This window comes from Panthera pardus, unplaced genomic scaffold, assembly GCF_024362965.1.
Source record: "Panthera pardus isolate Hobbes unplaced genomic scaffold, ASM2436296v1 HiC_scaffold_12, whole genome shotgun sequence".
NCBI lineage: Eukaryota > Metazoa > Chordata > Mammalia > Carnivora > Felidae > Panthera > Panthera pardus.
This window is the reverse complement of record NW_026526677.1, coordinates 107446678-107518766: the sequence shown is the minus strand read 5'-3', so window position 1 is coordinate 107518766 and position 72089 is coordinate 107446678.

Sequence of the window (72089 nt, the reverse complement as noted above, 5' to 3'; positions counted from 1 at the left end):
GATACCATATGGTTTCACTCTTATGTGGATCCTGAGAAACTTAACAGAAACCCATGGGGGAGGGGAAGAAAAAAAAAAAAAGAGGTTAGAGTGGGAGAGAGCCAAAGCATAAGAGACTGTTAAAAACTGAGAACAAACTGAGGGTTGACGGGGGGTGGGAGGGAGGAGAGGGTGGCGGATGGGTATTGAGGAGGGCACCTTTTGGGATGAGCACTGGGTGTTGTATGGAAACCAATTTGACAATAAATTTCATATATTAAAAAAAAAAAAAAAAAAAAAAGAAATTCTTCCCAGAAAGAGAGCAAGGCCTAAGGGACAGAGCACTCCACAACTCTGCCTCAGAGGACTGAAGTTACTTGGAACAGAAGATGGAGAAGTTCATGCCGAGGATTTTACTGAAAACAGTATATATCTTGGCGGTGTGCCATTAAGAGGGCTGGTAGTTCCGTGATTCTAGTAGTAGAGAAAGAGCTAAGCAAAAGGAGCCTCCCGGGGTCACTCTTATGTCTGGGATCCAGAAGGCTGTGCATCTGTGCTCGTACCCACTCAGGAGCAATCTAAGCAGAATGTGGGGCAGACTTGAAAGCATGAATTAAGCCACTCTTGGTTTGCAACTCTCTTGGGATCTTCCTAGGTACAATCTAAAACCAGCTCCTGAACATAGTGGGCCGAGAGAAACTGAAGAAAGAAGTAGGACCCTCCTCCCCCAGATTGGTAGGTGGTAGTTTTAATAAGCAAAGGAAACTTCTACACAAGGCTTGTCTTAGCCAGCAGCAACATGAATGGATCACGACACCTGCCCTCCGGAATTTAAAAGTTTATAGAGAGGCCCTGACTGGGCTCATTCACATACACTGTGTAGGTGTTCTCAATGGCACATCAGCATCTCAAGGCTGTGTCCTTGGGGAAGACTCTGGGAGTGGGAAAAGCGAGTGGAACCCATATCCCAAGGGCAGGAGAGGGGGTGAAGAGCTTCCAAGTGCTCGGGACCAGCTCAAGGTTCAGTCGGTGGTCATACGTGTTCGATGACGTTCCCCAACACCCACGCATAGATCGATCAGCAAAACGTGGAAGCCTTGCTGCCTCGGGAAGGAAGCACAACCTCTGGCTGAACAATAAGCTACTCTGATCCAGGAGTGACTCTTAAGAAGTGAAGCTTCAACATAAAATGATACTCTTCCCTAGTTGTCTGGAAGTTGTCTGGCATATACAAGGTCGTGCCCTCTCAGGAGTGAATGATGAGGGAAACTGAGCTAGTAGCTCCCAGAAAAAGTTGTAAACTCTCTAAACTACACAAGCAGTCTCTAAGCTGCACATAGGTCTAATGGTAAGCATATATATCTAAGTTGCTGAGGGGGCTGATGCACAGTCTTTGACCAAAAGGTGGTTCATACAGACCCATAGGTAACCCCCAAGGAGCAGGAGAAAAAAAAGACAGAAATGCAGATACAGACATCAGAGGTTGCAGAAAACAAAAAAACAAAGGAAACAAATTGAGTTCCCTAATACTTCCCAAAGAGGGAGAGGGGTCAGTGTTAAGTTTCTACAATATATTATCTAAAATGGATATTTTCCAACAAAAGAGGAGACCTACAAAGAAACAGGAAACTGTGATACATAGGGAAAAAAGCAGACAATAGAAAATACCTTGTGAGGGGTCCCCGATGATGGACTTAGCTAACAGACATATTTTTTTAAAAGGTTTATTTTCATGGGGGGGGGATGGAGGGGGAGAGAGAGAGAGAGAGAGAGAGAGAGAGAGAGAGAACATCAATGGGGGAAGGGCAGTGAGAGAGAGGGAGAGAATTCCAAGAAGGCTCAGGGCACTGTCAGTGCAGAGCCCGATGTGGGGCTTGAACCCACTAACTGTGAGATGATGACCTGAGCCGAAATCAGAGTTGGACTTGGGGTGCCTGGGTGGCCTAGTCAGTTAAGCTGTCATCTTTGGCTCAGGTCATGATCTCCTGGTTTGTGAGTTCGAACCCTAGTTGGGCTCTATGCTGACAATTCAGAGCCTGGAGCCTGCCTTAGATTCTGTGTTTCCTACTCTCTGCCCCTCCCTCTCTCCCTCCCTCTCTCTAAAATGAATAAACATTAAAAAAAAATAGACTCTTAACCAACTGAGACACCCAGGCACCCCAGCCAACGTAGATTTTAAGGCAGCTATTATAAATATGTTCACAGAACTACAGGAAGGCATGCTTAAAGATTTAGAGGCAGGATGGTCACCATGACTCATGAAATAGTATCAAAAGACAGAAATTGTAAAAAGAACTGGGTGTAAATTCTGGAGTTGAAAAGTACAATAACTGAAAGGAACTATTCACGAGAGGGACTCAACAGCAGATTTGACTGGGCAGAAGAAAAATCAGAACTTGAAAACGGATCAATAGAGATTACACAATTTAAAGAAGAAAAAGTAAGAATAAAGAAAAAAGAACAGTCTCAGAAATGTGAAACACCCTTTAACGCATCAACATACATGCAATGGTAGTACCAGAAGGAGAGGGGGGAAAGGTGCAGAAAAAATGTTCAAAGAAATCATGGCTGAAAACTTTCCAAATACAGTGAAAAAACACTGATACACACATCTTAAGTAGTTGAGCAACTCCTAGCAGGATCCACCGGAAGAGATTCATACCGGGAAACGTTGTAGTCAAAACATTTAAAGCCGAAGATACAGAGAAGCTCTTGAAAGCAGCAAGAGAAAAATGACTCCCCACTAGAAGATTAACAGCTGACTTCCTGTCAGAAACAATGGAGGCCAGCAGGCAGTGTGACAGTATACTCAAAGAAAGAAAAACTCTCAATCAAGGATCCTATATCCAGTAAAGCTGGTTTTCAAAAATGAAGGTGAAATGAAGGCAATCTCAGAAAAATAAAAAGTGAATTTATTGTTGGCAGAAACTGCCTTATAAGGAATATCAAAGGAAAGTTCTTCAGGTTGAAAGGAAGTGACATCAGGCAGTAATTTGAATCTGTGTGAAAAAGAGCTCTGGTAAAAATCTAGATAATGATACAAAGACAGTATCATTAAATATTTTTTCTTGTAATTTAAAACAATTTCTGTAAAACTGCCTTATTGGACCTATAACACAAAGAAATACATTTGATAATAACCTCATAAAGGTTAGAGTGGGGATGGAACCAGACTGGCTTGAGGAAATGACACCAGAAGTTAATCCCATCCATAGGAAGAACTGAAGATAACCCCAACTGATAAATAAGAAAATTAATGTTTTTTAAGAAACTCCTACAAACATAGTTGTGCTCTCATTTCTTCTCTTAGCTTACATAAAAGTATTATAAAAAGCAGTAATTCCAACACTGTATTGTTGGGTTTGCAACTTATATAGGCATTCATATGTATAACAGTAATAACCTAAAAAAGGGGACGGGGGTGCCTGGGTGGTTCAGTCGATTAAGCTTTGGACTTTGGCTTGGGTCATGATCTTGGGGTCCGTGAGTTCAAGCCCTGCATCGGGCTCTGTGCTGACAGCTCAGAGCCTGGTGTCTGCTTTGGATTCTGTGTTTCCCTCTCTCTCTGACCTTCCCCTGCTGTCTCTCTGTCTCTCTGTCTCTCTCTCTCCCTCTCTCTCAAAAATAAACATTAAAAAGAAATTAAAAGGGAAAGAGAATGCAGCAATAGAAGGGTTTCTAGAAGTAAGTTAGTGTAAATCTAAAAGAGATTTAATAAGTTGAAGTATATATTGTAAGCCTGAGAACAACCACTAAAAAGATAAGTTAAAAAAAATATATAGCTTAAAATCCTTAAAGGAATTTGCATTTTTTAAAATGTTCATTCATTTTTGAGAGACAGAGACAGAGCATGAATGGGGGAGGGTCAGGAGAGAGGGAGACACAGGATCCGAAGCAGGCTTGCTCTGAGCTGTCAGAGCAGAGCGTGATGCGGGGCTCGAACTTACCAACTGGGAGATGAAGACCTGAGCCACCCAGGTGCCCCTAAAGTCCTTAAAAGAATTTAAAAAATACGCTAGGAGCTATCCACTTAAGTCAAAGGAGGTGGTAAAGGAAGAATATATGAAAAACATGGTTATGAGACATATGGAAAATCTAAAGCAGAATGGTAATTAGCAATCCAACCGTATCAATAATAATGTTAAACGTGATTATACTAAGTCATCCAATCAAAAGAAATTGTCAGACTGGATAGAAAAAAAAATGACTACATGTTGTCTATAGGAGACACCCTTTGGATTCAAAGATACAAATAGGTTGAAAGTAAAAGAATAGAAAAAGATGAGCCTTGTAAACAGTAGCCATAAGACATATAGACTGATAAAATACCCGATAAATAGACTATAAGACTGAACACAAATCAGATTTTGCCTCTTCTCTGGCTCAAAACCTCTAGTGGCCTCACATTTCTGAGAATAAAATTCAGATGTTCAAACCAGCAATAATCTTACCTCTCACCCCTCACCCCTCACCCCTCACCCCGCCCCCGCAATCTCATGCCATCCTTCCCTGAAGATGCGTTTTTACTTTATCCTGTGTTTTGATCTTAGTTTGAATAGGTATAGAATTCTTGATTGGAAATAATTTTTCCTCAGAATTTTGAAGGCACTCCTCTGTTTTCCCTTCGGAAGCTTTAATGATATTTAGGATATTTCTCTCCAACCCCAGTGCTCTGACATGGCATGAAAATATGCCTAAGGATGGATCACTTTTCTTTCAATATGCTGGACACTCAGTGGGCCCTTTTAATTTACAAATTCATGTGTGTGTGTCATTTCTCTTTGTCCTTCTATTCTCCCTTTCTAGGAGAGCATTTTACCAAATGTTTTTCTAACATCAGCCATTTCTGCTCATGTGTCGAGTTTTATTAGTTCTGGCCTCAGGATATTTTCTTGTCCTCTGCTGATGTCCAGGATGAGCTTACTTACTACAGTCCCAAGTGATGCAAACCTATTCTTTTGATCATCATTTGACATAACAGCTGTGCTTAATAAGTATTTATCTATTGTCATAGTGAAACTAGTTAGTAGGAGCGACTACAAGGTGGACTGAAACATGATGGGCTGTACGTTCGTCACTGCTTAAGGTCGGTTGAATGGCCCCGGGTCCCCTCCTCGTGTCTACGTTTTCTTTTGTTGGCCTCTGTGGGCTCTTGACTCTGATTCCCACAGATGGGATAGCACTTTGAGTTGTGTCTTGATGCCACCGTTAGTCCCCCATTCCCCAAAACCGTCTGAAGCACAGTCCCTGATTTCTCCGTCTTGGTCTGGAGTCGTGCATTTAACCATTTGGTTCTTCTAGCCCTAAAAATTCCCCAGATTAATAACCACCTGAACTGGTGTTTGTTTCCATTTATTGAACTAAGGATAGATTGCACAATCTCTTTCACATGAGGCAACTGAAGCTTGCCTGGATGATTGAAGGAGGCTTCCAATCCAGGTCTCATTCCAGGGCTTCATGATTGTCAACCTTCCACCTGTCTCTCAGACGTCCCAGTGTGGTCCTAAGGGTCAGATGAGGCGAGCAGGGTTAGAATTTGCACAGACATTGGCTAAGGTAATGGGCATGCAAGTTCTCCCTAGAGTTTTCTTGTCTTGAAAGGTGATTTCTGGAGTTGGAGTGTTTAACACAAAGGAACGAGTCTCTGACGGTAAGAATGAAGGTGTGCTGGCAGATACGGGGAAGGTGAGAGGGGTGGGCGGGCTGAGTATCTGGGGAAGGGGGGCCTTCTGGCAGTGCCCTTAAAAGACCTCATCCAGGCGCTGCTTGGACAAGCCGAGCTAGGTGATAACAGCAGAGCTTTTGTTGGCTTTGCTTCTCCTACAGATGATAAAGCCAAGGACAGTGTGTTCCAGCTTCAGGGGGGAAGCAAGCTGTGCAATAGGAGGTAAATCTCTGGCTCGCAAATGGTTGAGTAAGATGCTTCTTTAAAAAGCTCACCAGTTGGCTAAATTTAGGGTGGTGAACACCATCAGGCCAAGAATATACTTTGGCCTTGGGCCCATAGCATTTTCATTTGACTGGGAGTTGGCTGCATTTTCATTTTCTCTAAGCTTTTCTCTTGACTCTTAGTACCTTTGTCTTTGGAGGCAGGAGACTGTGCTGATAGTTGGGTGGAGCCCTGTAGCTATGAGTAATATCCCTGTTGATAATGACAATTAGGGATAACCCTGAGTTATGGGATACATTTTCAGTGAGTGGTTGGGTGTGCACTGTGATGTTTTTACATAATTTTGTTTCATCAGTCATCCATCTACAGGGGCATTTCTTGACATTTCTCTGTTCTTCTTTCTCCTCTGCATTCCCTTCTCTGCACCTCCTTCTTTTCTCTGAATCTGTTTACAAAGACAAGATCTTTGGCAACAGAAGCCCTTTGCCAGCCATACGTAACGGGTCCGAAGGCCTGTTCGTGTGCTTAATGATTCACTGCAACCACTTCATGTCACCTGCCACAACTTCAGGGGTGTCTAGCTTCCCAGCTAGCATGCTGACAATCAGAATGTGAAAATAAACATCCGACCCTATTGGAGTTGAGAAGCAATGAGGCAGAGCGAATAAAGCCTGGATTCTAGCATCAGCTGGTCCAACTTCCTGCACCAACTTCACCATTTACTGGATGCATTTTTTTTTTTTTTTTTGCTTCTCTGAGCATTGGCTTCCTTATCTGTAAGGTGGCCCACAGTTTAGTGGAGAGTTAGACTAGTCAACGTGCAAGTAGGGTAGAACCAGCTGATGCTAAGATAGGTGAAGACACACCTTGGGGAAGGTTAGAAAGGGCACCTAAGCCAACCTTGGGGAGTCATTAGGGCTTCCTGAAGAAGGGCATATTTATATTAGGGTCTAGGGATGAGTCAGAATTGGCCAGGCAGAAGCATGGCAGGGGCAGAGTGGGTGTGAAGGATGGTGAAGGTGGATGCAGCCATATCTATGCAGCGTGGAATGGCCTGGGCCTTGGGAGAAATTGAGCCAGTCTTGGTACTGTCTGCCTAGAAGCTCCTGAGAGGTTATGAGGCCTGCATGTGTTTTAGAGAGACAGAGGGTCATGGAGGATGACTGATGAGAATTGTTCTTTTGTGGAGTATTTTAAAAGATAACTTTATTACTTTTTAGATGGTATTCTGAAATCGTCCCAGTGTGATATTCTTGTTGGTTAGTGGGTAGGTGTTTGCGTGTGCATTTATGAGTGGAGAGGTGCAAGGTGCAGGCGAGAGTCACTTCTCTCAAGTTTTATGGCATGATATTAAATGTGTTTTCTTTGTAGGGGTTCATTCTCGAGGCCCACACAGTTGGAAGAACAGGCAGTGATGCCTTCACCCCAGTTAGCCCCAGCTACCCATCCCCACTCGCGTCGCTCATAAAGCTCTGATTGACTTTAAATGAGACGTGGCTACATTAGACAGGATTTAGGCTGGCTGATGGAGAGGCAGGACACGTCCATGGATCCCTGCCCAGACATGAGGGGCACAGAAGGGTGTTTTATTTATTTATTTGTTTGTTTATTTATATATTTTTTAATATGAAATTTATTGCCAGGTTGGTTTCCATACAACATCCAGTGCTCATCCCAACAGGTGCCCTCCTGAATGCCCATCACCCACTCCCCCCCCCCCCCCCCCCCCCCCGTCAACCCTCCCTTATGGTTTGCCTAGAAGTGTGTGTTTTGAAAGCATGTGGGAGGCCAACATAACTCTGAAGCTGGCTGGCACTTTGCATCTTCCTTTTCTAATGTTTCTACCCTGCCTGTCTGTTGCGTACGGGGAGCATCTAGGTGCTTCATTGTGGAGTCTGACCTGGATTAGCCAGCTGGCGTCATGGTGGCTCAGTAGTTTCAAGTCCGTCCCGGTCAGGTAGGAGGCTCTTCCATCCCAAACTTGGAGCCACGATTTCAGAGGAGGAGGAATTGTCCCTTTTATCTTGTTCTCCCTCCTGCCTTCACACCCCAGAACCCAACTGCCTTTGAGTATAATATAAAGTAGTTGTGTTTGATCCAGAGGTTTCAGATCCTGAGGTGGCCAGTAATTCTGACCCTGCTTAGCAATTCTGGTGGCCCCCAAGGCTGATGTCTCTCAGTAACCCCACTTTGATCTGTTTCCATCTTTGAACCCTAAGTCCCCTATTGCCAGAGGGCGTCTTAGAGATGATCTAGTTCATTTTGCATGTGATGAAGCCCATGCATCGGGGAGAGCACAGATCTGTCCAGAGTCACAGTGAGCTGTTGTGAGAAGCAGGTCACTAATTATAGCCCAATATTCTTTCCACTAAACACCAACAGCTTTATCTGACTTTCCTATGTACAGTCCAAGCACTGGCTGGAGAAGTGCGAGAGAACTGGCATGCGTGCTAAGGGACTTACACATACTCACCTGATTGAGTCGCTGTTCCAAACCTTCAAGTAGGGTGTGGGCAAAGGAAGGGAACAGACCCTGAGAGGGAGCCATGTTATTATCCACAGATAGAGCTGCTGTTGCGAACAAGGTCCAAACCCCACCTTCTGTCTTCCAGGCAACTTGACCTCAACCTGCCACACTTGAGATTTAGAACTGAAAGGCTTTGGACGGGGCTCAGGAGTGACTGTCTTGTGTTATTAACACTACACAGAAGTTCGAACCAGGGTCCAACTCTACATTTTCATGGCTGCCCTCTACACTGAGGCCTCTGGGTCTTAGTCCCTCCCCTAAGACAACCTTGCCACAATCCTGACTGAGTTCAGAGTCTTGCCTACCTGACTTCTGGGGAGTATGTATTTTTTTCAGCCTTCTTGATTCTTCTCAGATTTATTCTTAGCTTTTGGATTAAAGAATATTTGCCGACTATGGGAGGAGTAACTTTGAAATGCAAACTTACTGATGACCGAGATGGATCTGGAATTCTTTCTAGTAGCCTTTCATAATGTTTGACTGAAAAGACCTCTTGTAGGTCATCCACTTAATTGCCATGCAGACTCCTTGTTTACTAGCAGAGGCACTCGGAAAAGGTGGGTATGACTGAGATTGTGGTTGCTCTTTATATGTGAAAGTTCTCTCTCCAGGGGCGCCTGGGTGGCGCAGTCGGTTAAGCATCCGACTTCAGCCAGGTCACGATCTCGCGGTCCGTGAGTTCGAGCCCCGCGTCAGGCTCTGGGCTGATGGCTCGGAGCCTGGAGCCTGTTTCCGATTCTGTGTCTCCCTCTCTCTCTGCCCCTCCCCCGTTCATGCTCTGTCTCTCTCTGTCCCAAAAATAAATAAAAAAAAAAAAAAAAGAAAGTTCTCTCTCCAGTTTCTGAATTAATCACAGCTTATCTGGAATTTTGTAGCCCTGTATTCAATTCCCCTATGCATGGAGGACCCTCAGGATGCAGGTCATTATAGTAAAGATGGTCAGGCTGGGGTATCTCTAAATGTCTTTTGACTGTTGAAAGGTGGAGAATTGGAATGTAAAGTTTAAGGGGGTCAGTTCTGACACTATTTGTTTTCTTCGATTCAAGTTATTTGTATCATGTGTTGGGCCTCTGTGCATTTTGAGTTTGATGTGCTTGACTGTGCTGTGCCAGAATGTTCTCATAAGACTCCACAAGGTTTATGATTTTCCCCAAGTCATCACATATTTCTTAAACATACTCCTTCTTCACATCCAGTCTCAGCTGCCTTTAACTTTCGTGACGGAATTTTGAGGACATTCCAAATCTCAGCACCTCTCCTTTGAGGCACACACAGCATGGGGCCCGACAACTCCCCAGGGCCGGGCTCCATGTCGAGGACGATGTCCTGCGGGTGTGGAGTGTGCTTCTTTCCTGGCTTGTGCGCGGATGCCTCTGACATCCCGCAGCCAACAGTTCTTTGGTTTTTTTCTGCATTCCTGATCCATCGTGAGCTCTCACATTATCTTTTTCTCCCAGACCTGCTGTGGACTGATTTTTCAGCTCCTAAGACATCAAGAGCCAGAAGGGCACTGGGGAAAGAGTGCAGCTCGTTTGCCCATGAGATCCCTCTGCGGTTGGCTGGGGGATGAGATGTGGGAAGACGATGGCTCTAGCTCTGCCCTCTTTTCAGGCAAGACCTGTTCTTTGGGAAGCTTTTGCAACTCTTAGGAACCCTCCTGATCATGGAACGCTCTAAGAGGCTGTGGGCCTCTGAGCAAGTAAAGCGGATTTTTGGCATGTAAGCGTGCATTAGTGGACATCAACGTGGGACTTGTCTTCATGGAAGTGTCTTTCTAACCCTCCCCCCATACCTTAAGTCTTCCTCCCTCCACTTTGCCAGCTTTATCTACTACCCCTTCCTGATTTCTGCTTTATTCGACGTAACTCACCTCTCCCTCGGAACTAGTTGGACTCTCCCTGCAATGTTCTTCTGAGATGGTTTTCGGCTCTGGGTTCCAGAGTGCCTTACAGTTCTTATTGGCTTGTAATATTATTCTCTAGAGTCTGATGGCCTAAGTAGAATTCATCTCGGTTTGGGGGTTAAACTAAACTTCTGTGTGTTATTGAGTTATTTTAAAGATCGCAAATACCCCAAGGGTATGGTCTAGCCTGTCCTTATAGAAATAATGCTCATTGCCTCATAGTATGTGATTATGACTGGTTCTGTGAGGGTCTTAGTCATTTGTCTTATATATAAGCAAACATTGACCTAGTACAAAATGCCAGGGATGGGGTGAGTAGGTCCCCGAGGTGAGATGACAGGAAATTGTCTCTGTGATGACATCTGGCCTAAATTACTGAGATGGAAATGCTTGTGGGGCTGGCTATACAGTCTCTCTCTTTAATCTTCCCTCTTGAAGCTGCTTAGTAAATTGCAAGAGTAAGGGGAGAATAGTGATGTGGGCTTACTTCTCGGGAATCCATTTATTCAGTAGAGAGGATTCCAGAATTAGGTGCTTTTTCTCCTCTTGATTTTTTTGCTAACAGATTTTCTCTCCCCGTTACAGCATAAGATTGATTTCTGTCTTCAAAATGTGTTCATGGGGATGAGGGCTTTTCAGTAAAAGCATTACAAATCATCCACAAACATCAGGCATCTTTGGGAGAAGTGAGGCTGTGTCTACAATGCTCATTTTTCACGGGGAGCAGCACCACCTGACATCTTCCTGAATTTCCAATTTCAGATTGTCCTTGTCTGTTTGAAGCTTGGGTATGTGAATTCCAGATGAGCTTGTGCAGGCTTTTAAAATTTGCATGGTTTGAGGAGAAGGAGCAGTGACAGCTGATTGATACAGAAATGGCTAAGGAATCCAGGCTGCATCAGAAACCCGGCATCTGATGAAACCCCCATCTTTGCTGAGTGCTGGCTTGTCACCGGTGAGACCATATTTTATAATGATTTCACAGGCATTAGTTCATTGACTCCTCCCAGCATTTTCTCAAAGAGACAGAGGAGGAAAGATAAAGTCCACTTGGCAGGAATGGACGTTGAAAGCTTGAATGTTTTTGTGGCTTAGCCTTAGCCGAAAGCAGGTTAGTGGCAGAGAGGGGATAAGAACCTGATTTCTTTTTCTTTAATTTTTTTTAATGTTTCTATTTATTTTTGAGACAGAGAGAGACAGAGCATGAGCAGGGGAGGGGTAGGGGGAGGGGGAGACACAGAATCCGAAGCGGGCTCCAGGCTCTGATCTGTCAGCACAGAGCCCGACGCGGGGCTTGAACCCACAAACCGTGAGATCACCTGAGCTGAAGTCGGACACTCAACCGACTGAGCCACCCAGGCACCCCAAGAACCCGATTTCTTTACCAATGTATTTAGAAGACCAAGGCCTGGGGAAATGTTCCCTAGGAGTCTATGTAAAGTTTCTTAGGTTGTATGATAGCAAGGAACTCAGACGGGATCAGAAAATTAGTCCTAAGAGATCTGGATTTTTAAGTAGCAATAAATTTGCCTTTATATTCAGTTCCTAGGATGGTGTTTGGCCCACAGTAGGCACTCAGTCCGTGTTGGTTCAAATAATAAATTCTCATCTCCAAGCCCTAAGATCTGAGAAAACAGAGCGCTGAATTAAGTGCAGGGTGTAGAGAGATGAGCTGGCACACCCATGCAGGTGCAGCCCAAGGGCCGTGAAAAGGACCTCAGTGGCAGAAAAGGTGTGGTGTGCAATGATCCCCACGGTGCCTGCATCTCAGCCACACAAGGTTTCAAACGCACCCTTCCAGGGATTTTTTTCCCTTCCATCTTTCATTTAGATTCTGGAACACACTTCCCAGGTGGCCTAGGACATGCATGGCCTGATGTCTCCCACCTTTGTAGCCTCCCACTGGCATTTGAGCCACGATTTTCCGACTCGGAAGCCCACCACGTTGCTCAGCTAGGATTTCTTGCTCTGGATTTTCCTGATGCCCTCGTGCCTTGGCAGTGGTGTCCTCTCACAGAATAGCTGGGTATGCTCTTTGGCGTCTGGTTTCTGCTAGCCTCTGCCCTTTGACTTGAAACGTGTCTTAATTTCAGCTTTGCTATTAAATTTTTTCTTAATGCTTATTTTTGGGGGAGAGAGAGTGTGAGTGGGAGAGGGGTAGAGAGCCAGAGACACACAGAATCTGAAGCGGGCTCCAGGCTCTGAGCTGTCAGCACAGAGCCCGATGGGGGGCTCGGACTCACAAACCATGAAATCATGACCTGAGCCAAGTTGGACGCTGAAGCATCTGAGCCGCCCAGGCACCCCCATCTTGCTATTTGTAAAAAGGCTTTCACCTGACCACTCTGATCATTTCCATGTAGAGGAGAAGTTATTTTGTAAGTTGAGAGCAGGACAAATGATTGAAATACCAACTGGTAGAACTTGGAAGTAATTTTTGTCAAACTGTTCAATTTGTGATGAGGAAACTGGCCCAAAGAAGTTGAGTGAATTGTCTGGGCTCAAAGAGAGTTGATGGATGAGTCCAGTGTAGAGCTCACGTGTTTTGTTCCCCCACTGTGTAACTATGGTGTCTCCTGTTTTTCTTAAATTTATAAAAACAGCTAAACTCCACTGGCAAAGAAAAGGACCAGTAGAGACCTCTTTTCTGATGGAATGGTACACACTCCTTTCCCGTATCCCCTGCCCTTTTTCATCAACACTTAAGGTCCTAAGGCAGCAGAGAAATTTCAAACACAAGTGCTCTGATTGCTTAATGCTTCTAGTCTCCCAAGAGTCAAAAGACTGTGGGCCATTAGCAAAAGCATTACATTTGATTCCCACAAAGAAGCATGAGGTGATCCCCATGGCAACCATGACCAGAATGGAAATGGCTGTTTGGATTGCATCCTGGAGCTAATTGTTGGCCATAGAAGACCACGGACCACAGTTGTAATGAGCTCCATGGGACCCATGGTCTCACGCTGGTGGCATTGGACGCCAGCCAGAGTCTGTAAGTGAATGAGCTTGAACAAACGTGATTTGTTAAGCTGTATAGATAAGAATCCGAGTCAGAGAAATTCACATTTGAGATTTGGCCTGGTACGTTGTCCTGGAGCCCTCTGTACCAGGTTTGGTGCGGGCTACGAGGGGCTGGCTTCCTCGGAGGTGACAAATGGGGCTGTGCCCGGGGGCGCCTTACCTGGCTGGGCCAGACTTGTGTCGCATGCTGTCTCTCCTTTAAAGGTGTAATGCCCCCTTGAGTTCTATCTTAGGGAAAAGCTCATCCTTTTTAGGACCTCCCCTTGGCTCTCTGTCCTGCAGGAGGAACAGCTAGGCCCAGGTGTAATAACTTGGGGTGGAGTTCACTTAAAGGGGTGATGGTCTCAGATGTGAATGTGCTCTGGGCCCAGTTCACTTCCTCGGCCTCCATTTTTTGCTGGAAATGACTGCAAACCCAGGAATCTCAGGCCAAAGGTCAAGTTGCTGAAAACCATGAGAGAAGCGGGGGTGGTTTTAGACACGGTCAGATATGTGTTCCCGTCGTCTAGGCTGCTTCCTGCCCTAAGTACCATGGTGTTGCTTCTCTGCTCACATTGTCTTGTCCCCCTGCTGCTAAGCTTTCTTGCTTCTACTTACTTTCTTCTCTGTCCAGAATGGCAGCCCTTTGTAGGTGACATTTTCATAGCTTCAGCACCCTGTGGCAGACACGGCTTGACTGGCTTGTTGGAGGAGATGCTGCTGGAGTGGCTGCCGCAAGTTAAGACTGGGAAAGACTTGGAGTAGGAAACCTCTTTCATTCAGCGTTCAGTGCTCAGCATACCTTCACTGAGGCCTGTGACGGGCCAGGACGCATAGGTGAATGATGGAAAGCTTCCTGGAGGAGGTGCTCCCTGAGCTGTATCTTACATATGTGAGCCCAGAAAGCATGGAGGCATGAAACAGTGGGGTTACAGGACGTCACAAGCATTTGGAATTTGCTAGTTTATGAAGTGCATCGAAGCGGGAGGCTGAGACAGGAATACGGGAATCATTCTTAATCATGAGTTGGTCACACTGTTGGTTCTATCACTGTCGTTATTTGAAGTCACCTTAATGAAAGCTGTTTTCTTTTTTTTTAATTATATGTTAATGGGGCTTTAGACGTTACAAAATGATGGTTAATTCTCAAGTCACTTAAATCTGGCCAGAGAAGGTGGGCAGGAGAGAGCGTGGGAGTAAGGCCTGGTTTCTTCTCTTTTTATCAGAAGATCCATTTGAGGGATGTGGGATCTGCTTACAGCATTTCCTTTGTCCTTGTCTCTGTGCAGCTGTGTCTCACTGGTCCCCTGGGGCCAGTCTTAGAGTCTCACCTTCCTCCCTCTGGCCGCCTGCACTGGCTGATCTCAGACTAGTCGGTTCACCTTCTGAACTTCAGTTTCTCCCATTGTAAAGTGAAAGGATTAATAGTCCAAAATCCTGGTGGGGAGCTTTGCTCTGCTCTGAATGCCCCTAGCTTCAAAGATGGTGCCAGCTATGGTTTTCCTGAATTGTGGTTTTCTTTTATTAAAAAAACACACCCTGGAACATTACAAAAAATCCAATTATATATACAGAGTTGTATATACAAATATAGTGATACACGTATGTAATATATATTTAGGTATGTCACATGTGTATAATATATCCACACATACATACACAATTCAGGGTATTAGTGCAGCTGTATCGTTCTTCTTAGCTCACATTTTAAAGTCCTCTTTGGATTTTGGATATAAAGTAAGTAAACCAATGGAGAAAGCTGAAATGGAAACTGCCCCCCGATCCTTCTTTTTTTATAGTACAACCTAATTGGAATCTATATTTACCATGTCTTTTGGGTATACAGGGTGGAAAAGATCTCTTCACAAAGAAGTAGGTTAGTGTGAAATGGAACGTGGCCTGAAGACATTCCCGGGGCCAGCGTGCTTTAGCTCTCAGAGGTAATGAGGAAGCCGTTCAGTATATTAATAATACAATAGCTGCCTTGTATCGGGTATGGTGACCCTGACGCATTTTCTCTAACCTTTATACAAGCTTGCAAGGTATGTATTATTTCCCCCATTTTGCGTGTGAGCACGCTGTGGCTGAGAGAGGCTCAGCATTATGCCCATGGTCACAAAGGTAGTGCACGGGAGGTGGAGTGTGAACTAAATCTGGCGGGAAAGCTGGTCCCTCCTTCTTGGTTCCTCTGCCCCAGCGCTAGAGTGACGTCAGTGTGTGTGTGACATGCGCTGTGGGTACTCGACTGCCTGAGAGTTCTGGGACCATCTTGGAAAAAGGAATGTCTCTGTCTTCGTCTGGGAGATGGATGTGCAATGATTTCTTTCTTTCTTTCTTTCTTTTTTTTTTTTTTTTGAGAGAGAGGTCGCAAGTGAGTGAGGAGCAGGGAGAGAGAGAATCCCATGAGGGGCAGTGAAGGGGGGCGGACGGGAGGGAGAGAGGGAGGGAGGGGGAGAGGGGGAGAGAAAGAAGTGGAGCTCACCAGAAGCAGGGCTAAGCTCGCCTGATTCGGGGCTTGAACTCACGAACCGTGAGATCGTGACTTGAGCCAAAGGCAGATGCTTAACCGACTGAACCACCCAGGCATCCTGGACATGCGATTATTCTTGAATACAGTTATGTGAAGGGCACGATGCTTACAGTCGAGGACAGCTGAGGTTCTATTCTGGGTGCAGTAAGATACGGTGCTGTTAACCCAATCATTGTAACAGGTAGCTAGTTGACTTTGTTGCGTCGATACTCACTGTTGGGACGCTCTGCAGCTGCTGCTGTTGGGAATGGCAGTCCCCAAATGTGTCTCTGTGGTTGTTGCCAGAGTGGCTGTATGTTTTCATGACCTCATCCGTGCGACTACCATTGACCAGTACAAGGACGGACACCTGATCCGAGTGGGGCCAGTGCAAGTAGCCTGCTGTCTTGGCCACTGTTGACTGGCCCGCGTTTGGGAATTTGTCCGGATCTGGGCCCCAGACCTGCTTCTTTATGGGTTTTTAATTGGGATCAGAGAAAGCAAGACGTCGGTCTCTGAGTTCCAGACTCTTGAGACCTACAACTCTGGGGCTGTTGACCATGGTTCTTCCACCCTGGTCCACATGGAGAGAGAGAGAGTGAAGAGGGAATAGAAAGAGGAATAGAATGAATAGAGGGAAGCAGAGACGAGTGCTCGGGAAGCCCTCTGTTGGCGCTCATGTTCTTGCTTCGTGTTCTTGCTGAGGCCGGAAGATTCCTGGTGTAGGTTCCACGAGACACCTTAGTATACTACTTCGAAAGTATTTCTGGTTGTGTTTCCATCACCTGCATGCTATTAGCTTTCACGTTCTCACTTGGTAACTGTTTTTCAGTAAACCTAATGTTGATGAACTGGTTCCACAGAAGGCTGGTGATTCACGTGTGGAGAACGCTCGCTCGGCTAGTGAAACCAAGGATTTGCAGTGTATTGAGATGCGCCGTGCCACACTGGCCAATTCACTGCTTCTCGGCTGTTCTGTAGGTTGTTGGGCTTGTTTTTGTAATAAAGTTGAACTTTGGGCCCATCTCTTTAAAAAGGGGGGGAGGGAGGATGCTGCAGGACTCTAAGTCCAAACCCTCAAGCCGTAAAAGAAAAGCGTGCTTGGTAAATCTCTGGACCGATGACAGAAACGTTCTGGACTGATAACAAAATGCTTGCCTCTTGCTCTCCCGCTTTGAGTTTGGTGCTCTAAGTGGCTGTATTTGTTTTCTGACCTCTGTGCTTGGGTCTGAATGTGGCCTTTAACCAGCTCCATCTGTGCTGTGATTGTCATACGTTGGTACCCTAAGTACTATCTGGTACCCTAAGTTCCACTTACTAGATGACCAGTTTCCTTTTTCCTTTTCGGGGACCTGGGTCAGTTGGAGCCTTGTGTGAGTTAAGTCTTAGCTATTACCTTTGGCAAGAAGAAAAAGCATTTACAAGTGTTGGTTAGGGGAACCTGGGTGACTCCGTTGGTTAAGCCTCCGACTTCGGCTCAGGCCGTGATCACACGGTTCCTGGGTTGGAGCCCTCCATTAGACTCTGTGCTGACAGCTTGGAGGCTGGAGCCTGCTTGGGATTCTGTGTCTCCCTGTCTCTCTGCCCCTCCCTCGCTTGCACTCTGTCTCTCAAAAATAAAATAAAAAACATTAAAAAAAAAAGTAAGTGACTAGATCAGTTAAAATTCATGATTACTAGTTTTGATCACAGGTCAGATGTCATTTTTTAAAAATAAAAAGCAGCCCCCATATTCATATTCAGGTGAGTTCAACTTGCTCTAAAGTCTAGATGAAAAACAGAGATAGCAAGAAAAGATAAGCGCCTTCTTTCCCCTTCAGGTTCCTGGGAGCACATAGAGCTCCTTTTTCAAGTCACATTATACACAACATGTTTTCTCTGTTCTGATTTTTAAGCATATTAATGTACATTTGAAGTAAAGAGAGAAAGTAACTTTTTTTTTTTTTTTAAACCAGTTGATAGTCTACCAGTGATTTTATCGTGTACATCTCGAGCATCACTTTGGACGACAAACTATTTCCAACGCAGTCACGAGTATTTTACTCCATACAGTTCCCGTTTGGTTTTAGAAAGCATTAATGCTTGACTGAACACTGGATGGCTATTCTGCAAAATGAAAATAAGTAGCTGATCACTTCTGGATCATGTCTAACAGCACTTGGCTATTACCATTGAAAACTACCTTTGGGAGGGAGGGGGGGTAGTGTAATGAGACTGGCCGTACAGTTCCGTGAAGACCCAACCCCTGCTGGCTTTAAATGCTCAGTAAATACGTGCAGAATGAGTATATATAGAAAGCACAGCGTTGGTTTATTGAGGTGTATCCCAAATTGGGTATGCATGTGAGAGTCCTGCTCAAGGGACGTGCCCCCAGGCACCACAGGGCCTTCTGGATTCAAGTTTCCAGGGGTTTGCCGAATGCTCTGGGCCAACACAGGCCTTTTCTACCCAGATTATTGGTGTGATGTCATGCTCACGTTGAAGTGATGCTGTTCATCATAATGTATTATCAGTTACTATCTTTTTTGTTCCCCCTTTTTAATTTAAATTTTAGCACACAGGGCAATAGTGGTTTCAGGAGTAGAATTCAGTGATTCATCCCTTACATACAACACCCAGTGCTCAGCACATCAAGTGCCCTCCTTAGTCCCCATCACCCATGTAGCCCATCTCCTACCTACCTCCCTCTGTCAACCCTCCGTTTGTTCTCTGTCATTAAGGGTCTCTTGTGTTGTGTTTCCTTCTCTACCCATCCCCCCATGCCATATGTTGATCTGTTTTGTTTCTTAAATTCCACATATGAGTGAAATACTATGTGTCTCTCTCTGATTGACTTACTTTGCTTAGCATAATAAATTCTAGCTCCATCCACATCATTGCACATGGCAAGATTTCTTTCTTTTTGATGGCCGAGTAATACCCCGTTCTATATATATAACACATCTTTATCCATTCATCAGTCGGTGGACATTTGGGCTCTCTCCATAATTTGGCTATAGTAGATAGTGCTGCTATAAACATAGGGATGCATGTGCCCCTTCAAATTAGTATTTTTATATCTTTTGGATAAGTACCTAGTAATGCACTTGCTGGATCCTAGGGTGGTTCTGTGTTAAACCTCTTGAGGAAACTCCATACTGTTCACGGTGGCTGCATTCCCACCAGCGGTACAAGAGGATTAAACCCTCTTGCTGTTGTTTTCAAGTCTTGAGAATGGGAGTGGTGTTGAGGAAGAGAGCAGAGGCAGCACTGGGCAGAAGGTGTGAGGGTGTGGCTCATGGAACAGGGCACTGTTTGACGAGGAAAAAAGGAATAGGGTTTCCTTTAGGATATCAACGATGGGGCTTCTCTCTTCTGTGTTCGAAGGTAGCAGGCAAGGCCCTCTTGGTTCCCTCGACCCAGCCTGTCTCTAGCCTTATCTCTGCTCTTAGGACTTCTCATTACGTGTCTTAGTTTTTGGTTACATTATTCTCTGAAGAATGGGGGAGGCTACACACTATTGCTTACACCTTTTTTTCAGCCTGGACTGCATTTACAAACACTTGACCCTCTGTCTCTTTCTAGGCATTATCTCCAGTGTCCAAAGTCCAGTTCACATGTTACTTGCCTCTGCTATCCTCTGATTCCCGTAGATGGAAAAAGACCTTTCTCAGAAATTCCATGATTCTTTGTATCACATCTTGCCCTTTAGATAGACGGTATCGAAGGGTATGTGTTTTTCTGTGACTTGCTTTCCCTTGGTATTTTGTTTTTGACATTGATCCACATCGATGTGGGCAGCTGTTCATTTGCTTCACTGCTGTAGAATATTCAGTACTTTTAATTTGCGACAATTTATCGATTTCCTTGGCGATTAGCATTTGGGTCATTTTCACGTGGTTACTCTTTACACACATTACTGCTCTGTTTTCTAGTGCACGTGTGCAAGTGTTCCTAGAATGTAGAACTAAAAGCAGAATTGTGGTTCCTACGGTACTTTCAGATTTAAGGGTAATGTTAATGTATTTTGCAAATGGATTGGGTTCAGTTATTGTCCTGCCAACCAAATATACGAGCCTTCCCATTGTCTTGCATTCGTACCAAAAATTGATACCGTCAGCTTAATTTTTGCATTTCTGATGATACAAATTTGCCTTTCATTGCAGTTAGAGCTTGTATTTCACTGATTACTAACAAAGTTGACAACTGTTCCATATGTCCATGATCAACTTTTTCTGTGTAACAGGACTGGACAGACTTTTGGCGGGTCTTCAGTTAGGTTGTGACTTTCTTATTGATACCCATGAATTTATTATAGGTTCTGGGTACAAATTCTCTGTCAGCTATATGTGTTGCAACTCTCTTTTTCCTAGCTTGTTGCCTTTTTTTTTTTTTTTTTTAGTTTTTTAAATAGTATGTTTTGCTTAACGAAAGTGTCACATTTGTCATACTGAAATACAGCTATCATTTTTTTGTGTTTGTATGTCATTATTTATGTCTTGCCTAAGTTTATGGAGATATTCTCTGGTTGCTGCTCAAAGTTTTGAAGTTGGGCATTTCACAGTTGGGTTTATAATCTACTGGAAATGGAGTTTTGTGTAGGAAGGGAAGAATTTCAGATTTAATTTTCTTCTATAGAGATAACCAGTTTTAATAATGCCAGCTTTTAAATAGTTGTTCTTTTCCCACTCACATACAGGACCACCTCTTTCATATATTAACTTGCTATATGCACATGGCTCTCTTTCTGCTTGGTCCATTGGTCTATTTGTCTGTTCTGGTACCAATGCCACACTGACTCTATTACTATAATTTCATAATGGGTTTTGGTATTTGAAATGGTGTGTTCTCCTCCTCCATGTTCAGCACTGTTGTGGACCTTGGTTTCATATACAGTTTTAGATTGAGATTATTGTCATCAATAAAACAAAAAAATAAAACATTAACTATTAATTAGAATTGCATTGAAGCTATATAGATCAATTTAGGAAAACTGATATTTTATGATACTGAATTTTCTTATCTGTGAACATACATCTTGCCATCTGTTTGGGCATTTTTCAAAGCCTTTCAAGAAAGTTCTATAATTTTTGCCATAAAGGTGATACACATTTTTTTGTTATTAGATTTGTTCCTAGGTAACTTTGCTTCCTGTTGATACAGTAAAGATGATTTTAAAATTGCTTTTTGTTGCAAGAATATAGAAATGGAATTCTGCATATTGATTTTATATTAATTCTCCTAACTAAACTGTGTTATCAATTCTAATTTGTTTATAGTTGCTTTAGCTTTTCTCTGTAGCATGCGTTACTTTATGAATAATTAATACTTTCATTTAATAGACCTATACTGAGTATCTACAATGTGCTAGGCTCTGTTCTAGGTAATACTCTAGGAAGTTAACAAAACAAACAAAACTCCTTGCCTTTAACCAGCTTACATAGTTTTTCCCCCATTCCTTGTACCTTTTATGACTGGGAAGCAGCTGGTCTGTAACCCATCCTATTCAGGGAAGAAAGGAAAAAAAAAAAACTCAAAAGAATTAAACTACCGGATCAAATCTCTTTGTAAATATAATGGAGAGTCCTTGTATGTGGAGTGCTTTTATTATGTCTGATCGATGTCGGTTGTTTATTGTAAACCAGTTGTTTGTAGATTTATGGGGCATGCTCCCTGGAAAATGTCAGTATCAGCCATGTAATTTCTGGTGTACAAAATGGACGTGTTTCGTGGTAGAAATTACTCCTCTTTTGTGGAAGTGATTTCCAGCACGCGTACTTCCAGCATGCATCATTACAGAACCCAGCTTAACTCTGGACCAGGGAGCTTTCTGTCACAACACAGCATGGAGAGAACTGGAGGCTGTGATGGTAGCTCTTGAATTCTCTGTAATTGACCTGCTTTTTGTGGCTACCTTTGTTCTTTGAGTTATTAATAAAGTTTGATGTTAGGTAAGATGTCTGAGTGTTGTGGTTTGATTTGGCTTTGACTCACACAGCCTTCATTTTCTCACTGTAGTGAAGTAGGATGGACTAGTGGCTGTCCATGTTGCTTCTGATTTTATATAGAATATGGCTAATGTGCCTGGATTTAGAAGGTTCTCTGTATGTTCTTGGTAGATATTCTTAGCAGGTCAAGGAAATTCCCTTCTATTTTTTTTTCTTTCTTTTTATACTCATGGATGGCTATTGGTTTGTTTTGAATGATTTTTCTCCATCTACTAAGATGATGAATTTTTCTCTTTTAATCTGTTAGTGGGATGAATTGTTATTACTAGATGTTAAAACAAACTGGTACTCCAGTCTCAGACTGGTCATGATGCAGGTACTATCAGGGTTGTCCAGAGAAACAGAACTCATAGGAGACACCCATAGGAGATACATATATATATGATTCATTAGAAGAATTGGCTCATGTTGTTATGGAAGCCGAGAAGTTCCATGTTCTGCCAGCTGGAGAACCATAAAAGTCACCAGTGTAATTCAGTCCAAGTACGAAAGCTTGAGAAGCAGGAGACTCCAAGGGTCCAAGAACCAGGAACTCCGAATTCAGATGGCAGGAAAAGAGGGGTGTCTCAACTCAAAAAGAGAGAGTTAATTTATCTTCTTTCACCTTTTTGCTCATTTTGGCCCTCAGTGGATTGGATGGTGCCTGCCCGCATTGATGAGGGTGGATTTCTTAGCCCACTGAAGGAATTGCTAATCTCTTCAAGCAGCATCCTTATGGACACACCCAGAAATAATATTTACTAGCTGTCTGGGCATCCCTTAACCCAGTCATGTTGACACATAAAATTAACCATCACAATATATATCTCCTATGTATTATTATATTCAATTTGTAGTATATATACAATATATAAGATAAAATATATATATATACACACACACACACATATGTAGGATTTATGTATGTATAGGATATATGTTGTATATATATATATATATATGCATGCTTGCACTCATATAGAAACATAGGTATGTGTTTTGGAGAGAGATTGACTTCTCATACTTTACTGATTTTCATAGGAAGATGATATATTTTTAAATATGAATTGTGAATATTCCTCTGTTTTATTTCCTAGATGAGTTTTTAAAGGATTCCATTTATTTTTCTTTGTGGAAAGATCATTAACTCCTAATTCAGTTTCTTTAATGATTATGGGACTATTCAGGCTTTCTGTTTCTTCATGAATCACTTAACACTTTTGCTTTTTTCTCAGGATTTGTCCGTTTTATATATTCTAAAGCTTATTGGCTGAAGTCATTATCTTTTTAGTTTTTTGCTCTATCTGTACTATGGTCCCCTTTCAGTTTTGCTATTGTATGTTTCTGCCTTCACTCTATTTTACTTGATTAGTCTAACCGGAAGCTTAACAGTTTTATTAGTATTCTCAAAGAAATATCTGAAGGATATTTGAGTACTGTCTATTGTTTTTCTTTCTCTGTTTATTTCTGCTTTTATATGTGTTATTTCTTTCTCTTTCGGGAATCCCCCCTTTTTTTGAGGGGCCTGTTTCCATCACACACTAATCAGATAGTTCAGAAATCACCATGACATGTACTTATTTGATAATAGGAAGTCTCATCTAGAAAAATTGTGCTGTTGGAAATTTTTTTCTAAGCTAGACATTCAACTTTAAAACTTTCAACCTTTTACAAGCATGAAAAAGTATAAATTTCCTCAAATTATTATTTTAGCCTTCCATGAATTTTGATGTATATCATTACTATTTAATTCTAAATATATTTTAATTTCCATTATATTTTCTTTGACTCATACATTATCTAGAAATACTTTAATTTCCAGTCATAAGGGGCTTAAATTATCTTGTAACTGACTTCTAATTTAATTGTGGTCAGAGAATATTCTGTGTGTGATAGGAATAATTTGAAATGTGTCGAGACATATTTTATGGCTTAACGTGAGACAATTGTTAAAAATGTTCAATGGATCTTGAGGATAACTTGTATTTCTTACTATTGGATGCATGGCCCTATAAATATCTACCAAATGGAGCTTTGAATGTAATTTTTGTCAGCTTGAGTACTAATTATCTATGGAAGAATGTTGAAAACTCTTGGTATGATATTTATACATTTTTGAGGTTCTGTTAACTTTCATTTTATGTCATTTGAGGTTATTTTATGGGGTGCATATATGATCTCTATTGATTGAAAATTTTTATCACTAAGCAATGAGTCTCTTTATAAATGCTTTTTGTCTCAAAATTGAATTTTTTGATCCTGTTTTGATTAGTACATGTCTAATGCATCTTCATTGTTATGTTTAAAAATTTTTCAGGTTTGTACATTTTATACTTGGTTCTTAGAAATAACATATAGCTGATTAAAAAAGAAATCTGACAGGGGAGCCTGGGTGGGCTGAATTGGTTAAGTGTTAGACACTCGCTCTCTCTCCGACCTTCCCCCCCACTCTCTCTCAAAATAAATAAAAAACATGACAATCTGTCTTTTAACTATGAATTTATTATTATTACTGATATATTTGAATTCATTTTTACTCCTCATGTTGTGTTTTCTATTTGTTTCTGGTGTTCTACACTTCTTTATGTCTCCTTTCTGACTTTATTTTAGATTACTTTTTTCTTATTCAACTCCCCCCATCCCATTCTCCTGCCCTGTGCTTTTTAGGATTATATATACCATTTACCCCTGTTTCCTGGTTTTCCTTATAAACTCAAAGTTGAAAATTAGTTGCTGAACTTTTGAATAATGTAAGAGTCTTATGGTTTGGTTTGTTTTGGTTTTGTTTTGTTTTTGTTTTAAATCTCTGATTATCCTTGTCTGGGCCTAGGGCTATTGTTATTCAAGAATTTATTTCTAGCTTAAAAAAAAGTTTCACAATTTAAGTATTAATGTTTTATACACAAAGATTTAAAAAAAAATTTTTTTAACGTTTATTTATTTTTGAGACAGAGACAGAGAGAGACAGAGTATGAACGGGGGAGGGGCAGAGAGAGAGGGAGACACAGAATCGGAAGCAGGCTCCAGGCTCTGAGCTGTCAGCCCAGAGCCCGACGCGGGGCTCGAACTCCCAGACCGTGAGATCGTGACCTGAGCTGAAGTCGGACGCTTAACCAACTGAGCCACCCAGGCGCCCCCACAAAGATTTTTAAAATTCGTCTAAATCCTTACTAATTGCTTTGTTCACCATTCTTTGTTGTATCTCAAATCTTAATTTTTGAATCATTTTCGTTGTTTTTGAAGTTTGTCATTTAGAAGGCCTTTTTTTTTTGAGACAAGTATGATATCATAGTTGATGGTTATCTGAAAAGTCTTTATTTTGCCATTGTTCTTCAGAGTATTCTTATGTATGTGATTCTAGAGTTACAGGTATTTTCCTTCAATATTTGGTCATGACATAAGATTCTGGCTCCTCTTACTACTCTGGGTTTCATGTCAGTCTGCTTTTCACTTATTTAAATATTACTTGTGTGTGTGACTGTTTTTAAGATCTTCTTTTTAAGATTTTTAAATGATCTTTCATGTTTAGATTTCATTTTAATATTTCGGTCTTTATTCTGATTTTAATTCATTGGGATTACTGAACCTGAAAATTGTGTTTGGCAACTTCTGAAAAATTCTTACCCCTTCTGTCTTCAAATATTGGATCTCCATTTCGTGCTTCAGCTTTATTTCTACAATATCAATAATAGCAGTAAGACTCTGTCACTTTATCCTCTGTGTCTTAATTTTTGAATTTTTTGAAATATCCCTATCATTTATTTTTAATTATGAATAAATTCTTCAGTTCTCCTTTCCATATGTTAATTATTTTTTCATCTATGTCTAATTTTAGACTTTGAGTCTAAGACGTATTAGGGGCACCTGGGTGGCTGAGTTGGTTAAGCGTCCGACTTCAGCTCAGGTTCTGATCTCCTGGTTCATGAGTTCAAGCTCCGTGTCAGGATCTGTGCTGACAGCTCAGAGTCTGGAGTCTGTCTCCTTTTTTCTCTGTCCCTCCCCCGCTTGCACTCTGTCTCTCACTCTCTCTGAAAAATAAATGAGTATTAATATGTATGTATATCACACTTGGGAAATTTAAGACTTGGCTGGTTACATATTTTATTTCCAGTATTTTATTTGGTTCTGTTTACAATTAATTTGGCTATTTTTGGTAGTCTCTTGTGTAATTTTTGACTCCATTAAAAAGATTTTTTTGAGCGTATTATATGGAGTATTTTATATTCTGAATCAGGTAATTCTGAATAGCTGAAGTCCTTGGTAGGAAGTTGATATTTTCTTTTCTTCCTTTCTGACTTTTGCTCTTAGTATCTTATTTCTTCACTTGCTTAACAATTTTTATTTTGAGTCTATTTTAAAAAAACCCAAAAACTTAGTCTATGGAGAAGTCTTGGGGTTCAGTTTTGGTGTCTTTACCTGGAAAGAATGACATTTATTTCTGCAATATAACTGAAAGCATTAACAATTAGGATACAGTTCGATTTAGTCTCTGGATTACGGGTTTCTCTGATTGTACCCATCAGCAAGCAGACCTGTGATGCTGGCTTATAAATTCTTAAGGGGTAGCTATCATCCATGGTAATCTTACTTTATTGTGTGCTACTACAGCTGTAACAGAGGGAGATAGGTTTCCTTGTGGGCTCACTGTCGTGGGAGACAGCATTTTTCTAGCTCCCTCTCGTTAATGGGGAAGTCTGGTCTCCTTTGGCAAGCCAGTGAATCCTATTCTTCCTTCTGGCAATATTTTTGAGTGCACGAATCACATAGGATTACAAATGATTACAATTATATTGAAATACAGTTGCTATAGGCTAAATGTGTCCCCTCCAAATTTACATGTTGAAAAATAGCCCGAATGTGATATTTTGGAGGTGATACCTTTGGTGACTCGGTCATGAGATCAACGGCATTAGTACCTTTATTAAAGACATCCCACTGAGGGCCCCTTGTTTTCTTCTGCTGTGTGAGGACATAGCCAGATGATGGACTTCTTTTGACCTGCAAGCAGGTTCTCACCAGACACCAGATCTGCTGGTGCCTTGATCTTGGACTTGCCAGCCTCCAGGAATGTGAGAAATAAATTTGTATTGTTTATAAGCCATGGTATTTATTATGTAAATAAGTCATTGTATATAAGTCTACGGTATTTTGTTACAGCAGCCCAAGCGGACAGAGACAGCAGTTAACAAAACCCTAAAAAACAAATGTGTGATAGATTAATATATGTGCTGCTTTATTCATACACCAGATAATAAGATTGGGTGATCTGTGTAGTAACTACCATAATTGCAAAGACAGTTATAACAAGTATACACATTATTTCAAGTTATCTGCAACAGTCGGAATCTGTGATTTTTATTAGAGGCAAAGACATGTTTATCGATCAAACTACTGTGATTTGTTGCTTACATTCAATTAAAGGATATTTTAGTTAGATATGAAAATAAAGATGTAATTTTCCCCCCATCCAAGTGCATGGATTCTCTGAATTCCCTCATTAATACCTTGGGATCCCACAGGTTTAGATCCCTGGAAAGGACTAGCCTCCCGTTCCTTTTTTGTTCAAAACCTTAGGCTCCTGGGCTTGGCACTTTCTCCCAGTTACTGCTGCCTTCTGCCTTACAGGTCATACTCTGGATTCAATCCCACCTTCCTTTTTCCTCCTCTTTCAGGATTCTGTTAGTTTCTCGGAGTTGAACAGTATGTTTCAATGTTTGCTTTTGTTCTTTTTTTTGTGGGAGCTGCTTGCGTATTTCAGGGCTCTTCATTATATAAATGTAGTAGATACATGGTTTCCGCGATGCGGAAAAGAGAATCCTAGGCTTCTGCCCTGATAAGATTGTAGAGGCTAGAGACTTCACTTTTTGTTGTGTTGTTAAACCTGCAGCAGTGGACAAAGTGTCTACATATAATAGATACTCAGTAAATATTTGTTGATGGGGTAAGTCAATCCATGAGTGTGGGACTCAAAGATTACCTGTGGTTTCTCATTTTCCAGAGCTAACTCTGAACTGTTAAAGGAATTTTATAGTTTCAAGGTTTTAAGATGCAATCCTCCTGTGAATACTATGTGACCTATGTTCACAGAGAATATTCTAGCTACAGATCTATATATAGAGATAATGAGTGAAGCATATACCAGGCACGGCTATATATAGATTTATCTCACTCCAGAGAGCGAGGGAGATTAGAACAAAGCTCTTACACAACTTTAGCAAGATGGTAACATTTCCTACATGTCTAATTGCTCTAATAAAATCATTTTTAAAGCGAAACGTTTTACAAGATTGTCTCTGAAACACTCCACTTTAAGTACCACACTTCTGTCTGAAGATAGATTAGTTTTCATTTTTGTTTAATATCTTAACCTCAAGGGCAGGATTGGCCAGACGTCTTGCTCCTGCTGCTTCATTCTCCTCGGCTGCCGCATCCAAGACGATGGGCTATAAATCAAACTTGAGGACAGCTTTAGAACCAACGTAACCATTTCCCCAACTGTCATTATCTCAAGCTACTTTTTAAGAATAAGCAAAAGCATCCGGATGTGTTAGTGACATTTTCTGTTGTGAAAGCTTAAAACCAAGTGCTTGCTATGTTTGGTTCCTACTGTGATTAGTCTTTGCTTTAGAAAACAGCCTTGCTGCGGCACTCCCCTGCCATTTGTTAAGAGCAAATTATATATTACCTTTAGCATTTCACTCACCTTTTATCTACAAAAATGTGGCGCTGATTAAGAAAAAGGACATTTTGTTCCAAATGTGCAGTGTTCTCAAATGCCAAGTCTCTACAGACAGAAGAAAAATGGGCCCAGAAATAGGGAAACCACAACAGAACCATTTCAGATTTATTATGTTCAAGCATAACACATTTGGACACGCACATACGCATCTTTTTAGAGTGGGGAACGGTGGAGAACTCACACATCCTTCAGCTAAAAGATCAGAAAAGAACCTTTTTCTCTTTGTTTATTGCCAGATACATAGTTTCCTCTACTGTTGGGGGAGTTATACAAGCAACATTCAAGATTAAAAAAAAAAAAAAAAAAAGATAAAGGGAAAAGCTGGCAACATTTCCTCGGATTGAGTTTTGGGAGATGAATAACTGATCTTTAGTAAATGGTGAACGGTTGAAAAATGAGCAGGAGTTGTGGAATTTGTTGCAGGTTGAATTGTGTGCCCCTAGAAAACACGTTGGAGTCCTAACTTCCAGCACCTGGGAATATGACCTTGGTTATGAGCAAGTCTTTAAAAATGTAATCAAGTAAAGCAAGGTCATACTAGATTAGAGCAGACCCTAGTGCAGTGACTGGTGTCGTTACCAGAAGAGGGAGAATAAGAGAAAAAGAAAGGCATCATTTCACATGTTGTTAAATAAAAATAATGGGTTATTTCTATGAATTTCTGAGGCCTTTGGGGTAATCTGTGCATTGGCGTGTGGGCTAAGGCATTGTTTCCTCCCTACCAGCTGTTTCCAGGCCAGGCACCGCCTGGTCTCCCTATCTCAGTGCCAGAATACTCTGGGCTTTACCTCTTTGAGAGCACCACACTTCAGTGCAGTGGTGGTTTTTTTTTTGTTTGTTTTTTTTTGGTTTTTTTTTTTAAGATTTTATTTAAGTTCCAGTTAACAAACAGTGCAATAGTAGTTTCAACCCAAAATACAAGTTTTGGGTTGATGGGTTGTGAAAAGGTTTACAGCTGACGGGCAAGAAACAATTCTTTAAGATCTCTTTGGTGCAAAAAGGTGATTTTATTAAAGCATGGGACAGGACCCATGGACAGGAAGAACGGCACTGGGGTCATGATGGGTAACTTATTATATACCCTCAGTTTGGGAGGGGGTCAGGGATAGAGGAAGTCTCTAAACTATTCTGGAAGCAAGGTTTCCAGGACCTTGAGGGACTAGCTGTTGCTAGGGAAATGCCCTTTATTACCATTTAATTAAACCTCATTATGAGACCCTTCAGATACATATCAGGGGGCCATAAGCTTGGAGTATGATTGTCTGCCCGTATCTTGCAACGGTTGAGATACAGGAAGTAGACTTACAGGATCCTCGAGGTTGGGATCATGTTAAGCTGAGATTGTCTTTGGCCTCTAGCAAAGTATCATCATCAAGGCAGCTGAGCTCCTAGAGGGAGGTCACTCTGCTGGTCTCAAGGACTTGTCAATGGTCTGCAGGCAGTAAGGGAATTTAATTTTTCATTTGCCTTAGTTTCCCACATTACCATGCAAGCACTTCAACCCCTTTCCTTTGTTCTTGGGTAGCCAGGAATGTCTGAGCAATACCACACATATTCCTCCTGGTGGTGGTGGGGGGTGTGCCAGCCTGGATTTTGCCCTCGGCTTGCCCCATGCTCCCTCATCACAGGTGTACAATATAGTGATTCAACACTTGCCTACGTCACCCGGTGCTCATCACTACAAGTGCATCCTTAATCCCCATCACCTGTTTCCCCCATCTCCCCACCCGTCTCCCCTCTGGTAACCATCAGTGTGTTCTGTGTAGTCAAGAATCTGTTTCTTGGTTTTTCTCTTTTTTTTCCACCTTTGCTTGTTTAATTTATTTCTTAGATTCCACATATGATTGAAATAATAGGGTATTTGTTTTTCTCTGACTTATTTCACTTAGTGTAATACTCTCTAGCTCCATCCATGTTGTTGCAAATGGCAAGATTTCATTCTTTTTTATGGCTGAGTAATATTCCATTATATATGTATACATACACATGCACACATGCATACACATTATATATATACACAAACATACGTACATATACATACATACAAAGCACATCTTTATCCATTCATCAGTTGATGGACTCTTGGGCTGTTTCCATAATTTGGCTACTGTAGACAAAGGTGCTATAAATGTAGGGGTGTAAGTATCCCTTTGACTTAGTATTTTTGTATTCTTTGGGTACATACCTAATAGTGCAATTGCTGGATTGTAGTGTGGTTCTATTTTTAACTTGTTGAGGAACCTCTTTATTTTCCACAGTGGCTGCACCAGTTGGCATTCCCACCAATGGTGCAAGAGGGTTCCTCTTTCTCCACATCCTCACCAACACCTGTTGTTTCTTGTGCTGTTGATTTTAGCCATTTTGACAGGTGTGAGGTGATAGCTCATCGTGGTTTCGGTTTGTATTACCCTGATGATGAGTGATGTTGAGCATTTTTCGTGTGTCTGTTGGCCATCTGGATGTCTTCTTTGTAAAAATGTATACTCATGTCTTCTCCCCAGTTTTTAATTGGATTATTTTTGGGGGGGTGTTGAGTTTTACAAATTCTTTCTAAATTTTGGATATTAACCCTTTATCATATATGTCATTTGCAAATATCTTCCCTTCCGTCGGTTGCCTTTTAGTTCTGCTGATTGTTTCCTTCACTGTGCAGAAACGTTTTATTTCGATGTAGTCCCAATAGTTTATTTTTCTTTTTATTTTCCTTGCTTCAGGAGACATAGCTAGAAAAAAGTTGCTATGGCTGGTGTCAAAGAAGTTACTGTCTGTGTGCTAGGATTTTTAGGGTTTCAGTCTCATGTTTAGGTCTTTAACCCATTTTGAGTTTATTTTTGTGTGTAGTTTTTTTATTTAGCTATTTTTCTATCTGTCTCTGGTCTCCCTCACGTGCTCGCTCGCTCGCTCTCTCTCTCTCTCTCTCTCTCTGCCACTAGAGTCTAAGGGCCTGGGGGCAGGGTTCCATTTGCATTCCGTCTTTGAATTCTTTGTTTTCAGCATCCTGCCTGGCAAAGAGCAGGCTCTCAGCCTTGGAACAACAGAGTCTCTGCCCTCGAGGGCCCCGTAGTGCAATCTGGCACACTTTTTCAAAGCAACATTGACAAATGGCAATGGCTTTCCATTCGAGCTCACATTTGTTAATGCTGCTTTTAACAAAAGGTGCCAGCATGTTATCCTGGCACCTATTCCACCATAAAAACAATACAAAGTCATCTCCACAAAAACAAGGGTTATCCTGTGATAAGCCCCTGCGTCCAGGGAGGGAGCTGCAGGAGAGAGGAGTCAAAAAATTTACAGGTATGTTGAGGATACAGGAGAGCTCTTCAATTTTCTGGTTATTTATGTTCTCCCCCCCAAGTCTCTCCCTAGCAGTGACTTTAGCTAGCTGTGGGTGCCCTGCCTTTAAATTAGTGGTGGTGCTGCTGTTGACTTCAGGGAGCAAATCTGAGCTACTCCATATTTTAACTGATCTGTCAGGTGTTGCCAGCAGCTGCAAATTAATCTAGCCCCCCCCCCCCCACCCCCTTACCTAAGGTACTTGCCGCCAGGATTTACTGGCTGCTGCTGTTATGCGTTAACACGCTCCTTGGAGTGCGACGGTCCTGACGATAGTTATTTATTTTCGGGAGGTGGCCTTCTCACAGGAGCCCATCCGTCCCTGTGTCAGGTCAGCCTTGTCCACCAGCTGCTGCGGCTGCCACGGGCATCCCGCCAGCCGAGCACTGCAGATGCAGAGTGGCTTTCTTTGCTTCCTCTAAGTCCCCTTCCCCTTCCCCGCCATGTGTATTTCCATGATAAATCACCCTAGAAAGATTTCCAATGCGTTTTGACAGGATGAAACTGTGTGATTCGGCTTGATCTCGTTAAGAGCCCCATAGCCAAATCCCTCTGAAGCACACAAGACAAGGAAAGCTTGCAAACTGTGGATGGCTTGTCTTTCTAGCTGAGAGGGAGGCACAGAAAGACCTTAATTGACATGGCCGACTTCCTGCCCTTGACCTAAAGGAAAGAGATATTTGCTGCAGGTGCTCATTTGCAGAGTCCCTGTGGAAGTGAAGCCTAAGTCACTAAGTCTGCAAAAAGGAGAAGCACCCAGGCTTCTGAAGAACGTTCTAGCCCTCTTCATTCATTCATTCATTCATTCACTCATTCCACAAATATGTGAGTGCTAAATGTAATAGGCACTGGGCTAAAAAGACAAAAATCCATGCCCTCAAGTAGCTCACAGTGTGGTGGGGAGGAGAGATAGGCAGATGGATAATCATATATCAGCATTAAAAAGCACCGGGTATTACAGTGAGTGGGGACATCACGCTCTATCTTGAAGGGGTGGTGATGAGGATGAGCTTCCTGGCGGAATTGCTGTGGAGACGGGTTTCATAGGACGAGCAGGTGTGAGCAAGGTGGATTTGGGGTGGCAGAGGTGAGCTGTCGTGGGCATAGGAGACAGCCATGAGCAGAGGCTTCTGTGTCCCTTCCTGTCGACCTCATTTGCAAATTTTGCTCTTGGGCCGTGATTCTCCTATTTGTTGCTTATGTGTTTTCCGTTTTGAGATGTGTGTTCACCGTTGGCCCTGATGCCATGTAGGTTTCTTTGCATGGACCAAAATTTTGTATATCCCTGCCTGAATGATCGTGACTATCTTAGCCCACCCCTTGATTTTAGGTTCATTACTGTCCTCTTGATACTAACAGCCTGTGGTGAATTCACAACCACTAAAACATCAAAGACATTTCCTCAGAAACAAGATGCCCGTGCCCTCTGTTTAGGTTGACAGGACATTTACGTTGGGTTTGTGTTTTCTCCGTATCTTTATTCCCAGCTGCCTAATGCATAAGAGGGGGTCACTCTGTCTTGGTTGAGAGAATAGACCAATGGATGGTCCAGGTAATAGGCATCCTATGTATTCAGTGTCTTTTATTCTGTCTCTTCAAAGGACAGAGGACAGTGGTACCGAAACCAGTTTTATGGAAGTTCAACTTATCTGCATAGTCAGAAGGAGACCGTAGGATTCAAGAGCCCGTAGTCAGACGACCGTGACTGTGTGTGTGGCTTGTAGGCGGCACGCAGAATGGAGAGGGTCCAACTGAAGTACGTGTAGGAACCTTGTGCACAGAGACCTCAGGCTGGAAAATCAGGGCAGAAATGATGATGGAGGGGAGGTGGCTGGGGGGATGGGTGAAATGGGCGACGGGCATTAAGGAGGGCATGTGCTGGGAGGAGCTTGGACGGGTGTCATATGTAAGTGGTCTATCACTGGGTTCTGCTCCTGAACTCAGTACTACACTGTATGTTAATGAACTTACATTTAAATAAATAAAAAAAAAAAGAAATGATGATGGAGATGGATTCGTCCTTATCCTGTCTGCAGTGGCTCATATTCAGGACTCTTTGCCTTGGCCAGACAGGAAAGAACTTCTCTTCTGCATATGAGAGAGGCGGGAATGCTTTTTACAGGCAATTAGCTTAAAAAGAGAGCAGTTTCTTGGCTTTCCAGAAATGACAAAAAAGATAATGAAGTCTCTGAAGATCAGACAAAAGCCACGGTGGTAAATGACATTTTATTCATTAGGACAGATACCCAAGTATCCTGTGCGTCTGAGAATGCTTTGTCCTTGGTACGTGGGCATAGAAACTGTGGGGTACCCTTAGTTCCCAGTAACAGCAGTAACCCCATCTGACACCTGCCTGGCACTCTGCAGGTGAACCATGCTTTGACGCATGTCATTCAGATTACAGAAGGGACTTCTTTTGGGGGCAGGGCAGGTGGAAAGAGGAGGTTTTCAAAGGAAGATTGACTGTTTCCATCCTTTAGGAAACTTAACAATCGGCTAAAGCTTTGTCTCTGGAGTCTGTTTCAGGCTCCGCTTAAATAGTTCTCAGGATAGGGCTTAATAATTACGAACTGGAGCTTTCTTGGCTCTCCCCACCACCCTGTGCTCCAGTGCCATCACAAGGAGAATCTTGAACCCAAGTCCTTCCTGGAAAAGCCTGAGATTCTGCAGTCAACCCCCCTGATGGTGGCATTGGCTTCTTGCTATCTTGGCTTCTGCCCCTGGGGGCTCAGATTTGAGAACCTTCATGCTGAAGGGCAGAGCTTCATACTGTCACTGATTGGATGGGTGCCTCCTGCCGGCTTCCTTGGATCATGGTTCCAGAACCTCTGCCACTGAGACCATTCTCTTGCTGGACCCTCCACTGGACTGTGTCCTGCATCTTTCTGTAGCCTTGGTCACTGTGGTCATCGCTAATTTTGAGGCCAGTGATTGCACTGTAGTCTCCATTGTAACCACCATGACCGCCATTTTGTGCCTCTTAGATCACCTGTGGTATGTAGGCAACTCAACAACTGATTTCTTTGCACAACTTGTATCTCTTGGGTTTGTCCCATTTTTTAGGTCCTTGGAGCCAAGAAAACAGGGTGTCATGACATAGCTATCCTACTTGCCCCTGAACTTGGCTTTGCTTTCAGAGCTAACTGTCCTGGCAGAAGTGAAGGGCAACACTCCCCCTTTCCCTCAACCAACCCATGCTTGATGAAGAAAACATAGTTGAACACAGCAGGACATAGGGCAAATTTTAGTTATGTACTCTTTTGATGCAAGAGTATATGGTTGTAGTCCCACTTTGTGATCCTGCCGGCAGGAGGGAATAATAGCTTCCTCCCAAGGGTGAGGCCAGTGATGGGAGTTGATTCTAATTATCACAACAAGGGATCGATTCTAAGTACCACAACCACGGTGCCTGTGTTACAGATGAGGATACTGAGGCTCAGAGAGGTGATGTAATTTGCCCAAGTCATGCTGATAGTAAGGGCCCAGGGCTACATGTTATGCTCAGATTTTTCTGGCCTCTAAGCCTGTGTCCTTTGCACTCCATGAGGTTTCCCTTTTCCCTTTCCTTCTATAGTCAATGGAGAGCACTCCTTCGGAGAGGCTTCCCAAACAGGTTATCCAAAGCCATGTCGGTTTTTTTTTTTTTTTTTTGTCCTTAGTAATTTTGATTGATGTCCCCAAAGTTAGAAAGCTAACAGGCCATAGAGAATAAGGTTTCTTTAGGCTCTCAGGATCAACTGCCTGTGAATTGTATTATTATTATTTTATGTTTATTTTTGAGAGAGAGAGAGAGAGTGCATGCATGAGAGGGGGGAGGGGCAGAGAGAGAGAGAGGCAAACACAAAATTTGAAGTAGGGTCCAGGCTCTGAGCTGTTGGCACAGAGCCCGACGTGGGGCTCGAACCTGTGAACCGAGTGGTCTTGAACTGAGCTGAAGTCAGATGCTCAACTGACTGAACCACCCAGGCGCCCCCAAATGTCTATGAATTTTAAAGTAATCCTCATTTTAAATCTGATTGCAAAAATAACTTGTATTTCTTACGGAAGAAAAAACCCCCACAAGGAATAAAATAAGAATCACACATAAATCTGACTTCCAAAGATCCTGTGTTCTCCCATCTGCCTGTGTCAGCAGGACAGACAGATTTTGTGGTTTCTGTGTGGGGGTGACCCCATGTACTCTGGGACATTATGATGCCCAGCCAGGACCTGGGTGCGCTGAGGAGGGTGACTATGAATTACCTACCTTACCCCTCGTGTGATCCTCATGGCCTCATCACAGGTTTGATCCTGTGTCCTGATAACTTCACCAGTGTTCGCTCTTGTCTCTGAAGACCAGGTTCTACCCACTGCTCGGGACTGGTGACTGCCATGACACTTTGCCAGCTTGGCAGCTAATCAAGACTTAGGTGGTTTATGCTCATTTGAAGATGTCAGGAGTTTCCTCCAGTAGAAGAGCTCAAAGAAACAAATTGTTGACTTCCTTTAAAAGCGTGTACTTCCCTGGGGGACCTGGATGGCTCAGTCGGTTGAGTGTCCAACTTTGGCTCAGGTCATGATCTTGCCGTTCGTGAGCACTGCGTCGGGCTCTGTGCTGACAGCTCTGAGTCCGGAGCCTGCTTTGGAATCTGTGTCTGCCTCTCTCTCTGCCCCTCCCCCGCTCGTGCTCTGTCTCTCTCTGTCTCAAAAATAAGTATAAACATTAAAAAAAAAATTCACCTTCCTTAAAATTTGAGAGAATGATTAAGAATGTCTTTGGGGCACCTGGATGGCTCAATCGGTTGAGCGTCCGACTTCGGCTCAGGTCATGATCTCACACTATGTGAGTTTGACCCCCGAATCAGGCTCTGTGCTGATGGCTCAGAGCCTGGAGCCTGCTTTGGATTCTGTGTCTTCCTCTGTCTCTACCCCTCCCCTGCTCATATTCTGTCTCTCTCTCTCAAAAATAAATAAACATTAAAAAAAAAAAGTCTTCCAAAAGTTGTCTCACTGAGGCAAAAAGTGTCTTTATAATGAAATTAGATTGTGATGCACCAAATGGACAGTGATAAGGTCTTGATGGTCATTAACTGATCGTTTTACTGGAGGGCAGTGACTTATGCATCCTCAGCTGAGAGGAGAAGGAATCAGGGGTGGGGACCCACCCAGGGTCAATGAGGCAATGGAGGTGGTAGGATTGCAGGCTGAGGAGGTAAGGTGAGGGTGGCCTGAGGCCTGTGCAGCTCCCTAGGATGGATAATCTGATTTGTCATTTGTTCTCCCCAATTTCTTACAGTCTCCATTTCTTTACTTGATCCTGTTTGGCTTCATGGAATGTAGTGGAATATTTTGATCACTGCCTGGGAATCTGAGCTTCTCTAATTCACTCAAAGACTCCAAAACACACTGATCAAAACTAGATTTTTGAGATAGAGCATCTGATGGAAATTCGGTTTTATGTTCTTATGGCCCTTTGCAGGCTTGACTTGAACTCTGAAAAGCAGTCTGACTTGCTGGGCACTTACATCTCTGCTTCTCTTTCTGCCCTTTTCTTTGTCCTTCCCTGTCCTGCACCCACATTTCTCAACCTCTGAGAGGCAGAGCCGTGCTTTTCAAACTTGATGGTGGGAGCTGATCACCAAGGGATCTTGTCAGACTGCAGATTCTGAATCACTGGGCCTTGGGTGCCACCTGAAGACCCCTGGTGGTGGTGCTGTCACTCCTGTGAGGACCACACTGTGAGGTCCTCAGACCCAGGCTCTGAGCCTCTGTGGGGTTGGCAGAGCCTTGGGGAGGCTGCAAGCTTGGCTGCAGACCAAGCCAAGTGTCTGGCTCTCAGAGACCTGTTGTCAATCTGGTGTTGGCTTAGGGTGACCCAAAGGTGTCGGCACTGAAAGACGTAACAGCCACTTGCCCCTTTCCCCTGTCCGCTTGGAGCGCTTATGTGACTCGACTCAGACCCAGGGCTTTCTGTGTGCCCTGCGACCCCACTGTGCCAGCCCTTCTGCACTTGGGGCTTCTGGGGTCTCAGCTTACCGAGCATTGCTGCAGCCATAGGGAGGGACACAGATTGTTCATATTATACTTCCTGTTTTCTCTCCCTGGCCTGGTTTCTCGTTATGAGAGAACAACTTCCCTCCAGTTCTAGGGGCAGGAAAGCAATGCTAGTATGAGAGTTCCAGAATGCGCCGAAGTGGAAAAAAAAAGGTGGAATCTGGTGTTGTAATCATTAAGTAATAACTCTTGATATTCAGGTTCGACATTGATGGACTTGACTGTTTTTCAACAGAGACAAACTGTGTTGATTATGTTCCTCCCCCGCCCCCCCCCACCCCTAGGAGTCTGTTCTTCCAGGCTTATTACCTGACTATGGTTGGAAAAGTTTGGTATAGCTTGGGTAGCCCTCTGTGATGAGACGAACTGCCGTGTGATAACGGTTTTAACCATACTATCATTTAGGAACCCGGGTGCCCCTGTGGCTCCTGGTGTTACTGGATCTCCCAGGAACCAAGATGCTGGTTTTCCAGTTTAAAAGGGCCAGTCTTTAAAATACACTTGCCCTTGAAAAATTTGCTGCCACATAGCTGGAATCCCAAATAATTTTTGACCAAATGTTTAGGTCACTGGTTCTTAGGTAGATTCAAATGGAGACCAATCCTGTGCCAGAAATCTGAAAGATTCTTGGGTTCTCTGACAGATTCTGAATGGGATAAAATAGAATGTGGTCTATGACAGGGCTTTTTAGGGGGCAGGGGGAAGATGAGTGCGTTGGTTGTTGGGGTCTTTGGTGGAGGATGAGGACCAGACCTGACTCCGCAGGAGCAATCCATCAAGCCTGGGAGCTGCAGGAGAAGGCCTCACCTGAGGACTGTGACCAAAGACCCTGATGGGAGGTACCAGAGAGGGGGCTGGTGATGTATTTCAGGGGAAGCTGTTGGCTAAGAGTGGAGTCGGGAGCAAGGGGCGCAGGGCCACACACCCTGCCTAAGTTAGTCCGATGGCACCCCCCCCCCCCCCCACAGCCCTTGCTCACAGTGGCAGGCCTGGGTACCACAAACCTCAGCCCTTGGCTTCCTCCACCTTCTGCCACAGCTTATTGGCTCAGGAGTGGACACCTGAGCCAACGATGGTGCTCTGCAGTCTGACAAGTGGCTCTGGACATGTGCGGGGGTGAGACCCCGTGCAGAGATGAGCTGGTCAGCGGGAAGAGAACCGGGTCCTCCTTCTGGTGGGTCTCTTAAAGGAACTGTAGGATGGTGATGAGGAGCCAGGTTTGTCTGGACACAGAAATGCAGGCACCAGAAGGTGCTGAGAGAGAACAGAACAGTCTTCTTATTTCCACGCAGCCAGATTACATCTAAGGACACTCCTGGCATCTTTCTGACCCCTCACCCACTCACTTGGAGAGAAGGGGAAGTTGTTGACCGCCTGGAACCTCCCCTTGCCTCTGAGGCAGTCGTAGGCGAGCTTGCTGGGTCTGCCTCCGCAGGGGTCTCTGCCGTGACTGGTAGCTAGGTTTAACTCAAGGGTAAACTATTAGGGAACCAAGAGCTTCCCCTGTTGGGCCTGACCTCAGCTCCCTTCTGCAAACAGCGTCATCAGGAAGAGAGATGGTATTTTAATCTCTGTCTGCTTGGCGCCTGTGTCTCTCTCTCTGAATTGTTTCTGAATTTGACAGAGAGAGAGGTGATGATTTCTTGGTCGCTCATGATCTGGAGACCTTGTGCAGAAATTAAGATGTAGAATGTGGGGATCAAAGTAAGTGGTACCTCCTGGGCCGGCAGCTGTGGTCCCGAAGCGTTAGTGGGTGTCGGCGGTGACCCGTGTATTGCTGTGTGGTAGCTCGACGAGTTGGGTCATTGGCTTCCCATAGGCCCGGCTTTGTAAGTGGCTTCAGGCCCTGGGTTTAACAAGTCAGTCGTACGGGCGCCTGATGCTAGTGGGTTGCTACCTACCATAGCAGATTTGTCTCAAGTTGAGCAACAAGACCAGAGCTTGTGGCAGGTGGCAGGGAAGGCTCAGAGGGAGTTAAGCTTCGAAAGAGAGCCTTGAGTCCCGCTGGAGACTTTGCCTGAAGCGGGCGGAGTCCCGGTAACAACTTCTTGCCTGTCTTAATGTGCTCCTCGTCAAAGTCCACAAAGGTAGCTACGTGCCAAGTGGGCTCACTAGTGTGTGAGTGGCCCTCCCGCTACGCATCGTGAGTGCCAGACCGAGGGAGTTTGTTGGGACTTGGTGCCTCAGATTCCATTATTTATGCTCGGGGACATGGGAGACTTGGGAATGTGGGGAAGCCTCCGGAATTCTCTGTCTGAAGAGTTGCTCCTCCGGCGCTGCTCCGCCTCAGCGTCGCCCGTAGGCTTGGTTTTATGTCTCTCGGAACTGAGTCGAGGCTCGGGCTGGGCTGGGTACCCGTAGGTTTTTTTGAGATGAGCCCAGGAATGCAGCGGCACCCTCTGGGCCCTGAGTGGAAGGTGCCAAGATTGCTGCTCTGCAGCCTGAGAAGCTGGACCCACTGCTTCAGTGGGAGAAGCTTCTCCACCGACCCCTGTTCTCACGGATCGTGAGCACCCGTCTCTTTCCTCTGCACTGTGCCGTCACAAGGACGGAGTGACTTTCTGAACCTTTGGAGAGAATCCCGAAGCCCAGCAGCCCTGGGAAGTGCCTGAGAGAGAGGATACGGGGGACAGGCCAGAACTGTCTACCTCAGCTATGTTCAGACCAGAAAGTCTTGGTGGGGCAGGGAGTGTGGATGGGGCATAGCTTCTGCGACAACCTGTTAGGTATATAAACTCTGACCATGATTTCCGAGATCCATAAAATAGCAGCCGATCTTCAGAATAAACAAATGCTTGAAGTCCTCATTATTGCAGAGAACACACCATCAAAAGGAACTAAAGTAAAAATGATCTCGATAAAATAACGTCGAATCCAGAGGCTAGAAAGGCTTTCGCCTAGAATCCTCAGTTTCTAGAATCAAATTAGCTCAGGAAATCAAAGAGGAACAAGAGGAGTCTGAGAGTATATTTCAGTTTTATTATCAGAACGGGAGCAAGGGAAAAAATAAAGTAACAGAAGAAAGTATGATTAAACTGTGATGGAAGAGAGATCGCCTCGGGAGATGTGTTGCAGTGGAGAGGACAAATGAAGATAATTGGAAATTAGACGTTTGAAAGCCAGGATGGACAGGTGTGGAAGGGAAAATGAGATGTTGCTGGGTGTAAGTGCTCTTGAGCAGGGCTTTAGAAAAGAGGGAAATATTTTAGATATTACTAAATCAGAAAGAGTGACGGGCAGCCAGTAAACGTAAGAGAAGCAGTGTCCTAGGGAGAAAACCGGAATGACTTATCAGAAGATGCCGGAATTCAGAACACAAGTGAAAAACACTCTCAGAGCGGCACATACTCCGTAGTGAGAACAATGGGCAACCATCTTTGCAAATGGGGACAGCTGTTGTCAGGGTGTGGAAAAATTGAGAGAAGAATACTAGGAAGAGGAATAGCTTGGAAAGCTTCAAAACGGTGCAGGAATCACGTGCACCTTGAGGGAGCATAACCCAGTAAATGGGTAGAGTTGGTGCAGTAAGAGAAGGCACAGACAAAAAATGGGCATATTAAGTGAGAGCAGACAGATGATAATAGACGAAGTGTTCTTGGTGAAGGGGATTTGAGCATCCCGATGAGGTTTTGAAGGTGGGAAGTTTTGTTTGAACAGCGGGTGATCGCAGTAGACGCAGATTGTCTTGATCTCATATTTCTTGCTCTAGGAGAATGTGCAAGACAAAATTTGAAGGAGTATATTCTCAAATCACATGTCTGAGCCAGGAGGGAAAGTAAAAGGCAACAAGATAGGCAGAATTAAGCACTACCTGTGTTAGAATGGAAAGCGATGTCCTTAAAGAGCATCTTGAACAGTTTAAAACTCAAATGAGCCTTCCTGAAAGGAAGAGGGGAACAACAGATGGAAATAGGACTTAAAAACGGTGCTGGATGTTCTCCACTGACTCCTCCGTCTGTACTGTCCAGCCTTCCAGTTCCTGCTCTGTGCTTCTGGAGGTCCAGTTGCTATCACTGAAGCTCTGCCCTCTAGATCTGGTTGGGTTTGGTCAGTGGACATCACAGCAGGGATCAGAGAGCGGGAGTGGAGAGAGGCTGAGGTACTAATCCCCTGGCTCCCTCCCTGACAAGCTGCTGCTCCCTCTCCTTACCTCTACAGTGTAAGTTGGTAACAGCTTCCATGCATGGTTCCCTTCAGCTGCCCACAGATCCTCATAGTGCTCAAAGAAACAAAGAAAATTTAGACGTTTTTAATTATGCAGGTAAGCAAAGAAAGTCACTTCAGATGAGATCTGTTGGCTGATGCTATTATCACTGCAGACCTCTGACCTTTGTACTAATAGTTATTTCTTGCAAGAATGTCTTGAATGCCTTTTTTTTTTTTTAAAGAAGAAAACATTTTGTTTCGTAATCTGTTTGGATTACCTCTGAGGAGATGAGTAATGATATTCAGGATTCGTACACAGGAATGCCTTTTAAAAGGCTGAACTCTGCACTGCTGGTGGGAATGCAAACTGGTGCAGCCACTCTGGAAAACAGTATGGAGGTTACTCAAAAAGTTAAAAACAGAACTACCCTATGACCCAGCAATTGCACCACTAGGTATTTATGCAAGGGATACAGGTGTGCTGTTTTGAAGGGGCACATGCAACCCAATGTTTATGGCAGCACCATCAGCAATAGCCAAAGTATGGAAAGAGCCCAGAATGTCCCATCAACGGATGAATGGATAAAGGTGTGTGTGTGTGTGTGTGTGTGTGTGTGTGTGTGTGTACTCGGTAATCAGAAAGAATGAAATCTTGCCATTTGCAACTATGTGGATGGAACTAGAGGGTATTATGCTAAGTGAAATTAGAGAAAGACAAATATCATATGACTTCACTCATATGAGGACTTTAAGATACAAAACAGATGAACTTAAGGGAAGGGAAGCAAAACTAATATAAAAACAGGAAGGAGGACAAGCCATAAGAGACTCTTAAATATGGAGAACAAACAGAGGGTTACTGGAGAGAGTAGGGGAGTGGGGATGGGCTAAATGGGTAAGGGGCACTAAGGAATCTATTCGTGAAATCATTGTTGCACTATATACTAACTAATTTGGATGTAAATTAAAACAAATAAATTAAAAATATCAAACTAAAAAACAAAAGAGTGTCTAGGCTCTAGGACATCTTCGTCTTTCACGGAACTCCCCCCTGAATATTTTTAGAGAAAATTCTCTGCCATATTCTTAAACACTGTGAAGGAAAGAGAATTAAGAAACTCCATGCATAACCAGTCCAGTGTCTAATAAACTTCATCATCAAAATTCTTTAGTCTGAAATGTTTTTTTTAAGTTCTCAGGTTGCAATTTGTATTTTCTGTTTTTTGCAGTATAATTAAATACAGTGGTATATTCATTTCGAGTGTACAGCATAAGGATTCAATAATTCAACGCTTTGTTCAGTGCTCACTGTGGTAAGTGTAGATACCACCTGTCGGCAAACAACATGATTACCGTATTATTGGCTGTACTCCCTATGTTGTACTTCTCATCGTCATAACTTATTTTATAAGTGGAAGTTTGTACCTCTTGATCCCCTTTATCTATTTCACTGTATTCCCACCTGCCTCCCCTCTGGCAAACTCTTGTTTGTCCTCTGTATTTAAAAATCTGGGAGGTGGGGTTGTCTCTTTTTCTCTTCCTTCATTTGTTTCTTAAATCCCACATATGAGTGAAATTATGTGGTATTTGTTTTTCTTTTGACTGATTTATTTCACGTAACATTATACCCCATAGGTCCATTCCTTTTGACACAGATGGCAAGATCTCATTCTTTCTTATGGCCTAGTAACAGTCCATTGTATATATGCACCACATCTTACTTACCTATTCACCTATCAGTGGTCACTTGGGCTGCTTCCATATCTTGGCTATTGTAAATAACACTGCAGTAAACATAGGGGTGCATATATCTTTTCAAATCAGTATTTTTATGTTCTTCAGGTAAATATCCAGTAGCAAAATTACTCTTCCAGTGGCTGTACCAATTTGTTACCAGTGGACAGAGGATGGCTTTTTTTTTTTTTTTTTTTTCATTTTAGACATTGAGAGGGATAAAGGGAGAATCCCAAGCAGGATCATGACCTGAGCTGAAATCAAGAGTCAGATGCTCAACTGACTGAGCCACCCAGACACCCCTAATTTTGTTTTTAAATTCTACATATAAGTGAAACCATATGGTATTTGTCTTTCTCTGATTTTTTTCGCTTAGCGTAATAGCCTCCCTCGGTCTATCCTGTTGTTGTAAATGGCAAGATTTCATTCTTTTTTATGGCTGAGTAATATTCCTGTGTGTGTGTGTGTGTGTGTGTGTGTATACACACACACACACCACATCTTCTTTGATGGATGCTTGGGTTGCTTCCATATCTTGGTTATCGTAAATTATGCTGCAATAAGCATAGAGGTGGAGGGTGCCAGACTGGCTTATTCAGTAGATCATGTGACTCTTGATCCTGGGGTTGTAAGTTCAAGGCCCACACTGGGTATAGAGATTACTTAAAAATAAACACAGGGGTGCAATATGCTTTTGAATCAGTGTTTAACAACCCTTTAAGTCAACATTTGAGAGATACTTGGGGTGCCTGGGTGGCTCAGTCGGTTAAGTGCCTGACTTTGGCTCAGGTCATGATCTCATGGTTTGTGGGTTCGAGCTCCTCGTTGGGCTCTGTGCTGACAGCTCAGAGCCTGGAGCCTGCTTCAGATTTGGTGTCTCCCTATTTCTCTGCCTCTTCTCTGCTTCACTCTCTCTCAAAGATAAATAAACATTACAAAAATAAAAAAAAATTACTTGTTCAACATTTTTATAAGGGATGGGGAAAATTTATATTTTGCTAAGAAAATGCATTGTGCCAAATGTAATCTAACATTTTAACTCACTTGGTTTATCTTGCATTTCTAGATTTTTATAGCACTCATGATTGGATAGGTTTAGTTACTCAGACTCACTAAGGATGGAAGTAATTTACATAGAAATACTTGCTAAGTCTTCTTCAAAATATTTTGAAAGCTTTTTTCCCCCTGGCTTGTATGTAGGCAAAGTATTTAACACTTGTTGGTTGTTTCTGCTTTAACTTCATTTTTCTTTTGGAATTTTCTGATCGGGACACCTTCTGTGGAGTAATTCTCAAAGGTTTCTAATGTAGATGGTAGTAAAATGCTCATTTGCAGCACAAGGCATTATGCACTGTCAGCTGGGACTGGTGGCTTCGGATTACTGCAGTCACATTGTGAAATGTGTATATTTACCTTGTGGAAATAGTCACCACAGAGGGCTCAGCACCAGCTAGGATCACTTTCTGAAATTTTTACTCCAGAGTGTACTGCCTTATTCTCTAGGAGCTGGATCACATCTTGCCTGTGATGTAGTCATGTGTGGAAACTGATACTACAGTTGCTGTGTGTTTCCTGAGGTATTAGTGTCCCTTACAGACTGATCGCCCTGGGCCCCTACCTTTTTGGCTCCTCCCTGATTCAGGGACTGACCAGGATACAACAGGAGAGACTGGCGAAAGAGAGGCCAGGCCTCAAGTTAGTGGCACTTGGATCGTTCAGTAGAGGAACAAGTTCTCATGATGGTGGGTGGCTAGGTTAGAAGCGGTGGGCTAGAGCATAATGTGCAAACCTTTTACTGCAAGGTCCAGAGGGTTTACCAGGTAGAAAAATGTGGGGAGGATTCTCATGATGAACTGTTGACATAACGTGATGGTTTTTGACTTCACAAATACAGGAATTAAAATACTACATAGCTAGGGTTCCCAGAGCAAATTAGTGCAGTGTTGAAGTAAAATAAAGTCAAATACTTTGCATTACTGAGATGCACTGAAGACAGTAAGTAGTCTTTAAGGAAACGACTGAAAACTGTTGATGTGTAAGCCCTGTTGATACTATATCACTTGTATTAGATTAAACTTACTGAAACTTGGCATTAATATGTAACTGGCTTATTGATACCCATACTCTCCTTTAAAGTCAACTTTCTCCTGAGAAAATCAGAAATTACCATCTGCAAAGATAATTGAGTGAAGACACACTGAATTATTTGGGTCACTTAGGAACCAACTGAGTTAACCACCCTGGAATCTCTTGGTCCTTGTATTCAAATGTATCACTGCTCTTTTACCCCATCTCATCAGGTGCAAAACGTCACCTGAAAGCACATTAAAACTGAGGGGTGCTCATGTCCTGCGTCGGGCCCTGTTTCACCAGTAATTAACCAGGAGTCTCCTTCTCAATCTAGACCTTTATTCCTCATAAAATTTGTGTCCCTCTATTCATTGGTGGTACTTTGTGCAACTTACCTTCTTCTTCAACCTTGGAAGGTGGACAGAGGCCAAATATCACTACTTTATACCTAATAGTTGCATAAATTAGGGAATTCACTCAGTACAATTAAGGATCATGTCTATTTAGTCTCTACATTCCCAGCATAATTTTTTAGCATAGGGTATATTCAGCGAATGCTTGGTGAATAAAGGAACATATTTCCGGTCCTTCGACCCACCAACCTATTTTATTGAGGCACATTAAGGTTGTTAAAAATGTATCGGCCTCCATCTTGTTTTAAATGGCAGAATGAGCCATGAATGAAATAAGTGGTATCTTCATAATCTTTAGAAGGGTTCAAATTTGATGACTATCTGACATCATTTCTGAGTGTGGCTGTGGTATAGACTGATAATGTAAAACCAAGAGGGGTGAAATTGGCTGAGATTTCACTGTGTTCAGCAAATCAGCTTTCTAGTCATTAATAGTTGGCAGTAATGTGATGAAGCATTTGGACCCAGGATCTGCCAAGTGTCTTTTCATATCTGGTTTACACATGGAAAATCTGACAAGTTTTACAAGTAATAATTAATGATAAATCTTAAGAAAAGACAAGAACCAGGAATACTCACATTTGTTATGATTAGTTTTTCCCTCTTAACTCTCTTCTTCAGATGGGGTCACTTTCTAGGGCTCTGTCTTCAAGTTTACTGAGCCATTCTCCATTCAGTTCCAGTCTCTTGTTTAGACCATTGAATTGAATGTTTCATTTCAGATGTTGTAACTTAGTGTTCTAGACTTGCTTTTCTTTTCTTTTTAGAGACTGCTAGCAGGGGAGAGGGAGATAGGAGGGAGGGAGAGAAAGAGAAATGGAGAGAGGGAGGGAAAATCTTAAGCAGGCCCCATGCTCAGCACAGAGCCTGACTTGGGGCTCAATTCCACGACCCTGGGATCATGACCTGAGATGAAATCAAGAGTTAGTCACTCAACCAACCGAGCTAGCCAGGCGCCCTTAGAATTTATTTTTATTGTTTGTAGCTTCCGTGTTTCTGTGAAGAATCTCCATCTCATGACTGATTAAGACTATATTTTCTTTTTTTTTTAAGTTTTAATTTTTATTTATTTTGAGAGAGAGTGAGTGGAGGAGGGGGAGAGAGAAAATCCCAAGCAGGCCCCACCCTGTCATTGCAGGCCCTGACGTGGGGCTCAAACTTATGAACCATGAGATCATGACCTGAGTTGAAGGTCAAGAGTTGGATGCTCCACCGACTGAGCCACTCGTACCCCAACCGATTTTTCTTTGTCTCCAAGATGTTCATAATTGCTAATTTAAAGCCACTGTCTGAAAATTCTAACATCTGTATCACTGCAGGTCTGTTTCCATTCCTAGTTTTTTTTTTTTTCCCTTGATTACAGTCCACATTCTCCTGCTTTTTTGTGTGTCTAGATGTATTTATTGTATGCTGTATATTGTGGATGATACATTATAAGGAGTCTGGATTACGTTGTCTTCCTTAAAAGAGTGTTGAAATAGCTAATTTCTGGGTGTCTCTCCTTGATCTTTTCAGGCTTGATTTTCAGCTTTGTTATGTCAGGCTATCTAATAAACCTTTCTGTGATGATGAAACTATTACATATCTGTGCTTTCCAATGTGGTTGGCACTGGTCACATTTAGCTACTGACTATTTGAAATGAGGCTAATGAGACGGACAAAGTGAGTTTTATATTTTATTGAATTTCAGTTAGCTAAAATTTAAACTTCAATTGCCAAATGTGGTTAGTAACTACTATACTGACCGGTGTGGGTCTAGATTAAATCTTATTCTTGCATATGGTCCTTCCTTCTAGACCTTTCTGGAACCTTAGTGAATTTCTGGGCTTTTGACGAGTCTGGGCCAGAGCACCAGCATCTCCAGGGATTGTGTAACCTCTAGTATCTTCATTCTACTTGTAAGTCCGTAGTTCTCAGCCAGGCTTTCTTGAGTCTCACCCTGCATGTGGGCACCCCAATTCTTGGCCAGAAACCTCCAGACAGACTGAGGCCATTGACTTGCCATAACTAGGACTTGGAATTTTTAGCATATTTTGGTGTTGCATATTTCCTTGTCCTGTTACTGTGCATAAAGATGAGGTCCTAAAGTGATCCTGAGGACTTAAAAAGTAAGAAAGTCTGTAATGATAGATTTTTGGCTTCTTCCTTCCTGTTCCCAAAGCACTTTTACTTCCCCCTTTATATCTCTTACCACATTCCTCTAGTGACTTACCTCCACGTCTGTCCTCCCAGAAAGTCTACAAGCTCCTTAAGAGCAAAGACTGGCTTTTCCACTTTCGTGTCTTTAGTACCAAGAATCTGATTGCTGCACAGTGATGCTGTACTTATTGAATTTTAGAAGGACTGACGGAAGGCAGGAGGAACTGAGCTTTCAACAGGCCTGACAAAACAGCCCTGCAAAGGAAGTAAGTCCCCAAGCGAGCTGTCCAGAGCTGTGCAGTCATTGCCATCACATCACAGCACACTGAGAGTCTTTTAGAAAAGTTAGGAAATTAAAAAGACTGTGTGTCCTAATATTATTCCACTGTTCAGTGGGGTCCTAAGAGGGCAGATCTTGATGGCAGCAAATAAAAGTGGGAGAGGCACACTTGTAAATGGATCCTCGAGCCCATCGTGTTGTTAAGAGCTGACGTAATTTGACTAATTGTTGTATGTCAGATTTTGTGTAAGTCTTTAACAGCGACCCTATAAGGTGGATGTTGTTATTATCTCTGTTTAACAGATGAGTAAACTGGGGTCTAGAGAGAAAAAGAACTTGACCAGTTGATAAAAACTAACACTTGTCAGAGAAGGGATCCGGTCAGGCCTTTAGCCATTATATGATGTTGCCTCTCATGTTCCTTTTCTGGATGATTATCTTGACATAAGGAAGAATGATGAATACAGCATTGCTAACCAGCATTTTCAGCATCCGTGTTTTCAGCAGACACATCTACTCTAGAGGGCTCTGCTAGACATCGGTAGTTAAAAGATGAACTTTACAGAGCCCCAGTGTAAGAAATTTGAAATCTTGATGGACAGATAAGACAGAGCTAAAAACGGAACAGTGGTGTAAAACATATTCTAAATATAAGGAACAAATGGCTATTATCAAGATTGATTATTAGGTAGGATACTTGGGTCAAATCATCACATAATGTAACCATATTACAGGTATGAAAAAGCCCTTAAACATTCATTTGTCTGTCTCTCCATCCATCCATCCCTCCCTTCCTCCCTCCCCAATATTTACTAGGTATCTACTTTGTTCAAGGAACTGTGCTTAGGTCCTAGGTATCTGTGTAAGTAAGAAACAATCCTTATTTTCAAGAAGCTCCTAATCTAGTGGAGAGGACAAGCACATAGCACTTAGGACCATCTAATAGTCTATATAATATTTTTTCTTTTGTTTATTGTTTGTTCTTCATTACAGTTGAGGCAGATCTATCTATCTATGATATATATCTATCATATATATATCATACATATATAAATGTTACATATGAATATATAACATTTATGTATTTATATAAGATATATGATTTATATCATATTTAAATGTTATCTATAAAAATGTATTTGTATATAACATTTTAACTTTTATTTTTTGTTATAGTTACAGATTTATCATGTTATATATATATATAATAACATTGTGTGTGTATATATATATATATATGTATAATTTTTTTTCCTGTTGCTTCTCTCCTGTGTCCCCATCTCGGCAGATTTATTAACAAAAATTAGTTCTGAATGGCTATTTGTTTGGAGTAATATACCACATTTAAAGTACACATTTATAAATATGACAATGTAAGCATTACAAATTTTAGAAAAATTCATAATTCTTATGCCTGTCACTGTTGCCACACTTTGTCTTCATATAATTTTTGGCCATCTACTTTTTGATCATTTCATTTATTTTAATAATTTTATAATTTTTAAGAGAATAGAATTCTAAATGTTTCAAGGGTGACAAACTGTTTTTTCTTACTGGAGGTTTGGAAAAATTTCTTTCACCTTTGTAGTCGTTACTTTGAGATCATCTGGGCAGCTATAGATGTACTTGGTGTTTGTAGTATGATTACAGGTTTGTGTCCTACAAGCACAGGGCTTTTGACAATGACAGTTTTGCATGATTCCATTCTAAAAAAACCCAGTAAATATATGGTGCATTTTTAATTGTATGAATTACATTATCGTATGTATTTTGGAAAGAAAAGGATTGTCTTCTCTTGGTGTTGATGAGGACCAAATTGCTTATAATTTTCCACATTGGATTTGTGGACAGACTGGTTTCTGGCCAGTATGTTTAAACCTCGTTTCTCTGCCACATACGTACTTCTGGTGCTGGGCACAAAGGACATGGTCATGTTGCAAGGCCGGGTCTGGCCCAGAGTCTCTGTGCCTCCGCGGCTGATGAGTTGGCACAGTGCACAGTGTATTCCTAGAAACCATTCCTCCTGCAGGAAGGCTAATAGATGAACTGTATACAAAAGTGACTGTAAACCTAAACTCGGGTCCCCTAAATGCCTGCTGCAGCTCCTGAGGTGGGGTGCCATCTGTGGAGGTTAAGTGTGGGCACGGTGGTGCCGGGCAGTGTCTCGACCTGCACCCTGTAGAGAAGGGCAGGCGGCGACACTGAAGCAGCAACCAGTGTGACGTGAAGCTTGAGTGCAAGGCAGGCTTAGAGGCCTGTGAGTGTTCGGCAGAGGCCGCTTGCAGGGGCATCTGTCATCTCAGTCCAGTGGTCCTTGTGCATCATCGCAGCTGCTCGTTTGTTTGCAAACAGGTGTTTCTTAGCCCTTAGCCCCACAGAAGCTGCCATTGTGGGCCACAGTAGGCTCGCCCCTTCCGCGTGCTCTTCTCGTAATACGGTGTTGACGCTCTGTGTGTTGAGGGGTGCGATGACAGGGTGAGGCGTGCTTGGGTCCCCAAATGTTTTTCCATCATGACACTGAACGTAGCAAAAATTTCCTTCGCAGATAGGATTGTATTAATTAAAAAAACATTTTAATGTTTATTTTAGAGGGAGAGAGGGAGAACGAGCAGGGGAGGGGCAGAGAGAGAGGGGGAGAGGGAAGATCCAAAGAGGGCCCTGTGTCGATAGACAGCCTGATGCAGGGCTTGAACCCATGAACCCTGAGATCGTGACCTGAGCCGAAGCTGGATGCTTAACCGACTGAGCGCCCAGGTGTCCCGGGATCGTACGAATTAACTTGTACTGTCTGGTTCCTGATTATAGGCACTTACTTTTCTTTGGTCTCGATGACCTCTCTACTTTGTCACTCGTGTAGTCACAGAAGCAGGACTGCCAAGCTCGCTTTCACTTGTTCGACCAGTAGTTACTGACCGTCCGCTATGGGTCAGCCACTTTTCTGGGCACAGGTGGTACAACCATGAGAAAACCAGCAGTTTGTGTTCTCATAGAGCTTGTACAACAGTGGGTGGAAATGAATACACAAATGAACGTAATGTTAGTATTAGGGAGAAAAAAGTATTGTTACATAGAAATTCTGTTACAAAGGAAAAACAGAGAAAGCATATAGAGTGTGATGGGGGTGGTTCTTTTAACTAGGGGGATCTCAAATGGTCTCTCTGGGGGGGAAATGTTTGAGGAGAGAATTGAATGGACTCGTGAGCAAACCATGACAGTATCTGGGGGAATAGTACTCCAGGCAAAGAGAACAGGTACAAACACCCCTAAAAGTACTGCATACATTTTTATCCTCTCCAGGGGACCATTGCCTGAGATGCTCCGGGGATAGGATCTGGGTCTAGCTTCTCTGTTGCTGTTGCCATTTGCCAGCTGTGTCCTCTTCAGCTTCCCAAAGGAAGGTACCAGCGGCCTACCCTGGAACAGAGACTGAGAAATGAGTCCTAGGTTCTAGGCATTTTCATCCTTTGACTCACATGCACGTCAAGACCATTGCAGCAAGGGGTTAATTCTCTTAAGTGGCGTTCTTTGGAACACTGGGGCCAGTTTTTGTCTCTAAATACGTTGATGATGTTCCTGTCTCTGCTGAAGGCTCAGCCCCAGAAGTCTCCAGTATCTTACTTCCCAGCAATATTACCTTTCACTTGTTAATATGGGTTTTTATTTGCATGGAGTATTGGCCCTAGAAGCAGGTAGTCTCTCTTGTGTTTAACGAGGTGTTTATTGCATCTGGTTGCTGAGATGTCTAGTAGGGAACAGTCTGGGCATTCTGGGAAGAGTATGGGCTCTTGGAGGGCAAACTTATCTACCACTCAATAGCCATATGGCCTCAGGCAAATAATGCTTCTGTGGGTCTCAGTTTACTCATCTGCAAATTGGCTATGAGTCCTCCTTGATGTAAGTCCTTAATTCTGTTTACCAATTCCTGGACAAATTGTGGGTGTGATAGTGTTAAATTGCCCCAACTTATCTGGAAGATAGGGTAAGGGATGCTGAAGTGCACAGTGAACTTGCTCCCTAGATGGCATTCTGCTGGTAGACACATTAATTTTAATGATCGCTCATTCACTTTTCCTTTTGGCAGTCAGACAATAGTTACTTGCTCTCGAGAGAGCCGTGAATCCTGTTATTGGCTACAGAGGCTGGGAGAAGAAACATAGTGTCCAAATTCTAAGGGATGGCTCTCAGTCGTTGCCCAGTAAGTGTTTTTTTGTGGATGCAGTGGCACTTGGAAGCTTAGACGCCTGGCTTGGAGGGTATGTCTGACCATCTAAAGTTTCAGCTCTAGAGCCCCTATGGTGAGAGTCGCCGTGAATAATTGGACAGCTCCTGGAGGTAGCAGTGTGTTTCCAAGGGATAGCAAATAATAGATGGGGCCCGTTTTTTTCCATCCAGTATTTCAGTTATTCTTTCTAAAAACTTTGTGAGATGATACGCCTTAAATGATAGCCTGCCAAGCCTGTCTTTACTAAACACTGAAATGTCTCTGAGAAAGGCTTTCATCCAAAAGAGGTTTGCTTTGGACATTATCACTGCCTTGCAGGGAGACACCTGTGCCACTATCTAAACAGAATGTTGTGTGTTGACACCCGATGAGTCTGTTAATGTATCCTCCTTTAAATCACATGAGGGCACAAGTAAATGCCTTAAGTGATTCGATTCCTAGCCTAGAGGACTTAATAGATCAGAGGTTTGTACCATAGGGCTCTTAATGGTTCCCCAAATGAGTAACAGTTTTTTCCCCACTATCTTCATCTGTGTTTTCTCTTACACGTACTTCCACTGTTGCTGTGGTATCTGCCTCCAGCGTAGCCAGATAGCCCTCAGAAAAGCCACCTGCATGCGAGTGCAGCCCCTTGCTGACCTTTCAGGGCCCTTTGTGGAAGAGGGGGCAGGTGGGGTTGTAAGAGCTAGTCCCGAGGGGCGAAGTGGGAGATGATGTCGTCGAGCGGATGCGACCGCCAGTCGACCCGTCAAGGCCCATGAATCTGGGCAGTTGGAGGCTCCTCACCTCCTCTCCTGTCCTTGGAGTGGACAACCCACCATTCCCGCAGCCGAGCCATTTTCAAGGACACAGGCTTGCGAGAGCAGTGTGTTGTTGGGAACCTCTGGGTAGTCCGGGAGACTGAACCCAGCTAGGTCCTCTGTGTAAACTTCTAGGAGAAGGTGGGTGTGGAGACAGACACTCATGCTCTCAGTTTAGGATTGTGCAAGACAAGCGTCATATGTCAGTTCCCTTGCTTCTTAAACCTGCCACCTACCAAGAAACTACAAACAAAATTTTATGAGGAAGGCAGAACAGATGTTATTCTTTTCATTTATTCATTCATACATCCAGCTGTCATTTCCCCATACCGTGTCTCAAGCAGGAATAGGTTTTTTCTTTCATATATGTTACTCCATTTAATTCCGAAGATGCCTTAAAAGACATTCTCAGAGTTTCCCCTTCGCACATGAGACCTCCTCAGGAAGATGAAGTGCTTACCCAAGGTCCCCAGACTAGGAAGGTTCAAAGCAGGGCTGATAGTCGGCAGGTGCACATCAAGGGAGCTATGCTTTTTTTTTTTTTTTTTTTTGTTAAAACATCAAAATATTTCCAAATCTTTGAGAGTCACTGCCTGGGGCTTCTCAAATGCCCCTACTCCTCTCCTCTGCTCGCCTCCTGCCAAACCCTTCCCGTGATTGACTAACGAACTGGTCAGTGCCTGGCACAGTGGGGAGCCAGGACCCACCCCAGGGTGACAGCCAGTACTGGTTCTAATGGGTCAGTGCCTCTGCCGTGCTGGTCAGTGAGTATTTGAATATCATCTCTGGATAGAGGGGAGATCAGTTTCTTTTTTTAATTTTTATTTTTTTATTAAAAACTATTTTTAGGGTATTTATTTTGAGAGTGAGCGAGCAGGGGAGGGGCAGAGAGAGAGGGGGACAGAAAGAGGGAGAGACAGGATCCCAGGCAGGCTCTGCACCGTCAGCACAGAGCCCCATATGGGGCTTGAGTTTACGAACCCATGAGACCACATCCTGAGCCAAAATCAAGAGTTGCACGCTTAACTGACTGAGCCACCCAGGTGCCCCATAGAAATCAAAGTTTAAAGAGATGAAGAGGGTTGTCCAGAGTCCTAGGGAGGACTCACACCCAGGTTTTTTGACTCTAAGTTATTTTTCATTTGCTTATTTGTTTCACCAACACTACCCTCTCTCTCAGTGAAAGGATTGGAAATGCTGAGTCTAGATTTTAGGTTTTTCTGTCTAAACAAAAATTTAAAACTTTATATGGCTTATTTCTCAAAAGGTTATTTAATATATATGCCCAACATCAATTGGTGTAAACTTTAATGCTTTTATGAGACAGAAGCAAATAAGGGAAGTGTCACAAAGAGTTTGGTTATGGAATTTGTGGGGGATTAATACGTCTAAGGTGGAAAATAGCACACTCTTTATCAGGAGTATGCTTCTGATTCAAGTATTATCTCATTTCCTCCTTGCACTGCTCTGGACAGAATCTGCCCGTAGCAGGAGCATCCCTGAAATTTCTGAGCATTTTTAGTGGCATGGCCACTGTAGGCAGGCTTTTTCTAAATGCAGAGTTCACGATTGGAAGAAAGAGTTCCAAGTTCGGGCAGAGTACTGCCTAAATACAGTGCTTTGTAGTGACTCAATCTCAGAGCTAAAGAGGCTTTAGAAATTCCCTAATTCATTCATTCAGAATGTTTTAAGTGGCAGCTGTGACCTAGGTGTTGGGAAGCTCTGGGGATGCAATGTCTCCTCCTGATGAACTGAAAGGCTCATTGAAACAGACCAGGACAAAGTTCTGACTATATACTCGAATGTAGCTGTTGTGGTAGGTGAAAGAGGGGGCCTTGTGTAGAAGGAAAACGAATTGCCAAGAGTCTAACCACTTTTCCATGGTTGCAGTGACCCCCCCCCCCCCCCCCCCATTTTGCAGCAGAAGAGGCCAACCCCAGGGTGAGCCAGGACAGGATATTCCTGGGTGGGGGCAGGAAGGACAGGATATTCCTGGGTGGGGGCAGGATGAAAGGATCAGAACATCTTAAGTATTAGCCAAAGAGTGGTTTACATGATGGGTGACAATGTGTAGGCTGGTTACAGAAGGATGTAAAGCTGACATTTTGGGAGAAAGTGGAGGTTCTGTTCCCTGGATGTCTTAATGAGGTCACAGTTCAGGAGCAGAGGAGATGATGTTGGGATTCAGGAGAGAGAAAAAATGGTCCAGGGAGGGACCCTGTTGGACAGATGAGGTCCATTTTAATAATATATATACATGTATGTGTGTGTGTATATATATATATACACATACACACACACATACATATATACATATGTGTATATATATATTAATTTACATCCAAGTTACCCTATAGTGCAACAATGATTTTCAGGAGTAGATTCCTTAGTGCCCCTTACCCATTTAGCCCATCCCCCCTCCCACACCCCCTCCAGTAACCCTCAGTTCTCCATATTTATGAGTCTCTTATGCTTTGTCTCCCTCCCTCTTTTTATATTATTTTTGCTTCTTTTCCCTTAGGTTCATCTGTTTTGTTTCTTAAAGTCCTCATATGAATGAAGTCACATGATATTTGTCTTTCTCTGACAACATTCACTTAGCATGATACCCTCCAGTTCCCTCCACATAGTTGCAAATGGCAAGATTTCATTCTTTTTGATTGCTGAGTAATACTCCATCGTATATATACACCACATCTTCTTTATCCATTCATCCGTTGATGGGCATTATGGGCTCTTTGCATACTTAGGCTATTGTTGATAGTGCTGCTATAAACGTCGGGATGCATGTGCCCCTTCGAAACAGCATTCTTCTATTCCTTGGATAAATACCAGGTTTCTGAGTCATAGGGTAGTTCTATTTTTAATTTTTTGAGGAACCTCCATACTGTTTTCCAGAGTGGCTGTACCAGTTTGCATTCCCACCAACAATGCAAAAGAGATCCTCTCTCTCCGCATCCTCGCCAACATCTGTTGTTGCCTGAGTTGTTCATGTTAGTCATTCTGACAGGTGTGAGGTGGTATCTCATTGTGGGTTTGATTTGTATTTCCCTGATGATGAGTGATGTGGAGCATGTTTTCCTGTGTCGTTTGGCCATCTGGGATGTCTTCCTTGGAGAAGTGTCTTTTCATGTCTTCTGCCCATTTCTTCACTGGATTGTTATTTGGGTGTTGAGTTAGATAAGTTCCTTCATAGATTTTGGTTACTAACCCTTTATCTGATATGTGTTGGCAAATACCTTCTCCCATTCCATCGGTTGCCTTTTAGTTTTGCTGATTGTTTCCTTTGCTGTGCAGAAGCTTTTTATTTTGGTGAGGTCCCAATAGTTCATTATTGCTTTTGTTTTCCCTTGCCTCCGGAGATGTGTTGAGTAAGAAGGTGCTGCAGCCAGTGTCAAAGAGGTTTTTGCCTGCTTTCTCCTTGAGGATTTTGATGGCTTCCTGTCTTCCGTTTAGGTCTTCCATCCATTTTGGGTTTATTTTGGTGTATTGTGTAAGAAAGTGGTCCAGGTTCATTCTTCTGCATGTCGCTGTCCAGTGTTCCCAGCACCACTTGCTGAAGAGACTGTCTTTATTCCACTGGATATTCTTTCCTGCTTTGTCAAAGATTAGTTGGCCATACATTTATGGGTCCATTATTGGGTTCTCTGTTCTGTTCCATTGATCTTTGTGCCTGTTTTTGTGCCAGTACCCATACTGTCTTGATAGTTACAGCTTTGTAGTATAGCTTGAAGTCCAGGATTGTGATGTCTCCTGCTCTGGTTTTCTTTTTCAAGATTGCTTTGGCTGAAGGGTCTTTTCTGGTTCCATACACATTGTAGGATTGTTTGTTGTAGCTCTGTGAAGAATGCTGCTTTTATTTTGATGGGTATTGCATTGAATATGTAGATTGCTTTGGGTACCATTGACATTGTAACAATATTTGTTCTTCCTATCCAGGAGCATGGAATATTTTTCCATTTTTTTTTGTGTCGTCTTCAGTTTCTTTTATAAGCTTTCTATAGTTATCAGTGTATAGAGTTTTTTTCACCTCTTAAGTTAGATTTATTCCAAGGTATTTTATGGTTTTTGGTGCAATTGTAAATGGGATCGATCCCTTGATTTCTCTTTCTGTTTCTTCATTGTTGGTGAATAGGAATGTAACCCATTTCTGTGCATTGATTTTATATCCTGCCACTTTGCTAAATTCATGGGTCAGTTCTAGCAGTTTTTTTGGTGAAATCTTTTGGGTTTTCCATATAGACTATCATGTCATCTGTGAAGAGTGAAAGTTTGACCTCCTCTTGGCCAATTTGGATGCCTTTTATTTTCTGTGTTCTCTGATTGCTGAGGCTAAGACTTCCAGTACTGTGAATAACAGTGGAGAGAGTGGACATTCCTGTCTTGTTCCTGACCTTAGGGGGAAAAGCTCTCAGGTTTTCCCCACTGAGGATGATATTAGCGTTGGGTCTTTCATAAATGGCTTTTATGATCTTGAGGTATGATCCTTCTATCCCTACTTTCTTGAGGGTTTTTTATCAAGAAAGGATGCTGTATTTTGTCAAATGCTTTCTCTGCATCTGTTGAGAGGATCATGTGGTTCTTGTCCTTTCTTTTATTGATGTGACGAATCACGTTAATTGTTTTATGGATATTGAACCAGCCCTGCATCCCAGGTATAAATCCCGCTTGGTTGTGGTGAATAATTTTTTTAATGTATTGTTGGATTTGGTTGGCTAATATCTTACTGAGGATTTTTGCATTCATGTTCATCAGGGAAATTGGTCTATAGTTGCCCTTTTTAGTGGGGTCTTTGTTTTTGGAATCAAGGTAACTAACGATGGCTTCATAGAAAGAGTTTGGAAGTTTTCTTTCCATTTCTATTTTTTGGAACAGCTTTAAGAGAATAGGTGTTAACTCTTCCTTAAATGTTTGGTAGAATTCCCCTGGAAAGCCATCTGGCTCTGGACTCTTTTTTTTTGGGAGATTTTGATTATTAATTCTATTTCTTCACTGGTTATGGATCTGTTCAAATTTTCCATTTCTTTCTGTTTCAATTTTGGTAGTTTATATATTTCTAGGAATTTGTCCATTTCTTCCGGATTGCCCATTTAATTGGCATATATAATTTCTCATAATATTCTTATTGTTTTTATTTCTGCTGTGTTGGTGGTGATCTCTCCCCTTTAATTCTTGATTTTATTTGGGTCCTTTCCTTTTTCTTTTTGATCCAACTGGCTAGGGGTTTATCAATTTTATTAATTCTTTCAAAGAATCAGCTTCTGGTTTCATTGATCTGTTCTGTTTTTTTTTTTTTTTTTGTTTTGTTTTGTTTTGGTTTTGATAGCATTGATTTCTGTTCTAATCTTGATTATTTCCTGTCTTCTGCTGGTTTTCGGTTTTATTTGCTGTTCTTTTTCCAGCTCCTTAAGGCGTACGGTTAGGTTGTGTATCTGAGATCTTTCTTCCTTCTTTAGGAAGGTCTGGATTGCTATATACTTCCCTCTTATGACCGCCTTTGCTGCATCTCAGAGGTTTAGGGCTGTGGTGTTATCATTTTCATTGGCTTCCATGTCCTTTTAAATTTCTTCTTTAACTTCTTGGTTAGCCCATTCTTTCTTTAGTAGGATATTCTTTGGTCTCCACATATTTGTTATCTTTCCAGATTTTTTCTTGTGGTAGATTTTGAGTTTCATCGTGTTGTGGTCTGAACATATGCACGGTATGATCTCGATCTTTTTGTACTTGTTGAGGGCTGACTGGTGTCCCAGTATGTGATCTATTCTGGAGAACATTCCATGTGCACTGTAGAAGAATGTATATTGTGCTGCTTTAGGATGAAATGTTCTGAATATATCTGTTAAGTCATCTGGTCCAGTGTGTCACTCAAAGCTGTTGTTTCCTTGTTGATTTTCTGTTTAGATGATCTGTGCATTGCTGTAAGTGGGGTGTTGAAGTCCCTTACTGTTACAGTGGTATTATCAATAAGTTTCTTTATTTGTGATTAATTGATTTATATTTGGGTGCTTTCACATTTGGACCATAAATGTTTACAATTATTAGGTCTTCTTGGTGGATAGACCCATTAATTATGATATAATGCCCTTCTTCATCTCGTGTTATAGTCTTTATTTTGAAGTCTAGATTGTCTAATATAAGTATGTCTACTCCAGTTTTCTTTTGTTGACCATTAGCATGATAGATGGTTCTCCATCTCCTTACATTCAATCTGAAGGTGTCTTTAGGTCTAAAGTGGGTCTCTTGTAAACAGTATATAGATGGATCTTGTTTTCTTATCCATTCTGTTACCCTATGTCTTTTGATTGGAGCATTTAGTCCACTGACGTTTAGAGTGAGTACTGAAAGATATGAGTTTATTGCCATTATGTTGCTTCTAGAGTTGGAGTTTCTGGTGGTGTTCTCTGGTCCTTTCTAGTCTTTGTTGCTTTTGGTCTTTTTTTCCCCCCTGTCTTTTCTCCCCTCAGAGAGTCGCCCTTAAAATGTCTTGCAGGGCTGGTTTAGTGGTCACAAACTCCTTTAATTTTTGTTTGGGAAACTTTAATCTCTCCTTCCAGTTTGAATGACAGCCTTCCTGGATAAAGAATTCTTGGCTGCATATTTTTCTGATTCAGCACATTGAATATATCTGGCCTCTCCTTTCTTTCTGGCCTGCCAAGTTTCTGTGGATAGGTCTGCTACAAACCTGATTGGTCTTCGCTTGTAGGATACGGACTTTTTTCCCTTGCTGCTTTCATAATTCTTCCCTTGACTGAGTATTTTGTGAATTTGACTATGATATGCCTTCTTGATTGCTTGTTTTTGTAGAATCTAATGGGTGTCCTCTGTGCTTCCTGGATTTTGATGTCTGTGTCTTTCCCCAGGTTAGGAAAGTTTTCTGTTATGATTTGCTCACATAACCCTTCTACTCCTTTTTCTCTCGTTTCATCTTCTGAGATCCCTATGATTCTGATTTCTCTAATTCTTAAATCGTGCTCTTTTGCCTGAGTCTTCCTGTTTGTTTTCTGCTTCATTTTTCTCCATAAGTTTGTCTGCTCTATTGCTGATTTGCTCCTCTGCCTCATCCATCGTTGCTGCCATGGCATCCATTTGAGATTGCAGCTAAGATAGAGCATTTTTTATTGCATCCTGAGTAGGTTTTACTACTTTTATCTCTGCAGAAAGGGATTCTAATCTATTTTCAACCCCAGCTAGTATTCTTATTATTGTGATTCTAAATTATGTTTCAGACATCTTGCTTGTATCTGTGTTGATTAAGTCTCTGGCTGTCACTTTTTGTTCTTTGTATTAGGGTGAATTCCTTCATTTCGTCATTTTGAAGGAAGAAAAGGAATAAGATAAAAAAAACTAAAAAAACTAAAAACAACACAAAAATCAAATAAATGATGCTAGATCCTGTGTGTTTTGGTCTGGTTGTTGAAAGGAGCTTGATAGATTTGTGAAAAATGGGAAAAATGAGAAAGAAAAAAGAAAAGAAAGCGTTTGAAAATTTGAAAAAATGAATACAATGAAATACAATAAAATGAAATGATGGAAGTTAAATAGAATTTGAAAAATTTACAAAAAAGTAAAAAATATGGTAGAAAAAATTAAAAATATTTTTAATAAAAAAATTAAAATAAAAATAATTTTTTTCTCTCTCTGTATTCAAGAATAAGAAAAAAAATTGAAAAGATGGACCAGCGAGCAGACTGAAACACGATTGAAATTACGTTGGTTTCCCCAGAAGTCAAACTATGAAGCACTTTATAGTCTGTAAACTAAACAGGTAGAGAGACTTGTGTTTCTGAAGAGCAAGGTTGGCCCAGTTGGGCGGGGCTTGGTGTGACGGCTCTGTCCTCCACTAGGTGGTGCTGCCTAGCTTACGGGGGTGGATCTTTGTGGCACATGCAGGTGTGTGTGTGCATACCTGGGAGACGTGAAAATTGTGTCACCCAGCTACCCAGTCTAGAGTATCAGAACTCTGTGCTCTCCCTGACTGACAGTCAAGCACCTCTCCTTTGTCTCTGGCTTCTGTCCACTTGCCGCTTCTACACCGTGTCCAAGCCAGGTTGCTAGGTGGCACTTCTCTCCTGAGGTGTATGTCACATGCGGCTGTGTTTCCCGACCCCTCACTTCTGAAGGACAACAGCTTTGTGCCGCTTGGACCTTCTGGGGGAGAGTCTCACAGAGCAATGGCCAGGCGCCAGCCCGCCTACAGGAATGTTTGTGGGACTGTGCTACTGCTGATGCCCAGAGACTGCAGCTGGGTGCCAGCCCCCACAGAAAACATTGACGTGATTGTGCAGCAGCCGTGTTTCAGGGATTATGGAAAATCACAACACACATCTGGCACCAAGCTTCACCCTTAATATCCTTGTTTCAGCACCAGCGAATGTGGTTGTTTTCTGGTTCTCTTTTGCCTGTGGGGCGGCCACACAGCCTCTACAAAATGTCCTCCCAGCGGGGGAACTGCCTTTCCCCTTGTGGCTCTAGGACCTCTCAGAGCTTCCTGTCTGCTCCCGCAGGATTCACCCTCCCACCACAGCTAGTCCAGGTATTGAGCTATGGAGTTTCAGACTCTGCGCTCCCCCTGTTTATAGAGTCTTGATGGAATTTAAACCATTTCCTTTCTCCTTTCTCCTTTTTGTTGTTCAGTCCCTTGTGTACCCTTTCTTCTCTCTCCAGCTGCTTTTGGGTGGGGGGGGGGATGCTTTCACATACTTCCTACACCGCCCCCCCATCTCCATCCTCTCTTGCCAAACAAAAACAGCTCCCTGCCCTCTGTGGCTTCTCTGTCCCCTTGTTCATCTCTCTGCATCACGTACATGCTCAGTTTTGTGGTTCAGGTTGTGCATGTTGTTAGGTTAGTCCTCAAGTCAGTTTTCTAGGTGGGCAGGATGATTTAGCATTGATCTGGCTGCATTTCATGTACGTGAGACACAAAAAACACTTCCATGCTGTTCCGCCATCTTGGCCCCTCCGCAGCAGCACTTCTATGGACAAGCCAGGCTTTAGTCAAGGCGTGATGGAGAAGACGGCGTTCTGTGAAGAGCTTGAGAATATTGTAGGACATAGAATGGAGGCAGAAGAGGAGGGAGGTTGTGGCAGGTTGAAGGTTGTAATGGGAGGGAAGAGAACACAGAGCAACCTGAGAATGAACGTGTGAGATGGGCTAAAGGATGGGATGGCTGGCAATTGGGGCAGGACTCAAGGATACGAAGAATGCAGAGCTGGCCTCAGTTGCCCAAATGAAGTACTCGCCGAGGTTCTTTGCCTGCCGAAGGTGCTGAGGTCCCAGATGTGCTCAGGGACCCGGAGCCCATGCAGAAGATGTGCCTTCATTTCAGGTTCCAAATAGGATGTGGTAGAGGTGCCAGTGTGCCTCCATAGATGTCTGTGTCCACGTGGGCCAGAGAGAGGATTGCTTTGTTCCCACAGTCTCCACCTTGTGTTGGAGGACTCCTGTTTCTGGGAAGAGCCGACTGAGGCCTGGGTGAGTTTGCTGTAGGGGGGAGTCCAGCCTAAGTGTGCAGACAGTGGCGTTTGTTTGTTCCCAGGGTCTTCCTCTCTTGCATCATCAGCCATCAGCCACCGATCATAAATGTGTTATGTGTCAAAGTTGAAACTTGATGAATAAGCGCCCCTCCCCCAAAAAGTTACAGTTTCTGGGAAAGTCTAGTTACATTCAGACTCAATCCAATTTAGTTCAAAAGCGTGTGAGCTAGAAAAATGTCATCTCTGTTGTTAAGAATCCCTGCCTTGAGAGGAGGACATTCTATTGACTTTAGCTCATAATTTTGGAGGTGTCATAGTTAATTCAAACTGAGACCAGAAGTCATTCTCTCAGCAAATGCTGAACTCTTGCAGGTTGCTTCAGAAGGGGTATTCAGTACATGTTTGCAGAGCTAGTAGTAAGTTTTTGACCATTTCATGTTACAACAGCCTCTACTTTTTCTGTAATAATACCTCTCTTAGTAGTCCTTTCTTTTGCTGACTCTTATCCCCGTGATAGTTCAGGTTCTACTATCTCACACCCTGTGTGGGCTTCTTAACTAATGTCCCTTCCTCCAACATCTGCCTTCTCCAATCTGTCCTGAAGCTTCTTATCTAATACCTGCCCTAGAACATTATGTTTTCCATGCCAATCTGTTGTGTAAAAGCCATCCCTGGACCTCTCCTGTTCCTAAGTGGTAACATTTAGAATTCAGGGTATGGCGTTGGATGTCTACCATTATGTGACCAACATTTTCTCAGCTCAGTCTTTTATTTATCCTTTAAAGGAACCTAACTTTCCAGCCAAACTGATCTGTTGACTGTCTTTTGTTGATGGCTTGCACTTTCTTACCTGTATTTCATTTTTTTCATGTTCCACCTTGCATAGAATAGCAAACTATCCCTTCTACTCATTTTCTGATTTTTGAAACCAATGCCTGTTAAGAAATTCTCTGGTGTTAGCTATAAATACAATGAGAATTCACTAGAGGTGAATGGTTTTTAACTCAACCGGTATTTATTGAGCTTGTTACTGTGTGTTAGCTACTGTTTTAGGTACTTTGGGGCAACAGTAATAATAGTTAAAACATATATGTCAGGTACTATCCTAAGTGTTTTACATATGATTGCTCGTTTAATCCATTTAACTAATGTAGCTCAAACAGTATTTCTTCAGTGTAACTGTAAACCAGGTAGTCTCGTGGTCTTGTTGGGGGACACAGACTTGAAGACAATCATGATCCAGTTTGGGAACAGGCTTGACCACTTGGTGTTAGGGGATTACATATGGTATGGTATTAGTTTTATGTTACTGTGGAGCAAATCTCCGCAAAGTTAGTGGCTTAAAACAACACAAATACATTATTTCACCGTTGTTGTAGTTCAGAAGTCTGGGCACAGCATCACTGTGTCATTTGGGTCTGGTCTTACTTGCCTGAAATAGAGATGTTGGTCAGGCTGTGTCTCATGTGGAGCTGGTGATTCTCTTCCAAGATTACTGGTTGTTGGCAGGGCTCATTTCCTTGAGGGCATAGGACTTGTCCCTATTGTCTTGCTGGCTGTCAGCTGTAATTCTCTTTCATCTCCCAGGGGCCTCTCCCAGGTTTTATCCATGTGGCCTCTTCCATCTTCCAAGGAACATCAGAAAACAGCTTCATGCTTCAAACTTCTCACTTCGTTTTCTGCAACCAGCCAGAGAAAACTCTGCTTTTAAAGGATTCATGTGATTATGTCAGGCCCGCTGAATAATGTCTCTTCTAATTAACTCACAGTCAACTAATTTATAACTTTAATTATATCTGCAGTATCTCTCTGCCACGTAATGTAATATAATGACAGTAGTGATACCCTGTCATATTTACGGGGGTGGGAATTATATGGAGGAGAGAGTCACTGTGGGTCATTTTGGGATTCTGCCTGTGGACATATGGGATGAGCGCTTCCCCTAATATGGGGATTGAAATGGGAGCAGGTCAAGCAGGAAAAAGGTTTTCAGAGGAAGTGCTATCTCAGCAGAGAGCTGAAGGGTTTATAGAAATTAACCAGGTGACCGGTGTGGTAGGGGTGATGTTTGATACCCACCAATGTTCTTTTTGTTCTGTATAATTCTTTTCTGCACCGAAATCTTTCATTTATTTTGTGTTTTTGTTCCTGATATTTTCCTCTGCACCGTAACCCATCCATTTATTTCAGGTGGCAGCTAGGGCATCCTGGGCTTACAGCTTCAGGGAAGGGATGGGTCAATATTTAGCTTTAGTGTTCCATAACAGGCTTTGAAATCCATGGCAGAGCCAGTAGATAAAAGGCCAATGTTTTTTTCCAGCTCAAAAGTTAAAACCCCAAAGATCTAAGACATAGAATTTTGAGTTGTTAAGACTGAGAATCTGTCAGAACCAGTTTTTTCAAATGAGAAGAGAGAACTTATTCCTAGGACAAGAAAGGAGAATGGATTAGAAAAGAAATAGAGTTGGAAACTAGTGTGGGTGTCTGATAAGGGGTGATGTACCCTGTAGTTGGTCTGAGCCCGACCTGGGTGAGAGTAGTAGACTCCCCATATGGAGTGGAGGCTCTGAGAGCAGTGCGGAGCTGAGTCCTGCTTCCCTATTTGGAGTCTTGGGAATCCGAAGTCTTAGCAGGGTTCCCTTGCCTCCAGGACAGGAGGGCATTGATGAAGAGACACCCCAGAGAGGCCAGGAGTATGACCCAGCAGACCTGACTGGGCTTTGTGGATGGAAAGCAAGATGCCACCCAGGATTCTGGGTTAGTCTGTAGAACCAGAACCACATGGGAATTCAAGCCTGAACCAGATATAAGTGGGGAAAGACCCTGACAGTGAGTCAGGGTCACCTTCTCAGCAGGTGCCAGAAGCAAGAGTGGACAATGCCAAGGTGTTAAGATCCTCCTCATCTGTACCCCAACCTAAGCATTAGGTATAAACCTTGTTGGAATTTAGATGCAACTCCATGCAGAAGAGGAAGCTGGAAACACACATGAGTGAGAGATCTCTGATCTGAGTACGGAAAGCCTAACAGCACCACGATTAAGTTAATACCTCTAGTTGGTATGGAGGCTTGAGATGGAAATTACATTTAATTACAGGAAAATAAAAGAGAATTACCTTCCTGGACACCTGTTTGTGGCCTGGGAAATTGATACCCAATGCATAATTGTGAAAATGGGGAAATCTTTGTGCCCAAGGAGTCTGCAGAGGGAGGGACTTGAGCTGGACTTTTACAGGATTTGCAGGTTGGAGAGGACAGTGGGTGGCATGGGAGGGGAAAGAGCATGGGGAGCCAGCAAAGGGGTAGAGGGAGCAAAGAGGGTGAGGAGGGCTGGGAACCTAGTTGGGGCACAGAATCACGTGCAAAAGTTATTGGGACGCGTGGTTGCGTGTGGAGGGTGGGGTCAGATCATGAGGATCGTATCACCTGAAGTTCACTAGAGAGGGGAAAGCAGGGTGACATTTCCTGAGAGCTTTTGGAGGGCCAGGCACTTGGCTAATTGTGTCCCAATTATTGATAACAACCTTTAAGGCATGTATTATCCCCATTTTAGGAATGAGTACACTGAGGCTCAGGGATGTTAAATTCCTTATGTAAATTCAAACAGCTGATGGTTGATGGAGCAGGGATTTGGGCCCACGCATTTCCCACTGTGTGGGAAAAAATCTTCCTTCAGTAGGTTTTGGAACAGTGGAAAAGCCTGGGAAATTAGCATTTTTGAAAGATTGGCCTTACATAGTTGTGAAAAATGGATTGGAGAGGGGAGGGGTTGGAGAGTAGAAGCTGGAGCCTTAATTTGAGAAGCAGGTGATAGGGGTGGATTTGGGAGAAAAGATGCATCCAAGAAATGATGTAAAGGAATAAGCTGTATAAAATGGACCTGATAAGACCGGTCGGTCCGTCCGTCCTTCCTTCCTTCCTTCCTTCCTTCCTTCCTTCCTTCCTTCCTTTCTTCCTTTTTCTCCCTTCCTTTCTCTTCCTTCCTTCCTTTCTCTTCCTTCCTTTCTTTCTCTTTCTTTCTTTCTTTCTTTCTTTCTTTCTTTCTTTCTTTCTTTCTTTCTTTCTTTCTTTCTTTTGTCTAAATGATTTAACTCCCAGTTTTCAAATTTTTCAATTGCATTCTCCATAATGCTCCATAACTGCGGCCATTAAAAAATAAAAAAAAATCATATAACATTAAAAAGTCGTAGCCCAGGGCTTTTCACTTTGGGCAGGTTTATTTAAGGACACCTCGTTCTCGTAATTAGTTTGCAGAAGGTATGAGCTCTCCTTACAGCCTTTGAAAGAAACAGTTGAGCTTTCTGTAGGCTTTTTGATAGGAAAATTGACTTCGCCACTGTTAGGGCTTGCCACACATCCAGAGCTATACAGACTGTTCTTTTGTAACATATGGGAAAAGAACAATGAAAGCACAGTCCTCTGAGATGTCTGAAATTTATGCAGTTTTATGCCCACGTTCTCTTGGAATTTCTGGTAACGAGACATCTGGAAGCTTGCTATCAGCAGTCTGCCACCAGCAACTGGTTCCTATTTGTGAGGCAGGTCTGCATATCAGGGGCTTTCACCATTGTGTGAAGAATTCATCTTCTTCCTCGGAGGCCTTGCCGTCACCTGCAGGTACATGGCAGTCCAGGTCCTACGTAACGTCACATTTGCTGGTTGCAAGCTGGAGAAACAGATGCTGGCTAGCTTATGCCAAAAGAGAAAAAAGGAGAAAAACAAAAAAGGAAAAGCAGTGGAAGATTCCTGAAGCCTTTCATGTGACTGAAGGAAGAACTAAAAAGTTGGTGGACAGGGGCAGATCTGGAGGTCTCAGCAGCAGGACTCTGATCTCTCTTGAGATGAATGCTGCCCACCAAGGAGGGCTGGGATCTCTTCCATTCACAGCTTACCTTCCGAGGAGAGAGTCCGATTGGTGCATTTAGAGGTAGGGTTCTTAGTATGTATCCAAGGTGCTTCTCACATGGGAGACTCAGTGTGAGTCAGGCTGGCTCTGATCTTGTCCTGTAATACACTGTCAACAGGGGACGTGGACTCGGGCTGATTTGGGTAAATCTCAGCTATTCTCCACTCGTTCATTCATTCATTCACAGATATTTATTGAGAATCTACTGTGTCTAATACGTCCATATTTTATACCTACAGGTGTTCAATAAATGTGGGTTTCCACTTTCTAGAGAAGAAATAAAGAGATTGTATCTGTGTAAGTTCTGATAGTCATGTTCGTCATTCAAGAAAGAGCTTATAGACCCCAACTCCCCTTCTATTAAGAAGACAAACCAGGGACGCCTAAGTGGCTCAGTCACTTAAGCATCTGACTCTTGGTCTTGGCTCAGGACATGATCTCATGGTGAGTGGGTTCAAGCCCCAGGTAGGGTTCCAAGCTGATGGCATGGAGCCTGCTTGGGATATTCTCTCCCTCTCCCACGCCCTCCACCTCCCCCCTGGCTTGCTCTCTCTCTCAAATAAACTTAAAAAGAAAAAAAAAGAATACAAACCACAGATGACCCTTGATGTAAACACTTAGAGGTATTTAGTGTATCAAGTGAACTACTAGGTGAGACTTCAAGATTGAGTCTATAAATGAGAATTTTTACATTTTTCAGGAGGGTGAATTGTAATACACACGAAATACCTTAAAAAATATTTATCTTTGACTCAGAGATTTGACTTGTAGGCATTTATCCACTGGAAATAATATCACAGGAGTAGGATATTATACTATAAAATACTCAACATGGCAGGTTTGAAATTAAAAAAAAAAAAAAAGGGTGTACTTCAGTGCAAGGCAGCCCCAGCATGGCCAGATGTCTGGGCCAGGTTCAAAATTTAGAAATGATCTGAATGTCAACAGAATGGGATTGGTTAAACTGATTATCATATTATACATGTAACAAACTGCCTAGCCATTAATATGTTGTAACAGACCATATCCATATGAAAGATGCCTAACACTGCAAAGCTTGTAAAACTATATTATTCTCAGGGTTTTTTTTTATAATTTGAAAAAAACCCACAAATATGTTTTTAAAAATATTTATTTTGAGAGAGAGTGTGAGCAGGAAAAGGGCAGAGAGGGAGACTGAGAATTCCAAGCAGGCTCCATGCTGTCAGTGCAGAGTCTGACTCGGGGCTAAAACTCACGAACTGTGAGATCATGACCTGAGGTGAAACCAAGAGTCGGACAGGTAATTAAATATTTTTTAAAAAATCCCAGTGATGCCAGTTTGCTGTTTGGGAAAACTGCCAGCACAGAGGCCCCAAATTGCTTGGTTTCTTATTTCAATGAACCAGTCAGATCCTACTCCATTGCCTCTGTCAGAATCTTGAAGGAAAGCTGACCTTTCTCTTCTTTTTTTTTTCTTTCTTTTCTGCCTCTTCATAACAGGAATAGCCTTTGCCTAGTTTCCCCTCGGTCAAGTCAGAACTTGTGCGCTTGGGAAACATGTGTGGGTGGGGAGGTTGGTGAGCAGGAAAGAGGCAGTGCTGAGGGCAGGCTGGGGGGGGGGTGTCTATAGATGACAGTAAAAATAAATGGCGTGGCCAATGGAGCACCTGCTGGAGCCACAGGGACCGTTAGGCGGTCCGTGGAAGCCCACGGATTTATGTGTCTGCTGTTTATTTCTTCCATTAAGCGGGTCTCGGAGTATATCGTGCCTCTCTTGAGTCGCAAAAGCAGGACAACAACTCCAGTCTGCTGCTTCCCTGGGCTCTTTTAACTTGATCTTAAAGAGTTCAAAAGGAAGGGAAAAAAGGACTCTCTCAGAATATCTACCAAATGCTTTTCTTCTTTTCTTCTTCCTCTTTTTTTTTTTTTAAGATAAACTTAATTCTTTGCTGTTTACTTTGAAATAATAATAAAACGCTCTTCAGCTCTTCCTGGCCGTTGCGTTGGAGGAAACGATGTGCCTCAGCTTCCAAGCCCTTGCTCAGGCAGTGAAAATGCTGACGTAGCTTCTGTTCTGCGCTGGGCCAGGCTTTCCTGACTCCAAGGCTTAATGCAGGAAGAGCCAGCTACATGCTCAGGCGCCTCCTTCCTGACCACTCAGCAACTCTGTGTCTCAGTTTACTCATTGGCAAAACAGAGGTCATAATACTTCAGCATTTTGAAATTTAGAGATCAATTATGTAAAGCACTGAGCACGCTCCCTGGGACTAAAATATCCGGTGACAATGTCATGACTCGGGACCCCATGTTGCGTCCATGGAAAATCCAGATCACAGTGGCTTGCTTATTAGACAAAATTCATGGGCCGACTTGTGTGAAAGGACCAGGGGCAAGAGCAGACTCATGTGAGATTTGGTCCAATAAAGGGGAGCCTGGGTGGTTCAGTCAGTTAAGCGTCCACCTTCGGCCCAGGTCATGATCTCGCGGCTCGTCATCAGGCTCTCCGCGGTCAGCGCAGAGCCGGCTTCCGGTCCTCTGCCTCCCCCTCGCTCTCTCCGCGTCCCCTGCTCGCTCTCTCTCTCTCTCTCTTTTAAAAATAAATAACCATTAAAATAGCACCATAGAAAATTTTTGTTTCTCTCACCCATCCCCCACCTGCCTTGACCACCGAACTGCAGCTCAACTTGATACTCTAGTCTCTGCTCTATTGTAGTCCGAGTCTCCGTTTGTCACTTTCTATCCAATAAGAAAGAAAAAATCTCTTCTGGTATTTGCAGTTGAAGAAAGAAGAGATGGCTTTCACTTGAAACAGTAGCTTCACGTTGCAGCATTATGTTTCACTGGCTCTGATTAGGTTTCATGGTCATACCAAATATCCTGGCCCAGAAAACGGGATATGTTAATTGTGCGAGCTGTGTCAAATTCTGTCCCCAGAGTTCAGGTTGAGTGGAATCCACCCAGAGTACACAGCTGAGAATTAAGAGGTGGTTTTATAAAGAAAGTTTGATGAAGGTTTTGTGATACTCCCAGGAGGATGATGAGATGTTCAACTGTAAACAACAGGAGTCTACTACTGTGGTTTTAATTTGCGCTTCCCTCATAAATAACGATGGCCGGCAATTTCATTGTGCCTGTTGGCTTCTCTTCTCTTGTGAAGTGACTGATCAATTATTTTGCTCATTTAAAAATTATTTTGCCCTTTTAAAAAATTGGTTTGTAGGAGTTCTTTTTGTATTATCGTTAGAACACAAATATTTTGCCAGTGATATGAATTGCAAATGTCCTCTCCCATCCGTGGCTTGCCTTAAATGAATCTACTGATGAACAGAAATTCTTAATTTTGAATAAAGTTCAACATCTCACTGTTACTCCTTTTGATGGGCACTTTTTATGTCTTGCTTAAAAACTCTTTTCCAATCCCCAAAAGCAAATTCCAGGTCCAAGTGGTTTCATATACAAATTTAATTCTAGATGGATTGCAGACCTAAATGTGGAGGGTAAAATAAATAATAAAGGAAACTTTTGGAGGAAAGTTTTTAATTATAAATTCAGTACCTAATAGGTATTCACATATTTTATTTCTTCTTGTGTCAGTTTTGGTAAGTTGTGTTTTTCCAGGAATGTGTTAATTTCACCTGAATTGTTGAATTTATTGACATAAAGTATTAAGTAATATTTCCTTATTATGTTTTAATGTTAAAACTTGTGTATTGTTTATTTTTGAGACGGAGAAAGAGAGCGAGCACACATGCGAGCGAGCAAGGGAGGGGCGGAACAAGAGGGAGACACAGAATCCAAAGGAGTCTCCAGTTCTGAGCTGTCATGAACCGTGAGATCATGATCTGAGCTGATGCTTAACCGACTGAGCCACCCAGGCACCCCTGTGTTTTAATGTTTATAGAAGGGGTTGGCAAGTGTTGTCTTCTTTTTTTTAATTTTTTTTTTTAATGTTTGTTTATTTTCTTGAGGCAGAGAGAGAGAGACAGAGCATGAACAGGGGAGGGTCAGAGAGACAGGGAGACACAGAATCTGAAACAGGCTCCAG